The 72089-nt window shown below is 44.8% G+C and overlaps 1 protein-coding gene across 1 annotated transcript; it reads left to right on the top strand.

The window, feature by feature from the left end:
- The first annotated feature begins 55871 nt into the window (after nt 1-55871).
- On the top strand, nt 55872-70553 carry LOC141171974 (uncharacterized). The gene is made up of 5 exons (XM_073655723.1): nt 55872-56023; nt 62943-63062; nt 64907-65056; nt 66082-66225; nt 69147-70553. The coding sequence occupies exons 1-5, from the start codon at nt 55969-55971 to the stop codon at nt 69335-69337; spliced, it is 660 nt and encodes a 219-aa protein (XP_073511824.1). The 5' UTR covers nt 55872-55968; the 3' UTR covers nt 69338-70553.
- Nucleotides 70554-72089: the final 1536 nt, after the last annotated feature.

Here is a 72089-nt window from a genome sequence, read left to right as displayed (position 1 = left end):
GTCCCCGCCCTCTCAACACACAGCAGGGGCTGTGGCAGAGCAGAGCTCCGGACGGGAATCTTCTGCCGGGGGCTGTGCTCTGCCAACCCCCCAAACACCCCCAGCAGAAACCCCTACAATAAAAATAACAGAAAAAGTTCCCAAGTCAGAACACAAGACACTACAAAACCAGGGGACATTGCGGCCCCGGTAATCACCGAAGCCCATCTATCGCCCATTCCCGGTATCACTACCCACCTGATGGACACTACGCATAGCTTAAACGCTTCAGCGCCCAACCTCGCCTCCTCCATATACCCCTATAACAGCTCAGCGACGAACGCGCTTGACACCGCTATAGCATCGCAGCGCCCAGTTGATCATTTATTAGTTAGTGTTCCCCTGACGCCCTCCAGCTCACCACAAATAGCACTGACATGTCCCGGCGGTACGCTGGTTAATGGTGCAGAACCCCCCATACACCCTCACGGACAGAGATACACGAGGCGTAATCGCTCCAGGCGAACTCGCTGTAGTTCCTCCGAGGACAGGTCAACACCATCACACACAAGTCACCGGCGAAGGAAGCGGTCGTCTCAAACAAAGAGGAGATCCGCATCCCACAGGAGGGGGTCACAGGTCAAGGTCCTCAAGGTGGCACTCACCTTCCTCTGCATCAGAGATGTCGAGCGCATCGTCGAGCCAGAACAGCTGCTTTCACCAATCCCGTCCTCCAGGGGACAGAAATGATACAATGGCACCCTCCAGAGCTTACAGCCTGCACGATGCAAGAATTTCATGCAGGTCTACTAGCAGAGGCACACCGTTCACCCCGATCGAGACTGGTGCCGGAGTTCTTCCACATATCGGAGACCCTCCGCCAGCCGCAGGAATTGGTGAGTGCAATATAAATATAACTGAAATGGTATGACCAACTTAATAGCGGCCCTTAAGGCCCTAGTCGAACAACTATCCGCGCCACCAGGCGCAATACAAAATTCTACGAAAACAGCTCCACCATTTGCCAGCGTACACAAGGACACATTCTTTTGCGGGATTAGCCCATTGGGTTCACACATAGACGAGGAAACAAGAATTAAAATATGGAATAATGACTACATCGACATTTGGTCCCTAGTATCCACGGACCAACATACTATAGACAAAGAAAGAAGGGTAGCCGACAGATCATTCGACAGAAACAGACAAAGGTCGCAAAGACAATGAGTAACTGGTTACAAGTGTTCTCAGTGCTAGGTTGTATAATGGGCCAAAAGCATCCGGAACGCTGCTCGGAACTATTCATATACCAAGATACGGTGTATAACTCATACAAAGCCCATGGCGGTTCAGCATGGTGGCGCTAAGACGAAGAGTTCCAGAGGTGGTTGGCTCTGCAACCACAGCTTGGCTGGGGGGTAAAAGCTGTAATGCACATGCCCGGGCTGAGTGGCGTATGCGTGTATATGTAGTGATTCCACTGGACCGTGCCGGAGAGTGAATGCCTGGAGGGGCGTAACTAAGTATCCACCCGGTCTGACCAGGGTCGCACGACGGCATACGACGCCAGTGCACCAAGGAGGAACCGAGCAGAGGGACCAGGTGCTACTCCAGGTCAGACCCCGGACACGGCTGTTGACCCACACAGGGGAATACAGGAACAGGCAGGTTAGGCTGGCACACAGACTGCTGGGTATAGGGAGACACGGCTGGTACGCAGACTGGCGGATGCTGGTAAGCATGACTGGTATGCAGGCAGGGAGGTACTGGCAGGTACGACAGGTTGGAGCACCGAGTGGATAGGACCCAGTACAGACTGGGACTCAGGAACAGAACCGCAGATGCGGTGGAGAAACAGCAGAGTGAGGCCGCCCAGAGCGGCGAGCAAGAGCAGAACAAGATGAGACCGCCTGGAGCGGTGAGCGAGAGAAGAGCAGGACAAGGCTGCCTGGAGCGGTGAGCGAGACAGGAGCAGGATGAGACTGCCGGAGCAGCGAGCAAAGGGTCAGAGCAGAGCGAGACTTCCGGAGCAGCGAGCAAAGGGTCAGAGCAGAGCGAGACTGCCGGAGCAGCGAGCAAAGGGTCAGAGCAGAGAGAGACTGCCGGAGCAGCGAGCAAAGGGTCAGAGCAGAGCGAGACTGCTGGAGCAGCGAGCAAAGGGTCAGAGCAGAGCGAGACTGCCGGAGCAGCGAGCAAAGGCAGAGCAGGCAAGAACCGCCGGAGCGGTGAGCAAGGCAGAGCAGAGGGGACAGGGCTCTGTTCACACGGAACAGACTGGAAGGGAAAGGCAGAACCAGGTACACACAGGATACTTGCAATGAAGTAGCGAGTGGACTCTAAACTCACAAACGGGAGTACAGGGACAACGAGTATGAGTTAGGTACGGGATCAGATTCTGTAGGAAAAGGGAAGGTACGGACATAGAGAAAAACAGGTAACAGGCTAGGAGAGTATTCAGACAAGAACAGACACAGCAGCAAGATACAGGAGCGGGTCTAGGTATGCGGCCCCTAGAAGGCGGAACGAAAAGGCTAGGAGCGTGTTCAGACAGGAACAGGCAAGATACAGGAATGGGTCTAGGTATGCGGCCCCTAGAAGGCGGAAAGAACAGGCTAGGAGCGTGTTCACACTGACCTGGAAATAAAGCCTCCAGGATAGGCAGAAGACATCAGGCTAGAAGGTAGTTCAGACAGGACACAGTTCAGACACGGGAACTGATACCACAAGGCAGGAAGCATAGACAAGACCAGGCACAACAGTGACAGGAAGCCAACTGACAGAACACAATGCTCAGGCATGGATTCCAGGGAGGAGCTGGGTTAAATACCTGGTGACAGACAGCAATAGGCTGAGGACACACAAGGGGTGTGCCTGTAGCAGCTACAAGAAGCAGGAAGTGATCGGGCGCCGCCCTCAAGCAGCAGAAACAGAGGCAAGCAGACAGCATTGAGGGAAGCCAGGCTAGCAGACTGGACTGGAGATCAAGTGCGCGCTCTTGCACAGTGGGAGATGGACCACTATGCAAGGACGCCGCCAGGTATGTTACAAAAGCTACAGACGTATGGTTGCGACTAATGCTATCACAGAAACACCATCCCTTTCCATCAACGGCTACTGGACAACCGGCAACAGCAGGCCAAAATTCAGTGGTCGTACGTAGACCAGGAGCCTGCTGGCAGTTTAATGAGGGACACTGTCGTTTTTACGCCTTATGCAGATACAAGCTTGAATGTTCAGCCTGCGGGGCAGCCCACCCCGCGGCAAGATGTTCTCATCCCGCAAGCAAATTATCAATTAAGCTCCCGCAGTCAGAATCCAGGAATCCCGGTGAGCGTAAACGTGATGGGCCCCTGGCTAGACCAAAATCCTAAGAGAGACGCGGCGGGGCAGTTACGTTTTGGTTTCACATACGCTTTTTTCATCCCTTTCAAACTTAATAAATCGCCTACCTTTGCAAATAACCATAAATCTGCAAGAGAGCACCCTGAAATACTTAGGCAAAAAATACAAAAAGAAGTAGCCCTAGGCAGAGTAGCGGGTCCTTTCCCAACACCACCACCACTCAGTAACCTACGAGTTTCCCCTTTGGGAATAATCCCCAATAAAGAGTCAGGCTCATTCCGTCTAATCCATCATTTATCTTACCCAAAAGGAGAGTCTGTGAATGACGGTATTTCGTCTGAAGACGCCTCGGTCTCCTAGGCATCCTTCAACAGTGCAGTAATGTTAGTACGTGATGCGGGGCCGGAGCGCTGCTCGCTAAATCCGACATAGAATCCGCCTTTCGCCTACTTCTGGTACACCCAGATTGCTACCACCTGTTCGGATGCCAAGTGGACAATGAATACTTCAACGACACTTGCCTCCCAATGGGTTGTCAATATCTGGTTACTACTTTCAGTTCTTTCCTAGAATGGGTGCTGAGGTACGAAACTGGCAACCGGCAGTAGGTCCGTCACACATTACCTAGATGACTTCCTATTCGTCGGACCCAAAGATTCAAATCAATGCCAATCATTACTTAACGAATTCACGAACATCTCCCGTCTTTTTGGAGTCCCATTATGCCCAACAAAAACAGTAGGCCCCACAACAAAGCTGTCGTTCTTAGGCCCCGAAATCGACACCACGGCAAGGTTGTTCCGCCTCCCAACTGAAAAAATACAAAAAACACTACATCTGATAGAAGGATTTTGCACAGTACGAAAAGTAACTCTCCAGCAGATGCAAGTGTTACTAGGCCTCCTCGTGTTTGTGAGCCGGGTGATGCCAGTCGGAAAGATTTGTTCTCGTCATTTGTCCCTCGCAACAAAAGGGGCATTAAAACCGAGTCATAAAATCAGAATCACCAGGCAGCTTCGGGCGGACTTAGAGGTGTGGAAAACCTTCTTACAATCATTCAATGGTCACACGTTATTTATGTCAGATGAGCAGTCCAACATTGAATTAAGATTATTCACCGGGGCAGCAGAATCGGGCGGATATGCAGCAATACTAGATAACCAATGGTGCACAGGCTTATGGCCTCCGTATTGGTCGGAACAAGGGTTAACAAAAAACCACACACTCCTGGAACTCTTCCCAATAGTGGTAGAAATAGAAATATGGGACACGCACCTGGCGAACAAAAATATACGCTTCATAACAAATAACGCCAGCGTAGCGCACTGCATTAATAAGATGGCATCATCGTCTCTCCCAGTGCTAGGCCTACTATGCCGGCTAGCATTCCTGTGCCTAAAATGCAATATATGGGTCCGTGCTAGCCACAGTGCTGAGGGGTCTAACACTGCTGCTAACGCTTTATCACAATTCAATTGACAGGTTTTCAGAGAGCTCCTCCCCAATGCCCACCTGTCGGGCACCAGTTGCCCCCCATCCCTTTGGGATATAGTGGCGAACAGCTGATGCCATTAATCAGAGCGTCAGTCGCCCCGTCGACGTGGCAAGCTTACGGTAAGGTAGGGGAAGAGTGGACACGACTAGTAGGAGGCAGACAGGTTGACCATTGTGAACAAGCCAGGTTACAAGTCACCATAGAATTTCTCCACCAGCTAATGATGAGGGGCATATCAGGGGTGTCGGCACAGCGGTGGCTGACTGGAGTGGCATTTCACTTCCAACTACTGAATTGGGGAGATGTGACAAAGAAATTCATCATTAGACACACCTTAAAAAGGTGGAAAAGGGCTCAGCCAAGTCAGGAGTGCAGACGTCCCGTGTCACTAAAAATGCTTTCCCAAATCACATCCCTAACACCAGTAACATGCCACTCACAATTTGAAGCGACACTACTGTCTACTGCATTTGCGATCGCCTTCTTCAGGGTGCTACGCATAAGCTAATTAGTCCCTCGATCCAAAATTACCACCAGTGGAGGCTTACTACACCAGGACGTAGCCATAGACAATAATGCAATACGACTACGCATACACAAATCCAAAACGGACCCAGAGGGCAGGGGCACTTGGGTGCTTCTACAACCCACAAATGGTACACTGCGTCCGGTAACAATTGTTAAAACATATATAACCATCAGGCCACAAAGTAATTTCTTCCAATCACACATTGATAGAACGCCATTATCTAAATACCAGTTCCAATCTATATATAATAAATGCCTAACATCAGCAGGGAACCGCCCCAAAGATTACGGGACACACTCATTCCGCATAGGCGCAGCCACGGAAGAAGCAAGAGCAAGACTGTCAGAAACGGAAGTGCAGAGGATAGGGAGATGGCAATCCACGTGTTTGGTGACATACATAAGACCGGACTTGTTATCCTAACGTGGTTTGTTTCTCTTACAGGTGACACAAAACCAACAATGTGGGTGATAGGCCACTCGTACATATATTGGGCAGAAAAAAGGGCAAAAGTCCGACCAGGCGAGAGGAATATGGGGTCTCATAACACATATTTCAACTGGAGAGGTATTAGAGGCCTGCGATGGCCACAGGTTCTAATGGAGGTGAATGAGATAGAGAGAGAAGCAACAGGTCCGGTCATATTAGTTATACAGCGCAGAATTAATGGCAATAATGAAGCTAGACACTGAGCGCTTCAGAGCATTATTTAGAAAACTAACTATAGTATGGTCAGAGATTGTGCCGAGAGCGGTATGGCAAGGTGCGTGAGACATCACGGCCATCGAACGGACAAGGCGGATAATAAATATTTGTATAGTAAAATTTGTAAAAGAAAGAGGCGGTGTAGTGATACAACACCGTCAATTGGAAGGAGATAAAGCAGGCCTCATACGGCCTGACGGTGTTCACTTAATGGATATTGAACTGGACATATTCCTGTCAGGACTCCAGGACGGAGTGGAACAAGCGTTAAGAGTGATGGATGGGGGTCGGAGTCCTGCATACGAGTAAGCAGGATCCTCCGTGGCCTGGAAATAGAAAGGACATGTTGGAGAGTTACACTTGTTGGCCAACTTGCCGTTGTGGAGACAGAGGGCATGCTGCAACAAGCTGAATTATTTTGGAATAAAATGCCTTTCTAATGTAATGAGTATAAACAGTTAATAAAGCTGTGACCGATCCTCACGCATCCAGTTGTAAGAGTTACATTATTGTATTGTCAAGAAAAGGGGGGCGGTAGGGGGGCTGAGCATCGGGGTTTGGTTGGGGGTCTTCATTAGCCCCTGTGGTGACGTTTCGTTCCTATCATAGAACCTTTCTATATCAGTAAATAGATCCTTCACTTGTATTTACATTAAACATTTCATATCTCACAGACAATTCCTTTATAGTTCACTTACTTTGTGCAATCCCATGTGACATATTGTATCACAGCAAATCCATTTTTATTTACAGTACTGTGTATATCCATAATAACGTGCATTTGCGCATAAATAGTTTAAATATTACACATGAGCTAAATAGACTAAAATAATGACTCATCCAGCAAAGATATAAATTGTATCAGAGGATTAAAGGTAAACCACGCAAATAGCATTTTCAAAAAGTTAATACACGTCTGCATTTCCTCAGCAATTGTAAAATAAAAAGGGAATCAATGTTGCTTCATGGAGCACGCTCTCTGCAGCTTAGGAACTCATGCCCACCATCTTGGTTCTGGGTAAACTTCACTATTCTAGTATGCTAGCTTCTAAACCCAGCGACCAAGCCCTCAATAGTATCACCAGTACAAATATACAGCTGACAATCCTAGGTAACACATCTCATAGGGTATATCATATTCATCAGATCAACTTGTGACAGCGATCTTAAAGCAACAGGATTACTTTTCTAGTACATCACTGATACTGATATATCACTATCCTCAGGTCCGCAGAAGAATGACCTTAATAGAGCCACAAAACTGCACTCCATGGATAACTCCGCTGTGATATGACTGGAGGACATGATCTGCACAAGATCATGGCTGCCATCTAATCCATGGACTGCAGCACAATTACTAATGTTCAAAGTGCTGAAACTTTTAGGCTTTATTTATATGTAGAAGTAAAAGGAAAACTATGATATCAAAGAAACAAGACCCAAGTAAAAATAATAATTGTCAGATTTGAATTCAGGAGGTTAAAATCATTAAGAAAAGGTGCATAGATAGATAATAGATAAAAAGATAGATGATAGATAATAGATAGATAGGGTTAATAGATGATAGCTAATAGATAATAAATTGATAATAGATAATAGATGATAAATAGATAGATAATAGATAATAGATAGATAATAGATAATAAATAGATAGATGATAGATAATAGATGATAGATAGATAATAGATGGATAGATAATAGAAAGATACAGTCATATGAAAAAGTTTGGGCACCCCTATTAATCTTAAGCTTAATGTTCTATAAAAATTGGTGTTTTTGCAACAGCTATTTCAGTTTGATATATGTAATAACTGTTGGATACAGTAATGTTTCTGCCTTGAAATGAGGTTCATTGTACTAACAGAAAATATGCAATCTGCATTCAAACAAAATTTGACAGGTGCATAAGTATGGGCACCTCACCAGAAAAGTGACATTAATAGTTAGTAGATCCTCCTTTTGCAAAAATAACAGCCTCTAGTCGCTTCCTGTAGCTTTCAATGAGTTCCTGGATCCTGGATGAAGGTATTTTTGACCATTCCTCTTTACAAAACAATTCCAGTTCAGTTAAGTTTGATGGTCGCCGAGCATGGACAGCCCTCTTCAAATGATCCCACAGATGTTCAATGATATTCAGGTCTGGGGACTGGGATGGCCATTCCAGAACATTGTAGTTGTTCCTCTGCATGAATGCCTGAGTAGATTTGGAGCGGTGTTTTGGATCATTGTCTTGCTGAAAGATCCATCCACTTTGTAACTTCATATTTATCACTGATTCTTGAACACTATTGTCAAGAATCTGCTGATACTGAGTGGAATCCATGCGTCCCTCAACTTTAACAAGATTCCCAGTGCCAGCATTGACCACACAGCCCCAAAGCATGATGGAACCTCCACCAAATTTTACTGTGGGTAGCAAGTGTTTTTCTTGGAATGCTGTGTTTTTTTGCCACCATGCATAACGCCTTTTTGTATGACCAAATAACTCAATCTTGATTTCATCAGTCCACAGGACCTTCTTCCAAAAAGAAATTGGCTTCTCCAAATGTGCTTTTGCATACCTCAGCCAACTCTGTTTGTGGCGTGCTTGCAGAAACGGCTTCTTTCGCATCACTCTCCCATACAGCTTCTCCTTGTGCAAAGTGCCTTGTATAGTTGACCGATGCACAGTGACACCATCTGCAGCAAGTTGATGCTGCAGCTCTCTGGAGGTGGTCTGAGGATTGTCCTTGACTGATCTCACCATTCTTCTTCTCTGCCTTTCTGATGTTTTTCTTGGCCTGCCACTTCTGGCCTTAACAAGAACTGTCCCTGTGTTCTTCCATTTCCTTACTATGTTCCTCACAGTGGAAACTGACAGGTTAAATCTCTGAGACAGCTTTTTGTATGCTTCCCCTGAACAACTATGTTGAATAATCTTTGTTTTCAGATCATTTGACAGTTGTTTTGAGGAGCACATGATGCCACTCTTCAGAGGAGATTCAAACAGGAGAACAACTTGCAAGTGGCCACTTTAAGTAGCTTTTCTCATGATTGCATACACCTGGCTATAAAGATCAAAGCTCCATGAGGTTACAAAACCAAAAAAAGTGCTTTAGTAAGTCAGTAAAAAGTAGGTAGGAGTATTTAAAACAAGAAAATGATAAGGGTGCCCATACTTATGCACCTTTCAAATTTTGTTTGAATGCAGATTGCACATTTTCTGTTAGTACAATAAACCTCATTTCAAGGCAGAAACATTACTGTGTCCAACAGTTATTACATATATCAAACTGAAATAGCTGTTGCAAAAACACCAATTTTTATAAAACATTAAGCTTAAGATTAATAGGGGTGCCCAAACTTTTTCATATGACTGTAATAGATAGATGATAGATAATAGATAATAGATGATAGATAGATAATAGATGGATAGATAGATAATAGATAGATGGATAGATAATAGAAAGATAATAGATAGATAATAGATTATAGATAACAGACAATAGATAGTAGATAGATAATAGATGATAGATAATAGATGATAGATAGATAATAGATAGTAGATAGATAATAGATAGATGATAGATAGATAATAGATAGATGATAAACAGATAATAAATAGATAAAAGATAGATAATAGCTAGATGATAGATAATAGATAATAAATAGATAAAATATAGATGATAGATAATAAATAGATAGATGATAGATAATAGCTAAATAATGAATAATAAATAGATATACAATAGAAAGATAATAGATAGATAATAGATACATAATAGACAGATAATAGATAATAGATAGATAATAGATAGATAATATATGATCTTTGGGCACATCCAGTGTCTTTTTGTGAAAAAAAAAACGTAAATAAAGTTCACCAAACACTCCACTTTACAGTTGTGTAGGCCACATTAGCTCATATTAAAGTCTAGTCCACACTTTATAAAATTAGTGTTTCTTATACCTGTTAGCAGCTGTTCAGGAATAAGCACACTAAGCCCTTAGTACTTTTCTGCCTATCTTTATCAGTCTACCAAGATGAAGAAGGCAGGGAGTAAGGCATGTGGTCGTGGGCGTGGGCGTGGAGTTTCTGCAGGGAGAGGACGTGAGGATTCTGTGCCTGCAGGGAGAGGACGTGGAAATTCTGTGCCTGCTGCGGGCACCACTGACTCAGCATCCCCCAGTTTTACCAGGAACAGTCCTTTATGTGCAGCTTTGTAGGAGCTCGCCATACCCCACTGCTGCGGGAGGACAAAATTGAAGCCGTTGTCGGATGGATGGCAGCTAACGCATCGACTTCAATTAGTTCCAGATCCTCTCAGGTCCTGAGCACTGAAGAGCACCCATCTGTCTCTTCACCACCTGCCAAATTGCCTAGGCAATCAGAGAGCCCTGGACAGGAGCCATCTCTACTTCTGTTCTCTGAATCTCTTGGCTTGGAAAGAGGGGGCCAGCCAAGCAGAATTCTGGAATTTGAAGAAGAGGTAGTATGCAGTGATGCGCAACCGCTTTGTCTCTCTGAATCTGAAGAGGATGGTGGGCCAGTGCCTATGGTCAGCACACCTCACTATGCATCTGATGATGAGACTCAGGTGCCACTTTCTGGTGTGTACTGTGCTCTCGAGACTACCCAGGAGAAGCAGTTGTTTGAAGAGGGTAGTGTAGATGATGAGGTCCTTGACCCATCATGGCGTAAGGTACAGGAAGGTGGTGGGAGCAGCTCTGAGGAAGAGATTCCCCGAATGGCCAAAAAAGGAGGGAGAGGGAGGGGGCAGACTTGGTTGCTTGTAGCCTGCACTTCTGCACCCATTAGGAGCATGCATCTTCCAAAACGGGCGCTCCCAAGACTTGCAGTGCCTGGTTCTTTTTTGACACAGTTGCAAATGACATTTGCTTTGTCAAATGCAAGCTATGTAATCAGAAAGTGAAAAGAGGGAAAAGTGTCAGCAACCTCAATACCACAAATATGTGGAAACATGTGCGGACCAAGCACGTGGTGGAGTTACAAAGACACACTGAAGACCTAGGCCAACTTACAGCGTCACCTACCACCTCTTCAGCTCGTGTTGTAGCCTCTTCCTCCAGCTCACACACAGCTGGTTTGGCTTCCTCACAGGATCGCCATGGAAGAACCTCTGGCACTTTTGTACAGAGACACAGTGTCATTCCACCCACAGCACCACGTTCCCTGTCATCCTCACACTCCCAGGCAAGTCTACAGCCATCGTTAGCACAGGCATGGGAGAAAAGGCGCCCATACTCGGCAAACCAACCCCGAGCACAGGCTCTGAATGCTGGCATTGCAAATTTACTGTCCCTTGAAATGCTATCATTCAGGCTGGTGGAGACTGACACCTTCCGTAACTTGATGGCATTGGCAGTCCCACAATACAACGTGCCCAGCCACTTTTATTTCAGCAGGCAAGCTGTCCCTGCCCTGCAACAGCATGTGGAGGGAAAAATTAAACATGCACTACAAAACGCCGTCAGTAGCAAGGTCCACCTCACCACCGATGCGTGGACCAGTAAGCATGGACAGGGACGATGCCTTTCCCTCACTGCTCCATGTTGTGGAGGCGGGTACAGATCTTGAGAGTGGCTCTATATGTGTTCTGCCAACTCCAAGGATTGCAGGAATCCAGTCCGTACACATTGACTCCTCATACTCCAGTTCCTCTGAATCAGCTCTGCAGGAGCCGTCACGGTCTACCTCCACATCGACCCATGAACGGTTACCTGTTACAACCGATATGAGCACAGCCGTGGCCAAACGTCAACAGGCCGTACTGAAATTAATTTCTTTGGGGAATCGAAGCCACGCAGCGCAGGAGCTCTGGAATGCCATCAAGCAGCAGAGCGACATGTGGTTTGTGCCAGCGAATCTCCAGCCAGGCATGGTAGTGTGTGACAATGGCAGAAATCTGGTGGCAGCTCTGTGCCTAGGCAACCTCACTCACATCCCATGTCTGGCACATGTGCTCAACTTGGCCATGCAGAGTTTTTTGAGGGACTATCCGGATCTTGATGCACTGCTGCACAAGGTCCGCATAGAGTGCGCTCATTTGCGGCGTTCCAGCATCGCAAGATCATGCATTGCAGCTCTGCAGCACCGATTACGCCTTCCAGAACATCGCATCATATTTGACCTACCCACCAGGTGGAATTCAACGTTACATATGTTGGAGAGGTTGTGTGCGTAGCAGGAAGCAGTAATGGAGTACCAGTTGCAGCAAGCGCAAACAAGTCGCAGTGTGCGCCGTTCACACTTCACCACCCCTGAGTGGGCCTCTATGAAGGACATCTGCCACATTTTGCGTGCCTTCGATTATTCCACGCGGATGGCGAGTGCAGATGATGCACTAGTCAGCATGACTATCCCCCTTATCAGCCTGCTTGAAAAAACACTGCAAGCACTAAGGGAGGAGGTTTTGGAAGAGGTTGAGGATGAGGAGTCACAAATGCCATCTGCTTCTGTGCAGTCTGTGCAACGTGGTTCCTCACAAAGGCCTAGGCAGGGGACACTTTGTGAGGAGGATTAGGAGGAGTCAATGGAGGAGGAAGACATCTGTCCAGAGGAGGGAGGTACACAATGCTCTAATAGTAAGTATCTAGAGCGATGGTGGGGTGATGCAGAGCAGGCAGAGATCACGCCTCAAGCAGGGGACAGCGTTTCTTGGCCAGTTGGCAGTCTGCAGCACATGGTTGATTTCATGCTGCAGTGCCTGAGAAATGACCGCCGCATCGCCCACATTCTCAACATGGCTGATTATTGGGTGTCCACCCTCCTAGATCCTCGCTTCCAGGACAACTTACAAAGCCTCATAACACCGTTGAACCAGGAGCGTAAAATGCGGGAGTACCAAGACACACTGGTGCATTCCATCATGTTCTCCATTCCACCCGAGAGCAGTGCTGTTAGTGCTTTACAAAGCAGCTCAGTGCGTCGAGGCAGTGGAGGAAGCTCTGCACAAGGAGGGAGCAGAAGCAGCGACTCAGCACAAGGCAAGACCAGTATGGCCCAAATGTGGCAAAGTTTTGTGTTCCCACCACAAATGTCTACACCATCACAGACGTCTCAAGTCAGCAGGAGACAACGTTTCCGTCAGATGGTGACAGACTACATGTCTTGCCCTCTCAGTGTACTCCCAGACGGCTATTCCCCCTTCAAGTTTTGGGTCTCTAAGCTGGATACATGGCCAGAGCTTAGCCAGTATGCATTGGAAGTGCTGGCTTGCCCTGCAGCTAGTGTATTATCAGAACGCGTCTTTAGTGCCGCAGGTGATGTACTAACAGACCGCCGCATCCGACTATCCTCCGATAATGTTGACCGGCTTACTTTTCTGAAAATGAACATGGCCTGGATCTCACATGAATTTGCCAGTCCTCTTCCAAATTAAATAATTGGTTGTCAACAGTATCCAGGTCTCCTGTTGTGTTCATGTTTCTACCACCTGAACTGTAATCCCTGGGCTCCAACACCGCCAGCTGCTGCTCAGAAGTGCCATCTGCACAGTCACTTGCTCCACTGCTATTGGGGTTCAGTAACGTCAGCTGATCCCCTGCTGTGTGTCCGGCAATTTCTCCTGCTCTGTCCACATTCACACTACTACTGATTTTAAACTTGCTCCAATGAGGCCTCTGGCTCCTCTCTGTTTTCAGTATTTACCCTGGGCTCCAACACCGCCAGTTGCTGCTCAGAAGTGCCGTCTGCACAGTAAACACTTTCTCCAGAGTTATTGGGGTTCAGTAACATCAGCTGATCCCCTGCTGTGTGTCCGGCAATTTCTCCTGCTCTGTCCACATTCACACTACTACTGATTTTAAACTTGCTCCAATTAGGCCTCTGGCTCCTCTCTGTTTTCAGTATTTACCCTGGGCTCCAACACCGCCAGATGCTGCTCCGAAGTGCCGTATGCACAGTCAACACTTGCTCCAGTGTTATTGGGGTTCAGTAACGTCAGCTGATCCCCTGCTGTGTGTCCGGCAATTTCTCCTGCTCTGTCCACATTCACACTACTACTGATTTTAAACTTGCTCCAATTAGGCCTCTGCCTCCTCTCTGTTTTCAGTATTTACCCTGGGCTCCAACACCGCCAGTTGCTGCTCAGAAGTGCCGTCTGCACAGTCAACACTTGCTCCAGTGTTATTGGGGTTCAGTAACATCAGCTCATCCCCTGCTGTGTGTTCGGCAATTTCTCCTGCTCTGTCCACATTCACACTACTACTGATTTTAAACTTGCTTCATTTAGGCCTCTGGCTCCTCTCTGTTTTCAGTATTTACCCTGGGCTCCAATACCGCCAGTTGCTGCTTAGAAGTGCAGTCTGCACAGTCAACACTTGCTCCAGTGTTATTGGGGTTCAGTAACGTCAGCTGATCCCCTGCTGTGTGTCTGGCAATTTCTCCTGCTTTGTCCACATTCACACTACTACTGATTTTAAACTTGCTCCAATTAGGCCTCTGGCTCCACTCTGTTTTTGGTATTTACCCTGGGCTCCAGCACCGTCAGCTGTTTCCCAGCAGTGTCTTTGGCATAGGTACTCCCTCCTGCCCAGCCTGGTTCCTGCACGCAAGCTGTTTCCAGGTAGTGTCAATGTCACTTTGCCTCCAATACGTTGTCCTGTCATGTTGTGGTCGGGTTAGCCGACTCTATGGTGCCTGCAGTTTAGGTGACTCCTATGTGGGCTGCGGGATCTGGCAATGAAGCCTGGTTCCATAGTGCCAATAGGACAAGCACCCCCTGTAGGACTGTGGGTTTCGGTAACTCCGGCCGGCTCGCGGCCTTGCAGCTTTATTTTTCATGTGTACCTTCTGCTGCCTATCTGAGTTCCAGTACCATTAGCTGGTTTTTGGAAGTCAATCTTGAATATTTCCCCCTGGGTTCCAGTAACATCAGCTGGTTTCAGGCAGTGCCTTTGGCTTAGGTGCCTCCTTCTCGGTATCCGAGTTCTACCAACGTCTGCTGGTCCTTGGTAGTGCTTTCTGGCACAGGTACCTCCTGCTTAGTAACCGGGTTCCAGTACCATCAGCTGATCCTCGGTAGTTCCATTGGCTCTTGTACCATCTGCTACCCATCCGGGTTCTAGTACCGTCAGCTGGTTCTCGGCAGTTCCTCAGCCTTCTTGTACCTTCTGCTACATTTCCAAGTTCAAGCTTTTGAAATGGTTTTTGGTAATCACTCTGGATCTCCCTGACGACGACCCTGAAGATGACGACCCTGAAGACCACCCCGAAGAAGACGAGGACCCCGAAGACGACAACCCTGAAGACGACGACCCTGAAGACCACCCTGAAGAAGACGAGGACCCCGAAGACGACGACCCTGAAGACGACGACCCTGAAGACCACCCCGAAGAAGATGAGGACCCCGAAGACGACGACCCTGAAGACCACCCCGAAGAAGACGAGGACCCCGAAGACGACGACCCTGAAGACGACGACCCTGAAGACCACCCCGAAGAAGACGAGGACCCTGAAGATGACGACTCTGAAGACGACGACCCTGAAGACCACCCCGAAGAAGACCAAGAAGATGACCCTGAAGAAGATGACTAAGAGGACAAAGAACAAGAAGACAACCACCAAGATACAGAAGAACAAGAGACAGAAGACCAAGAAGCAGAAGAACAAGAAGCTGCAGAACAAAAAGCAGGAGAACATTAAGCATAAGACTAAAAATCAGAGCAAAAGATATTATCTAAATTATAAGCAGAAGAAGACTAAGCAGTGTATGGGGGTGAGTACGTTCCTCCTAGTGGTGCCCCTGGAAAATACCTGCTGCTGCAGGCCAAACTGAACGCGGATAAATCCTGTTGTAAATCTTTTGTGACAGGCAGAACGGAAGGTGTAATCTTCAAACTTTTATAGATAGCAACTACAGGAATGCCTGTCACAACTAAGAATATGATGAAGAAGAAGAATATGAAGAAGATGAAGAAGTAGAATATTAAGAAGAAGAATAGTTGAATAAGAAGAATATGAAGAATGTAAAAAAAAAGAATAATAGGAAGAAGGTGAAGAAGAAGAAGATGAAGAAGGTGAAGAAGAAGTTGATGAAAAAGATGCTGATGCTGAGGATGATGAAGGAGAAACTGTGGGAGAAGTAAAAAAGAAGGTGAAGAGCATGGAAGTAGTGAAACATAAATATCTGACAAAATATAAAAAAGATTAACATAGTCAATATCTTTGTAACTCCGAACGTCTTAAAAAAAATATTAATTCCTGCTATTCCATTTGATTGGGCTAAACCTCTATGCCTTTAATGTCTCCTTCACCTCCCCCAATACATTCTACATTATTCTTAGTTGTTTTCCTTCATGTAGAATTAACCTACAAGGAAAGAAAGGGTTTTATTTTCATTCCGATATTTGTGTCCCATTGACTTGCATTGGTTTCCGGTATCGGAATCGGCGATATCCGATATTTTTTTGGTATCGGTCCGATCCAATCCGATCCGATATTTCCCGATATCGGAAGGTATCGCTCAACACTATTGATAACAGATAGACAATAGATAATAGATATATATGGATAGATAATAGATAGTTAATAGATAATAGATAGATAATAGATGATAGATAGATGATAAATAATAGATAATAGAAAGATAATAGATAGATAATAGATAAAAAGGTAGATAATACATAGATAATAGATAGATAATAAATAGATAGGGTTAATAGATGATAGATAATAGATAGATAATTTATGATAGATAATAGATAGCTAACAGATAGATAACAGATAATATATAATAGATAATAGATAGATAGCGTTAATAGATGATAGAAAATAGATAATAGATATAATAGATAGATAACAGCTAGTTAATAGGTAGTGATGAGCGAGCATGCTCGCTACTGCTTTGTGCTCGCCCAAGCATCTCACTGCTAGAGATGCTCGGCGCTCGCCGAGTATTTCCGGGGTTGCTCGGTGGGAGCTCGGGTCCCCTCCCTGCATGTTTGGCGCTCTTTACAGAGCCAATGAACATGCAGGGATTGCCTGCCACTCACTGTAATGCCGCAGCCATGTTGGTTATGGCATTACAGCGATTGGCTGGCCGCACAGCGTCATCAGGTTTATATCAGACCTGGCGCTGCCATACTCGTCACAGTCACTCCGGAAACAGGCGAGTGACTGCTGTGGGAGAGGTGTAGGGAGAGGTGTTGCTGAGCTATAGGGAGATTTGCTTGTTTCTAGTTAGTGTAGATGTACCAAACTATATTAGAGACACATATTCAGCTCAACAAGCAGTCCTTCTGAGGACTAATCCATCTGCAGAGATATTAGGCAGTGTATATAGGGAGGCAGGGTATATAGCAGACTGCAGTGCATATAGCACAAGAGGCTCCATTCCAGTTTTTTCTGCTTCTGCTGCTGTTAGATATTTCTAGAAATAGGCCCAGGTCTCAGGGGCTAGGAATAATTTTTTGGGGATCTTAATCCTCACTACACTGTGTTCCAAATTATTATGCAAATAATATTTTCTCAGATTTTCCCAAATTACCTATATGAATTGCAGTCATTGTAATTTTCCAGTCAAATAACTATTAGAGTACAATTGAAAGGTTTTTGTACAAACTGCCTATGATAACAGTATATTTTTAAAAAAATAAAACACTCAAACTGCACTCAAAATGCATGTTCCAAATTATTATGCACAGCAGAGTTTTCAACCTTTCCATTTTAATAAAGAACAAAAAAATGGTCATTTTTGATATTATAAGCATTAGCAGGTTATTACAAACTGAAATCAAACAGTTTTCAACTCAAAACTTTATTCTAGGTGATGTAACATTTGCACATAGGACCCCCTGTTCGAAAGGAGCTTCTGAACTCTCTCATTCATTGAATTTGTCAGGTTTTGGATGGTTTCTGCTTCAATTGTTTTACATGAGGACCGAATACCCTCCCAGAGCTGTTGCTTAGATGTAAACTGCCTCCCGCCATCATAGACACTCCTTTTGATGATGCTCCAGAGGTTCTCAATGGGGTTGAGGTCAGGGGAGCATGGGGGCCACACCATAAGTTTGTCCCCTTTTATGCCCACAGCAGCCAGAGATGCAGATGTGTTATGTGCAGCATGAGACGGGGCATTATCATGCATGAAATGATCTTGATGGTCCAGATGGATGGAGTGGAGGATGGCTGGTTGATGGACACCCCATGCAAACACGGCTACGGCGCCAACAAGGAGGAGGTGGAGTAATGTTTTGGGCTGGAATCATGGGGAGAGAGATTGTCAGCCCTCTTAGGATCCCTGAAGGGGTAAAGATGAACTCCATAATGTATGTTGAGTTTCTCAAACAGCACTTCCTGCCATGGTTCAATAAGAAGAACCGTGCATTCCGCAGCAAGATCATTTTCATGCATGATAATGCCCCGTCTCATGCTGCACATAACACATCTGCATCTCTGGCTGCTGTGGGCATAAAAGGGGACAAACTTATGGTGTGGCCCTAATGCTCCCCTGACCTCAACCCCATTGAGAACCTCTGGAGTAGTGTTGAGCCACCCCCGTAGTGTTCGAGTTCGGTTCGTCGAACACCCTTGTGTTCGCCGAACTGTTTGTCGAACTGTTCGTCGAACACCTTCGAACACTTTAAAACAAATGGCAGGCAAACAAAAACACATAGAAACACATAGAAAACACCTTCAAAGGTGTCCAAAAGCTGACAAACTGCTCAGAAGACATAACAAACACATGGAAAAGTGACAAGTACTTATAGTCATGCGAAAAGAAAAGAGGTGGAGGAGTAAAAGGAGGGGGAGACACAGATATAGGCATGTCATGCCCTTCTAAATTCCAAAAAGTGAGAAGCCGACACGGCCAGTCCGTTCCTGCCCGTGCCACCTCCGTGTTGCCGGGATTGTGCCAAAGCCGCGGTGGACCCTGACGGCCAGCCCCCCTCTCCCAATACTGGTGCCTGTCCGCTGGTGGGTCGAGCCCCCCCGCGGTGGAGGGGGGAGTAACATCTGCAGAAGAAAGACCATCTTCCAGCCAAACTAACTTGTTGACTTCTTTTCGTGGACAATGTGATACGATCCCTTTGTTATGGACACGCCCATCGCTACAAATTCCAGATGAGGCACAAAAACAGCAGGTGCTTCAGCGGATATCAAGTGCTCCTTCAAGTGGGCTCTCCTCCACCTCAACTTCAACATCACAAATACTCCAGTCCTCAGAGGTGTCACCCCAATCGCACTTGCTTCCTCACAGCTCCCAAGTCTCCAGCTGCCCGTCTGAGTATGGGGTAACACAGATGGTTGAGTCTGCAGAGCTGTTTACTCATACTATAGCCTGGGAAATGGAGGTCTGCTCCAGAGCTTCTGTTAATCCAGATGAGGAAATGATCTGCACTGATGCCCAGAATCTTTATAAGTCGGATCCAGGAACAGATGAAGAAGGTTCTGAGCATAATGTAGAACCTCGTTCCCAAACTGTAACTCCTGTTGGTGGAGACAATGATGAAGACGATGATGAGACTCAAATACCTGATTGGAGCGACAACTTGACTTTTCGGTCAGGGCAGGAAGAGGTTGGCTGTGAGGACGATGGGTGTGATAACACACAGGGTGATGATGACAAGGTTGGAGATCCCACTTACTGTCAACCCACAGTCAGCCAGTCGATGAGGTCACCCGGGCCTTTGCCTGGCCTTGGGGATGTCGCGGTGGTCGGCTCCCTGGCCCGTACCCTGGGGTCACTCTTTAAAAGGGTGGATAATTGTTAATTTTATAAGAGTTCGTGACGCCACCTGTGGTATCTGGTGAGAAGCACCAGTGCTGCAGCAGTCCACTGAGGCCCGTGATAAGGCAGCTCGATGGTATAGCTCCCCACAGGTGGAGCTAGGTCTCAGGGCAGCGTATGCAGGGGGAATGCAGGACAGGCGAGACCCAGCTGGGTCAGAGCAAGAACGGGAATGGACACGGTAGTCACTTCAGTACCTTTTACTGGAGGAAATTCAGGCACATCCCGGAGCACTGTAGGATGAAGGGTGCATATCAGGATCCTCCCCAATGAGCGGGTGTAGGGCCTCCTGTTTCTAGCCTCTGCGTAGTAAGTTTCTGACCTGCCTGGAGCTAGGCCTAACTTTGTCTCTGTCCTGCGCTGGCTGACCTTGTGGTAGGGCCTTCTCTTGGAGTTCACGCTCCCAGTATCCGGGGCCTAAGCGCCTCCTGGCTCTGTTACGTATCAGCACCTTAGCGATCCTGGGACTTTTAGTTCTCCAGGGATTCCGGTTATGCCTTACTGGGTCATAGAGATCCTGGTAAGCTCGGATCCGGTGTCCGGTAAATGCTTCGGGGTGAGCTGGTTAAGCTCCTCTGCCCCTTATGTACTAACTCGCCACTCGCCTTCGGCCTACTCGGGCCCTCACTAGGCTATACACACTAACGGCAGCTTGCCGCGCTTCACCGATCTTATGGCGCCGGCACACCTTAAGCTTTATCTGGGCTCCCTGAATCAAGCTAGCAGGAGCCTCGTGCTCCACTGCTGAACTATTAACTGAGTTCTCTAGACTAGACTGAGCTTCACTGCAGATTGACCTCTCTTAGGCTTCTCTACTGCAGGAACTCTTCAGAGGAACTGAAATGCCTAGCTCCACCTTCCCTATTTATATCCCTAATGGGCTCCCTCTGCTGGTTTGAGGTGGAAGGTGGAGATGTGTGAATGTTTATGGGGGCCTCTTGTGGAGGATTCCATCAATACACTCTTCTAGGATCTGTGATACCAAGCGCAGCGGGGCGTCACAGATGCTATTGACGACGAGGTTAGGTTGCGCCTTCCTGGACAGAGACGGAGTACTGGAAGCACGTCAACAACTGCATCCTCAACCACAACTCTGCCTCTGACCACAAGTCGTAGTGGCTCTTCAGGTCGCATGGGCTCTAAGCCTTGCATAGCCTGGGCATTTATTCAGATCGATAAGGATGACCCAACTGGTGTTATCTGTAATATTTGTCACCAAAAGCTAAGTAGAGGCCAAAAAATCCATAGTTTGAGTACTTCATGCATGTACCGTCACATGGATATGAAGCATAAGTTGCAGTGGGAAGCTCACTGTGCTACAATGCGGCCTAGCAGGCTGGGCCAACCACCGTCTGCCCCATCTTGTGCATCCGCGGCCTCTTCATCCTCTGTGACTGGGGGGACAGCAGTCATACATGTTTTTGGACGCAGACCTGCCACCTCTTTACCTGCAACAGCCAGTGTGATTGGCAGGTCGTTAGTTCATTGGGAAGTGGAAACACCTGCTCGTGTTGAGCGCTCTCTGACATCGAGAGCACCACCTTTGGATCAAGGCAACCTAACATGTCCGCCTGCATCTTCCTCACAGACCGGCAGTTTGCCGGGGACACCCTACTCAACCCCGTTAAAGCACAACAGCCAGTCCTCTGTCCCTCAGATGTGGAAAAGTAAAAGACCATTTCCTCCTAGCCATGAGAAAGCTAAGAGGTTGAATTTCACCATCTGCAAACTGTTGGCTACAGAAATGCTACCTTTCCGCCTGGAGGACACAGTGGATTTTCAAGACCTTATGTCCGTTGCAGTGCCCCAGTACCAGATGCCCAGTCGGCACTACTTCTCAAAGAAAGGTGTGCCTGTGCTCCACCAGCATATCGCACACAACATCACCGCTTCTTTGAGAAACTCTGTGTGTGACAGGGTGCATTTCACCACAGACACTTGGACGAGTAGGCATGGACAGGGGCGTTACATGTCGCTGACTGGGCACTGGGTAACTATGGTGACAGCAGGACAAGGGGCTGCTGTCCAAGTCTTACCGTCCCCACGAGTTTTGCGTCAAACCTCTTTATCTCAAAGTTCCTCCACTGCTTCTGCCTCCTCAACCTCCTCTCGGTCCTCCACCTGCACCCAAAGCCTGTCTGGTAATGCCACCTGATTTCTAACTGCGCAGAAGGAATCCTGCACACCTCCTTACTATGCTGGCAGCAGGGCTCAACGGCATCAGTGTTTACTTTGAAATGTCTGGGAAATGTGAGTCACACAGCTGAGGACTTGTGGTCAGCTCTGGAGACCCAGTTTCATGAATGGTTGTCTCCACTGGACCTGCAACCAGGGAAGGCCGTGTGCGACAAAGCTGCAAACCTGGGTGTGGCCCTTCGCCGGGGCAATGTCACACACGTGCCTTGTATGGCTCACGTGTTGAAACTGGTTGTCCATAAATTTTTAGCCCACTATCCCGGACTAGATGGCCTTCTGCAGAGGGCACGGTCGCTGTGTGCTCACTTCCGCCGTTCGCATCCCGCAGCTCAACGACTTACATCTCTACAGAAGTCGTTGGGCCTGCCAGTTCACCGGCTGAAATGCGATGTGCCGACACGGTGGAATTCAACTCTTCACATGTTGCAGCGACTGTGGCAGCACCGACAAGCCCTGGTGCAATACGTTCTGATGTATAGCCTGGGCCAACGAGATCCAGAGGTGGGGCAAATCACGCTGCAGGAGTGGTCTCAGATCAGGGACTTATGAAGTTGACGCGCCTCCTGGGCCGTGGGGTACCCTGAGCCGGGCCGGTAGACGCTGGGGGTTGTAGTCACTGTGGCGGTGACCCGGTCCGTGACCCAGGGCGGTCAATCCAACGGTAATTTGTATATATGGATTTTATAATGTCCGACTACGCTACCTGTGGAGTGCGGCTAAAGGGGCCGCCGCTGCGGAACAGTCCTCTGAAGCTGGTGGTTTTGCAGCAATGGTATTATTACTCACCACAGGAAGAGTGTAGCTTCAGGGCAGTGTGGGTGGATGATGGTGGTTGTGGTGCAGGGAGTTAGTAATGAACACAGAGTCCGTGTGATGCAGTCCCAAGATCTTTACTCACAGTTGTTGCAGTCCAGATTACAGGTACCAGAGCAATCTCACCCGTCGTGCTGTGCGTACTCAGTGAGGGGCTCAGTCCACCCCCAGATAGCTCCGGAGTACTTAGCAGGACCCCCTTCTGTGTGTCCTTTCTCTGGCCTTCTCCCTGCACCTCACACCCAGTGACACTTCTATCCGGTATCCTCGGGCCTTGGCAGGCGACTTGTGTTCCGTACCCTGGGTCCCATGTGGCTACCTTCTTAGTGAGACTGGTGTGGACTTTTGCCTGCAGTACATGAAATGCTGCAGCCTCCAGTTTCTAGTTGAGCCTTGCTGTTTATCCTCTAGTTGAGGGACCGGTTCCCCTTATCTGGCCTGACCCCTCTACCTCCAGGTAGCAGCGGGAGTACGGGTGGCCTTCTGCACGGCCCGTAGCCCTAGGGTCCCTTCTGTTCCTGGAGCCTTCCTGCTCCAACTCCTCCCTTCTCTCCTTCAGTCCTGGGCCTCCCAGGCTAGGTCCGCCTCCGGAGCAGAGCTCATGCCGAGCCTCTGCTCCTGTCACTTTTCCTCCTCTGACTGGCTTGCTCTTTCTAAGATGGCTTCCTATTTATACTCTCCCTGTCATGTGCCCCCCAAAGCTGCTCCCCTAAGCACCCACTACATAGGACCCTCCCACCAGCTAGGGACCTGGGACTGTGCTCTCCCTTAGGAGCAATCTCGCCCTACCCCCACTGCGGGTATGCGTTGGATGCAGGTGTTAGGGTCCCGAGCCATACGCCTTCCTTACCTGAGGGTGAGATACCACATCTCTGGGTGAGATGCAGTAACTCTGTGGTGACTGAACCCTCAGGGGCGCCACACACCCTTCTGCACAGTTTTGAAATGGCGACGAAGATGTTTAGTGCTGACGACGATGCCATTATCAGCATGACTATTCCGGTGATTTACATGCTGGAGCACACATTAAACAGAATTCAGAGTCAGGTGGTGGGAGTAGAGGAGGTGGAGGAAGTAGAGGAGGAGTCGTATGCGGAAGGGATAACATCTCCAAGGTCCAGACGGTTGGCAGCACCAAGGCGGCAGGCATGGGAGGGTGGGGGAGAGGGATTAACCAGGGCGCATGGTAGCAGCCAAACTGTTGAGGAAGGTGCAGGAGCCGAGGAAGAAGTGGAGGATGAACTGGCGATGGGCATGGAAGACTCATCAGATGAGGGAGACCTTGATCACATTTCTGTTGTGCGAGGTTGGGGGGAGAAGGCAGAGGAAGGAAGCATGATTCTTACCTCGCTACCAACACAACAAGGACTTGGTCCTCCTGGAAGCGCAAGACACATGAGTGCCTTCTTGCTGCACTACCTACAACATGACCCTCGAATTGTGAGAATTAGAAATAATCCTGACTACTGGGTTGCCACACTGTTAGATCCCCGGTACAAAAGTAAATTTGCAGAAATTATTCCTGCCATAGAAAGGGATGCACGCATGCAGGAGTATCAGCAGAGACTGTTGCAGAATCTTACATGTGCTTTTCCACAAAACACCAGTGATGCACGAAGTGAATCTCACAGTTCTAACTTGCCAACCGTGGGACTGTCGAGTCTTCATCACTCAAACCGTAACAGTAACACAGTATCTGCTGGTAACAGCAATTTTGTGGAATCGTTTCACCACTTTTTTAGACCATCCTATGCAAGGCCACAGGAGACAAGACGTCTGACACATAGTCAATGCCTAGAGAGGATGGTGCAGGAGTATCTCCAAGTGAACATCGAAGCCATGACTGTGTCACTGGACCCCTGCTCTTTTTGGTATTCCAATCTGGAAAAATGGCCGGAGCTCGCCACTCACGCCTTGGAGATCTTGTCATGCCCTGCAGCCAGTGTTCTCTCTGAACGTGTGTTCAGCTCTGCTGATGGTGTGCTGACAGATAAGCGCACGCCGCTGTCCACTGAGAATATAGACAGACTCAAGTTCATAAAGATGAACAAATCATGGATTCGCAAGGACTTTTCTACCCCTGTGTTATCCTTGGGAGACTAAAAGCTTGAGGATTTGGTAATATCACCTCACCAACCGTTTTAAGCAACTGTGGGGCAATTGATGCCACTTAGCCCTAGAACTCATGACCATAAAAATCTACACTTTCATATACCTGGGGCCTTTTAGGCCCGTGTGCAAATAACATGGAATAACTCAAACTCAAATGACAAACAACTATATACATGAAGAATACCTATAGTTTCAAAATTCTAACTAAAGTAATCTTGCAGAAAATAGAAAACAATTAACAGGGCGGGACTGCGAGGCCCCAGGTATGCGTTCTAGGGTTAAGTGGTGTCTGTGCCACAATTTTGGGAAAAAATGGAGACTCTTTTTGGAGTCCCCTTTCTGTGTCTTACGTGACGTTGGCATCGTCAATTCCAGGTGGGTTGGGTCGCTCCCCCCCCTTTTAACTGTAAGAAACTACATACACTATGGCTTGGGGTAACACAGATGGTTGAGTCTGAAGAGCTGTCTACTCAGTGGTCTGCTCCAAATCTTCAGTGTCTGCTAGTCAGCGTAGAATTTTTAACTGCATCTAGCCTAGACAATACTTTGGGCGTAGTAGCCCAGCTGCGAAGCAAGCTGCACTGCCTGTGTATCTAATAAGAATTTTTAAATGCATCTAGCCTAGGCAGACTGTGGGGACCCCCAACCAAACCCAGACGCTCAGCCCCCCTACCGTCCCCCTTTCCTTGACAATACAATAATGTAACTCTTACAACTGGATGGGTGAGGATCGGTCACAGCTTAATTAACTCTTTATACTCATTCCATTAGAAAGGCATTTTATTTCTAAAATAATTCAGCTTGTTGCAGCATGCCCTGGGTCTCCACTCCGGCAACTTGGCCAACAAGTGTAACTCTCCAACATGTCCTTTCTATTTCCAGGCCATGGAGGATCCTGCGTACTCGTATGCAGGACTCTGACCCCCACCCATCACTCTTAACGCTTGTTCCACTCCGTCCTGTAGTCCTGACAGGAATATGTCCAGTCCAATATCCATTAAGTGAACACCGTCGGGCCGTATGAGGCCTGCTTTATCTCCTTCCAGTTGTCGGTGTCGTACCACTACACCGACCTCTGTCTCTTCTAAATTTTGCCATCCGAATATTTATTACCCGCCTTGTCCGTTCGATGGCCGTGATGTATCGCGCACCTTGCCATACCGCTATCGGCACAATCTCTGACCATACTATAGCTAGTTTTGTGAAAAATTCTCTGAAGCGCTCAGTGTCTAGTTTAATTATTGCCATTAGTTATGCGCTCTTGTGATGACCTAGGTTGTTTCCCCCGGCCTGTATAACTAAGATGACCGGACATCTTGCCTCTCTCCCTACCTTGATTACCTCCATTAGTACCTGTGGCCATAGCAGGCCTCCAATACCTCTCCAGTTTAAATATGTGTTATGAAACTCTAATTTCCTCCTGCCTGGGCGGACTTTCGCCCTTTTTTCTGCCCAATATATATACGAGAGACCTATCACCCACACTGTTGGCTTAGCGTCACCTGTAAAAGAAACAAACCACGTTAGGATAAAAAGTCCGGTCTTATGTATCTTGCCAAACACGTGGATCGCCATCTCCCTATCCTCTGAACTTCCGTTTCTGACAGTCCTGCTCTTGCTGCTTCCGTGGCCGCGCCTATGCGGAATGAGTGTGTCCCGTAATCTCTGGGGTGGTTCCCTGCCGATGTTATGCATTTATTAAATATAGCTTGGAACTGGTATCTTGATAATGGCGTTCCATCAATGTGTGATAGGAAGAAATTACTTTGTGATCTGATGGTTAGATATGTTTTTACTATTGTTACCCGACTCAGTGTACCGTTTGTGGGTTGTAGAAGTACCCAAATGCCCCTGCCCGCTGGAACCGTTTTCGATTTGTGTATGCGTAGACGTATTGCATTATTGGCTATGACTACGTCCTGGTGTAATTAGCCTCCACTGGTGGTAATTTTGGATTGAGGGACTAATTCGCTTATGCATAGCACCCTGAAGAAGTCGATCACAAATGCGGTAGACAGTAGTGTTGCTTCAAATTGTGAGTGTCATATTAATGGTGTTAGGGATATGATGTGAGAAATCAGTTTTAGTGACACGGGACGGGACGTCTACACTCCTGACTTGGCTGACCCCTTTTCCACCCTTTTATGGATTGTCTGATGATGAATCTTTGTCACATCTCCCCAATTCAGTAGTTGGAAGTGAAATGCTACTCCGGTCAGACACCACTGCGCTGACGACCCTGATATGCCCTTCATCATTAGCTGGTGGAGAAATTCTATGGTGACTTGTGATCTGGCTTGTTCACATTGGTCAACCCGTCTGCCTGCTACTAGTCGTGTCCACTCTTCCCATGCCTTACCGTATGCTTGCCACGTCGACGGGGCAACTGACGCTCTGATTAATGGCATCAACTATTCGCCACTAGATCCCATAGGGAAGGTGGGCAACTGTTGCCCGATGGGTGGGCGTTGTGGAAGAGCTCTGTGAAAATCTGCCAATTGAATTGTTATAAAGCGTTAGCAGCAGCTTTAGACCCCTCAGCATAGTGGCTAGCGCGGACCCGAACATTGTGTTTTAGGCACAGGAATGCTAGCCTGGGTAGTAGGCCTAGCACTGGGAGAGACGATGATGCCATCTTATTAATGCAGTGCGCTAGGCTGGTGTTTTTTGTTATGAAGCGTATATTTTTGTAAGCCAGGTGCGCGCCCCATGTTTATAATGCTACCACTATTGGGAAGAAAAATTATTTTCAGGGCTAGATGCAGCTAAAAATTATTATTAATTTAAAAGCTGGTGGAGCTTGGTATAGATGGCCTAATACAATGAGTCCCACACACTGCTAGAAGGCCAAATATTTTTTCAGAGCTAGATGCAGATAAAAATTATTTTGAATTTGCAACCTGATGGAGGTCAGTATAGATGGACTAATAGAACAAGTCCCACACACTGCTAGAAGGCCAAATATTTTTTCAGAGATAGAAGCAGATAAAAATTATTTTTAATTTGCAACCTGATGGAGGTCAGTATAGATGGACTAATAGAACAAGTCCCACACACTGCTAGAAGCCCAAATATTTTTTCAGAGCTAGATGGAGATAAAAATTATTTTTAATTTGCAACCTGATGGAGGTCAGTAAAGATGGACTAATAGAACAAGTCCCACACACTGCTAGAAGGCCAAATATTTTTTCAGAGCTAGATGCAGATAAAAATTATTTTTAATTTGCAACCTGATGGAGGTCAGTATAGATGGACTAATAGAACAAGTCCCACACACTGCTAGAAGGCCAAATATTTTTTCAGAGCTAGATGCAGACAAAAAATGATATTGAATTTGCAACCTGATGGAGGTCAGAATAGATGGACTAATAGAACAAGTCCCACACACTGCTAGAAGGCCAAATATTTTTTCAGAGCTAGATGCAGACAAAAAATTATTTTGAATTTGCAACCTGTTGGAGGTCAGTATAGATGGACTAATAGAACAAGTCCCCCACACTGCTAGAAGGCCAAATATTTTTTCAGAGCTAGATGCAGACAAAAAATTATTTTGAATTTGCAACCTGATGGAGGTCAGTATAGATGGACTAATAGAACAAGTCCCACACACTGCTAGAAGGCCAAATATTTTTTCAGAGCTAGATGCAGATAAAAATTATTTTTAATTTGCAACCTGATGGAGGTCAGTATAGATTGACTAATAGAACAAGTCCCACACACTGCTAGAAGGCCAAATATTTTTTCAGAGCTAGATGCAGACAAAAAATTATTTTGAATTTGCAACCTGATGGAGGTCAGTATAGATGGACTAATAGAACAAGTCCCACACACTGCTAGAAGGCCAAATATTTTTTCAGAGCTAGATGCAGATAAAAATTATTTTTAATTTACAACCTGATGGAGGTCAGTATAGATGGACTAATAGACCAAGTCCCACACACTGCTAGAAGCCCAAATATTTTTTTCAGAGCTAGATGCAGATAAAAATTATTTTTAATTTGCAACCTGATGGAGGTCAGTAAAGATGGACTAATAGAACAAGTCTCACACACTGCTAGAAGGCCAAATATTTTTTCAGAGCTAGATGCAGATAAAAATTATTTTTAATTTGCAACCTGATGGAGGTCAGTATAGATGGACTAATAGAACAAGTCCCACACACGGCTAGAAGCCCAAATATTTTTTCACAGCTAGATGCAGATAAAAATTATTTTTAATTTGCAACCTGATGGAGGTCAGTATAGATAGACTAATAGAACAAGTCCCACACACTGCTAGAAGGCCAAATATTTTTTCAGAGCTAGATGCAGAAAAATATTATATTCAATTTGCAACCTGATGGAGGTCAGTATAGATGGACTAATAGAACAAGTCCCACACACTACTAGAAGGCCAAATATTTTTTCAGAGCTAGATGCAGAAAAATATTATATTCAATTTGCAACTTGATGGAGGTCAGTATAGATGGACTAATAGAACAAGTCCCACACACAGCTAGAAGCCCAAATATTTTTTCAGAGCTAGATGCAGAAAAAAATTATATTCAATTTGCAACATGATGGAGGTCAGTATAGATGGACTAATAGAACCAGTCCCACACACTGCTAGAAGGCCAAATATTTTTCAGAGCTAGATGCAGAAAAATATTATATTCAATTTGCAACCTGATGGAGGTCAGTATAGATGGACTAATAGAACAAGTCCCACACACTGCTAGAAGGCCAAATATTTTTTCAGAGCTAGATGCAGAAAAATATTATATTCAATTTGCAACCTGATGGAGGTCAGTATAGATGGACTAATAGAACAAGTCCCACACACAGCTAGAAGCCCAAATATTTTTTCAGAGCTTGATGCAGAAAAATATTATATTCAATTTGCAACCTGATGGAGGTCAGTATAGATGGACTAATAGAACAAGTCCCACACACTGCTAGAAGGCCAAATATTTTTTCAGAGCTAGATGCAGAAAAATATTATATTCAATTTGCAACCTGATGGAGGTCAGTATAGATGGACTAATAGAACAAGTCCCACACACAGCTAGAAGCCTAAATATTTTTTGAGAGGTAGATGCAGAAAAAAATTATATTCAATTTGCAGCCTTATGGAGGTCAGTATAGATGGACTAATAGAATGATGCTATGCCCAAAAGGTTTTACTTTACTAGGTGCAGTAAAAAATTGGTATTCTATACACAGGTGGTGTAGCTTGCAACACAGATAGGCTACTCCACTGACTAACACACTCTGCAATAGGCCAAAAAGGATTAGCTTTGCTAGATTTAGCCAAATGCTGTGAAAAAAACTTGCACAGCACTGGCACAGACCTGCCTGGCAAAAACTGATAGGAACTGATGAAACTTAGTCCTGAAAAGGACTGCAATTACAATTAGTCTTTACTCCCAACCTATCTATTTAAGAGCACAAACCTGCCTGATAAAAGTCGTAGGAAATGATGTAACCTAGTCCTTAAAAGGACTGCAATCACAACTATTCCCTACTCCCAAGCTATCTGTAGATTTGTGCGATAATTGGCTTGAAATTAACAAGGTATAGCGCACACAGCAACAGCGGTGCCGTCTAACACGCAGCTGCAGCAGTGAGAAAATGGTGGCGACGGGGAAAATGGCTGGGTCTTATAGGGCAAGGACATGTGACATACACTGCCAATGACACATGCCCTTGTTTGTGTGAAAAAAAGCACTTCGCTCCGTGTGTGCGCTGCTGATAGGCTGACAGATTGCACCTCCCCTCTGTAAATGCGGGAAAGAGAAAAAAAAATGGAGATCTTCATTATTCCTGCAGAGATCCATCCCCTGCCCCTCCCCCCGCCCCGCTGTACACTCAAACTGCGTATTAACATTCATTTTCATCATTACTGAGAAAAAATCCTGTTATGATTTTGGTGCATGAACAGTTATTGAACATAACCTCGAACAGCCGAATTTTTTTCAAATCGTTCGTGTTCGCCGAACGGCTCAAACACCGCCCAAAACAGCTCGAATTTGAGATTGGCGAACAGTTCAAGTCGAACACTGCTCTTTACTCTGGAGCATCATCTAAAGGAGTGTCTATGATGGCGGGAGGCAGTTCACATCTAAGCAACAGCTCTGGTAGGATATTCTGTCCTCATGCAAAACAATTGAAGCAGAAACCATCCAAAACCTGACAAATTCAATGAATGAGAGAGTTCAGAAGCTCCTTTCGAACAAGCGGTCCTATGTGCAAATGTTACATCACCTAGAATAAAGTTTTGAGTTGAAAACTGTTTGATTTCAGTTTGTAATAACCTGCTAATACTTATAATTTCAAAAATGACCATTTTTTTGTTCTTTATTAAAATGAAAAGGCTGAAAACTCTGCTGTGCATAATATTTGGAACATGCATTTTGAGTGCAGTTTGAGTGTTTTATTTTTTTTAAAATATACTGTTTTCATAGGCAGTTTGTACAAAAACCTTTCAATTGTACTCTAATAGCTATTTGACTGGAAAATTACAATGACTGCAATTCATATAGGTAATTTGGGAAAATCTGAGAAAATATTATTTGCATAATAATTTGGAACACAGTGTATTTGCTTAAAAAGCAATCCAGAGGACATCGTTGTTCTTGCTTGATGGCACTGCAGAATACAGCCAGGTCCTTTCCATATTACATCACTAAAAATCCAGCTATTTAAAACTGGTTTGTCCGTCACATGGATCACATATAATTGCACTGAAAAAACTGCCATTTCTGGCCTCCACTAAAAATGTATTTCAGTGTGTCAGTGAAGCTATTGACACCAGTTTGCTGTTCAAAATAGTTACCTACAGGCCAGGTATTTAAAACTGTAGTTTCTCCGTCACATGGATCACATGTACGTTTTCAGAAAATGCTGCCATTTCTGACCTCCTTTAAAAATTTGTTTCAGTGTGTCAGTGAAGCAATTTGCACCAGTTTGCTGTTCAAAATAGTTACCTACAGGCAAGCTATTTAAAACTGTTGTTTGTCCGTCACATGGATCACATATACGTTTTCAGAAATTACTGCCATTTCTGAACTCCATTATAAATTAGTTTCAGTGTGTCAGTGAAGCATTTGACACCAGTTTGCTGTTTAAAATAGTTACCTACAGGCCAGATATTTAAAACTCTGTTTTCTCCGTCACACGGATTACATGTAAGTTTGCTTCTGAACTCAGTCATTTGTAGTGAGCAAGGAAGATATTGTCCTCCATTTAAAATGGGCAAGGCACGTGGCAAGGGACGGGGAACTGGACGTGATGGTGATGGTACATGCAGAGGCCGAGTCCATGGGCAAGATGAAATTGTGCCACAACCAACACCCATATATTCTCGCTCGACCTTCCTGTCCCAATTAATAGGGGACCTCATAACACTACAATTGAACACAGAGCAGTGTGAAAAGGTTATTGGTTGGATAGCAGAAAATGCTTCCAGTCACTTTGCCATCACCACCACCAACTTGTCTTCCACACGGTAAAGTCTCAGTAGCTGTGAGTCTGGACCGCATGTTTCTCACCCTGAACCTTCTTCCTCCCACCATGCAGAGTGCCCAGAGACAACTGATCCCACATTTGGACACTCCGAAGAGCAGTTCACTTTTCTATTTATAGATTCGGGCCTCTCGCCCACTCCACTTGAAGCGGGGCAAGAGGAGATCGCATGTAGCGATGCCCAAATATTTGATCGGTCACACGAAGTCGACGGTGGGAAAGTGTCCCAAGAGGTGGACGATGATGAGGCACAATTGCCAGAAAGTCAGGAGGAGGACCAGAGTGCGGAAGTGGAAGACGAGGTGGTGGATGATATAGTAACTGACCCAACCTGGCAGGAGGACATGCAGAGCAAGGACAGCAGCACACAGGGGGAGGAAGGCAGAGCACCCCAACAGGCAGCAAGAAGCAGTGTTGTGGCCGTAGAAAGAAGGCAGGCAACCGTTCCCAGTAACACCAACATGGAGGAAGTTGCCAGTACAACTGTTAGGTCTTCATGAGTCTACTTGTTTTTTAAAGACTCTCCTGATAACCCCAAAAGGCCATTTGCACCACCTGCCAGTCCAGCATCAGCAGGGGAGGCAAGACAACCAGCCTGACCACCGCCAGCATGGTCAGGCACATGGCAGCAATGTACCCGACTTTGTGGACCGAACCCCAGGGTCCAGGAACAGTGTCTGTGGGTGGCACAACTGCTTCTTCTGCTGTTGTGCATGCAAGCCTATCCCCTGTCCATGGTGCATGCGAAGATGCCTCCTGCTCTGCACCTGTCATTGCACACTCTCAAGTAGCAGCATCACGAAGCACGTTTACGTCCTTGTCCCATTGCAGCGTTCAGTTTCTATACCCCAGTCTTTGGAATGCAAGCTCAAATACGCAGCCAACGCCCCACATGCCACACTACTACATGCCACGACTGTTTGCGCTAGAAATGTTGCTTTTTAGGCTCGTGGAGATGGAAGCATTCTGCAACCTTATGGCGGCGGCCGTTCCTCGGTACTCGCTTCTCTGCCGCCACAATTTTTCCCGGAGTGCCGTCCTCGAAATTACACAAGTACCTGTCCCAAAACACACGCAGTTACCGGGAATGTCCACCTAACCACGGACACGTGGACAAGTGCTTGTGGACAGGGACGGTACATCTTGTTCAAGGCATACTGGGTTAACATAGTGGAAGCCGGGACCCAGTCAGACCTTGGGACGGAACAGGTCCCCCCCACGCCAGGTATCGCAGGACCAAGGTCAATCAGGGTTGCCCCCACAGTCTACAACTCCTGCACCTCATCCTCCTCAGCCTCCTCCTCCTCTTCAGCCTCCATCTATGAAATGACAACATCAGTCACAATCTGGAAGCACTGCAGCACTGCCTCGGCCAAGCGGCAACAGGCTGTGTTAAAGCTAATACGCTTAGGTAACAAACCGAACAATGCTGAAGAGTTGTGGACAGCTCTGAAAGGGCAGGCAGATCTGTGGCTCACACCGCTGAACCTACAGCCAGGCATGGTCATGTGTGACAATGGCCGGGTCTGTTGGCGCCTCTGAGGTGAGGCGAGCTCACACATATACCATGTCTGGCCCATGTGCTTAACCTTGTGGTTCAGTGATTTCTCAAATCCTACCCAGAGCTGCCGGATCTGCTTGTCAAATTACGCCGCCTGTGTGCCCATTTTAGAAAGTCAGCTAATAGTGATAAACGAGCACTAAAATGCTCGGGAGCTCGATGCTTGCGTCGAGCACATTGGAATACTCGGGTGCTCGACCCGAGCAACGAGCCCAATGTAAGTCTATGGGAAACTCGAGCTTTTTTCCGGCGGCTCCCCCCGGCGGTCTGCAGAGAGCCTAAAAATTGCCCAAATCGATGGGAACAGTGCTCAAATGTCATGGGGACAGCATGGGGAAGACCCCTGGAAGCATTTCTGAGGTCAACAACATTGTCAGAGGTATTATGCCACTTTTACGGACTCACAATAAAACATATCAAAACTAAACCAAAATGGATTTTCCTGGGAAATATGTTAAGGAACATCCTTTCCAGAGTAGTGACTTGTATATAAAGCAAAATAAATAACCAAAAACAAAAATGCTCTTCCATGCCTTGGGCTATGTTGACACGTAGCGCTTTTGATGTGTTTTTTCACTGTCGCATTGCTTTCAACCGTGACAAATGCATTCACCAGGAATTGTCATTTTAACATTTTACAACCTTATCTGGCCATGTGGTGTGTGAGATATCATTAGACACATCGTGTTTTATTTATGAAGGAGGGACTCTGAAAGTCACAAAGCCTATTTTTATAGGGCCATCAGGCGACCTTTACTATTCTTAAAGGACCAGCAGTCGGCCCTCACTATTCTTAGAGAGCCATCAGCCGGCTATGTTTTATTGTTCCCATTACTAAAGAGTGGGTCTCCTATACTGTTATTGCGTATGCAGTGAGTGGCAGGGCTGCTCAAAATTTGGATGCACCCCAATACCTCTTGGAAAATTTGGATGCACCCCAATACCCCTTTGAAGAGACTTAGAGGAGAGCCTCCTGAAAACAATGTTCCCATTATTAGGAAGTAGGTCTTCCATTGTGTTTGCCTATGCAGTGAATGCACGGGTTGCCAAAAATTTAGAGGCACTTCAATGCCCTTGGAACAGACATGGAGGTCAGAGGGCCTCCTCAAAACAATGTTCCCATTATTAGAAAATGGGTCTCCCATAGTGTTGACCTATGCAGTGAATGCAAGGGTTGCCAAAAATTTGGAGGCACTTCAATGCCCTTTGGAAAAGACATGGAGGTCAGAGGGCCTCCTGAAAACAATGTTCCCATTATTAGGAAGTGGGTCTCCCATAGTGCTGGCGTATGTAGTGAATGCAAGGGTTGCCAAAAATTTGGAGGCACTTCAGTGCCCCTTGGAAGAGACATGGAGGTCAGAGGGCCTCCTCAAAATAATGTTCCCATTATTAGGAAGTGGGTCTCCCATAGTGTTGGCCTATGCAGTGAATATAAGGGTTGCCAAAAATTTGGAGACATTCCAGTGCCCCTTGGAAGAGACGTGGAGGAGGGCCTCATAAAAAAATGTTCCCATTAGAAAGGCGTGGGCCTCCTATACTTGTAATGCCCATGCACTAAGTGTATGGGCTGACAAACATTTACCCCTGGGGGGTATACATGAAAATACAGTATAAAATTTTTTTTTACCGGCATCATAAACAGCCTTTAAAAAAATAATGTGGGTGTTGCATCACGGACAACGTTCACTCTGGTGATATGGTGGTGGAGGATAAGGAGAAGGAGGAGGACAAGAGCAAATAGCCAAAATCAGGAAGTGTATACCCATGTCTGGGTGTGAAAAGTTGCATGGGAATACACCTCCCAAGACAAGACACTGGATTTGAGTTTATGTTACGCTGCTATCATTCGGTGGTGTGGAGAAGTCTAGCCCAATCCAGCCCTTGTTCATTTTTATAAGAGTCAGCCTGTCAGCATTTTCGGTTGACAGGCGGATGCGCTTATCAGTTATAATTCCACCAGCGGCACTAAAAACCCGTTTTGACAAAATGCTGGTGGCAGGGCAGGCCAGGACATCTAAGGCATAGAGAGCCAGTTCATTCCACGTATCCAGCTTGAATACCCAATAATTATAAGGCACAGAGGAGTCACAGAGGACATTGGTACAGTCGGCAAGGTACTCCTTCAGCGTCTTCCCAAACTTTGCACTCCTTGTGAGAGTACCACAGGCCTCTGGACTTGTGCGATCGGAGAGGCTGAGAAAATTCTCCCAGAACTTTGACAGTGTTCCCCTGCCTCTGCTGTATTGAATTTGTGTCTCTCTCGCCTGTACTCCTTGGTTGTCCAATGAAGTGTGCTCTCTCCCGCCAGCGTTTTCAGATAGGAATTTTTTTAATAGTTCCATAACAAGGGCCTTCTGGTACAGCCCCATTTTTGTAGATCTGTCCGCCTCAGGAATAAGAGATATAAAGTTCTCCTTGCAGCGTTGTTCTAAAAGTGTCACCAACCAGTAATGACTGTCACCCAAAATTTTGAGAACGCGAGGGTCATGGGAAAAGCAGCATAACATAAACTCAACCATGCGTGCCAGACTACTAACAGGCAAGACTTCCGTGTCCTCACCAAGAGGATGACTGACCATGCTCTCCTCCTCCTCCTCTGTCCTCTGGCCATCCACGCTGAACAGACGGTATGACAGCTGTGCAGGTAGTACCGTCTATAGCGCATGAAACTAGCTCCTGTTGTTCCTCCTCCTCATCCTCCTCTTCCTCTTTGTCACCCAGTCCACGTTGGGATGAGATGAGGATGGGCTGTGTGTAATCACCCTTTATGGTTCCTTGCTCCATCTCATCGTGCTTCGCCTACAATGCATCCTCTTTCATTGTGAGCAGAGAGCGTTTCAGAAGACAGAGAAGTGGGATGGTGATGGTAATTATTGCATCATCGCCGCTCACATTCTTTGTGGAGTCCTCAAAGTTTTGGAGGATGGTACATATGTCTGACATCCATGTCCACTCCTGAGGTCTTATGTGTGGAGCCTGAACTGAATACCGACAGCCTTGTTGATGCTGGTACTCAAAATCTGTCCTCTTCTGCTCACAAATCCTTCCCAACATCTGCAGTGAAGAGTTCCAATGCGTGGGGACACCACACACCAGTCTGTGAGCCGGAAGCTGTAAATGCTGCTGAAACACGGCAAGGGCGGCGGAAGCTGTAGGTGACTTTCTAAAATGGGCACACAGGCGGCGTAATTTAACAAGCAGATCCGGATAGGATTTGAGAAACCACTGAACCACGAGGTTAAGCACATGGTCCAGGCATGGTATGTGTGTGAGCTTGCCTCGCCTCAGAGCCGCCAACAGGTTTCGGCCAATGTCACACACGACCATGTCTGGCTGTACGTTCAGCGGTGTGAGCCACAGATATGCCTGCTCTTTCAGAGCTGTCCACAACTCTTCAGCATTGTGCGTTTTTTCACCTAAGCATATTAGCTTCAGCACAGCCAGTTGCCGCTTGGCCGAGACAGTGCTGCAGTGCTTTTTAGCTTGTGACTGATATGGTCATTTCGGAGATGGAGGCTGAAGAGGAGGCGGAGGCTGAGGAGGATGAGGTACAGAAGCTGTAGACCATAGTGGCAACCCTTATTGACCTAGGGCCTGCAATCCTTGGCGTTGGGAGGACGTGTTCCATCCCAAGGTCCGAATGGGTCCCGGCTTCCACTATGTTAACCCAGTGTGCTATCAGCGAGATGTACCATCCCTTCCCTCAAGCACTTGTCCACGTGTCCATGGTTAGGTGGACTTTCCAGGTATCTGCGTTGTTGAGGGCACTGCTAATGTTTTGTGTAATGCGGGGACGGCACACCGGGAGAAATAGTGGTGGCTGGGGACCGAGTACTGAGGGATGGCCGCCACCATCAGGTTGCGCAATGCTTCTGTCTCCACGAGCCTAAAAGGCAACATTTCGAGAGCAAGCAGTCATGAAATGTGAGAATTTAATAGTGTGGCATGTGTGGTGTTGGGTGCTTTGCTGCCATGTGCCTGATCATGCTGGTGGTGGTCAGGCTGGTCGTTTTGCCACCCCTGCTGATGCTGGCCTGTCAGGTGGCGCAAATGGCCTATTTGGGGTTATTGGCAGAGTCTTTAAAAAACATCCAGTCTCGGGAAGACCTAATAGTTGTACTGGCAACTTCCTTTGTGCTGGTGTTACGGGAAACTGTTGCCTGCCTTCTGTCTGCGTGCACAACACTGCTTCTTCCTGCCTGTTGGGGTGCTCTGCCTCCCTCCTGCTGTGTGCTGCTGTCCTCGCTCTGCATGTCCTCCTGCCAGGTTGGGTCAGTTACTATATCATCCACCACCTCGTCTTGCACTTCTGCACCCTTGTCCTCCTCCTGACTTAAAGGCAATTGTGTCTCTTCATCGTCCACTTCTTGTGACATTTTCCCATCGTCGCCTTCGTGTGACCGTGGCTGCTCAAATATTTGGGCATCGCTACACGCGATCTCCTCTTGCCCCGCTTCAAGTGGACCGGGCGAGAGGCCCGAATGTATAAATGAAAAAGTGAACAGCTCTTCAGAGTATCCAAGTGTGGGATCAGTTGTCTCCGGGCACTCGGCATGGTGGGAGGAAGGAGGATCAGGTTGAGGAATATGCGGTCCAGACTCATGGCTATTGAGACTTGACCGTGTGGAAGACAGAGTTGTGGTGGTGGTGGTGGCTAAGTGACTGGAAGCATTATCCGCTATCAAACCAACAACCTTTTAACACTGCTCTGGGTTCAATAGTGGTGTGCCCTAGGAATTTGGACAGGAAGATTGTTAAATATTAATTATGGATATTCATTTTATTCTTAATCCTGAATTCTGTACCATACAGATTGCATTAGCCATTGTGTTAGGGTTTTTAGCTGACATGCGCTATTTGTGTATTATTAGTTCAGCTCCATAATTAGAAGAACAGTTGCCATAAGACCGGCCTATAAAAGCCCATGTTAGAGACAGGGGGGGGGGGGGGCTGGCCATTACACAGAACACAGGACAAGGGTCTGTGTGTAAACCAGCTGCTGATGTAGGCCCAAGGAAACACATTCTTTACCCTGACACATGGTGTCATCCGGACACACGTGCTGGACACAGACAGACGCAATCTACCATCCAGGATCCCAGGGAAAGACTGTTGAATCTCAACAATTAAGCTAATTATGGACAAATGGACAATCACTTTGTAACTAATTATTGTATGTACCTTCTGCAATAATTCTTTTTAATGGACAACCCGAGAATAAATAGATACATTTTTTTTAATAATATCTTGATATTGATACTTTGAGAAGTCCTCGATAGAGAAAAAATACAGAAAGAAGTATTTTTTTACCAAGGTCGGGCGAGAAGATGTGGGTGTTTGTTGTGGCACAATTTCAGCTTGCCCACGGCCTTGTCCTCTGCCTCTGCATGCACCATCACCATCACGTCCAGTTCCCTGTCCCTTACCACGTGCCTTGCCCATTTTAAATGGAGGACAGTATCTTCCTTGCTCTCTACAAATGACTGAGTTCAGAAGCAAACTTACATGTAATCCGTGTGACGGAGAAAACAGAGTTTTAAATATCTGGCCTGTAGGTAACTAGTTTGAACAGCAAACTGGTGTGAATTGCTTCACTGACACACTGAAATAAATTTTTAATGGAGGCCAGAAATGGCAGTATTTTCTGACAACGTATATGTGATCTGTGTGACGGAAAAAACACAGTTTTAAGTATCTAGATTTCTAGAGCTGTAATATGGAAAGGACCTGGCTGTATTCTGCAGTGCCAACAAGCAAATGGCACAGAAAAACAGTGTTCTTTGGATTACTTTTTAAGCAAATAATGAGGATTAAAATCCAAAAAAAAGTATTCCTGGCCCCTGAGACCTGGGCCTTTGTATAGAAATATCTAACAGCAGCAGAAGGCAGAATTGGAATGGAGCCTCTTGTGCTATATGCACTGCAGTCTGCTATATACACTGCCTGCCTATATTCCCTGCCTGCCTGATATCTCTGCAGATGGATTAGTCCTCAGAAGGACTGTTTGTTAAGATGGATATGTGTAATGTACGTTTTTTCTCCCTACACTATCTAATACACATGCAAATCTCTCCCTGACGCAGCAGCACCTCTCCCTACTCTGCCTGATTCCGGAGTGACTGTGACGAGCATGGCAGCGCCAGGCCTGATATAGACCTGATGACGCTGTGCGGCCAGCCAATCACTGAAATGCCACAACCACCATGGCTGCGGCATTACAATGAGTGGCAGGCAATCCCTGCATGTTAATTGGCACTTTAAAGAGCGCCAAACATGCAGGGAGGGGACCCGAGCATCCGCCCGAGCATCTCGCAATTACTCGGCGAGCTCCGAGCATCTCTAGTACTGAGATGCTCGGGCGAGTACCGAGTACTTGCGAGTATGCTCGCTCATCACTATCAGCTACAGCTTCTGCTGACCTTGCTGTGTTTCAGCAGCGTTTGCAGCTTCCGGCTCACAGACTGGTGTATGATGTCCCCACGCGTTGGAACTCTACACTGCAGATGTTGGGAAGGAGTTGTGAGCAGAAGAGGGCAGTTGTTGAGCACCAGTATTATTATTATTATTTATCATCATAACGCCATTTATTCTGATTCGCCCAGGGGGATATGGGGGACTCGGTACCCGGGCCTTTACCTTCTTGGGAGGTCACGGCAGTCGGTACCCTGTGGTCACTCTTTAAAAGGGGCTTGTCACTCGATGGGATGAATATCAGATTTTGTCTCGTGATGCCACCTGTGGTTCCCGGTAATGGGTACCGGCGCTGCTGCAGGCCTCTGGAGCAGATGTTAGGGCAGCTGGGTTGGTGCGGCTTTCCACAGGCTGAGCACAGTTCCAGGGCAGGGTAGGTGCAGATGGTGATGCTGGGTGCTGTAGTGCAGGAGCGATAGCGTGGTAGAAAAAACTGACAGAAACAGTGGGGTGCAGTCATCCGAGTTTACTCACAGTTATTCAGGTTCCTCAGGTAGCACTAGATAGCTGACAGTCTAACATGTCGTGCTGCATTTACCAGGCAGGGGTTCAGCACTCCTTCAAGTATCTCAAGAGCACTTAACGGGACCCCTCTCTGTATGTTCCTTTCTTAGCCGTCTTCCCGCGCTGGGTCTCTCCTTCCTGCCCTGTGCTCCGCCACACAAAGTCACGATCAGGTACCTTGAGATCCCTCTGGGCAACTTGAAGTTCCCGGACATGGCTTGGTGCCCTTTTCGGCGGCTTAGGTGCGCATTTGGCAACTGCACCCTGAAAGTGCAGAAGCCTCCAGTTTTCCAGCCGAGACCTGGAGTAACTCGACTAGTCCAGGGGCCGGTGCCCTTCTTGCTGCCTGATCCCTCTGACGCCTGGCAGACTCGGGAGTACGGGTGCCGTCCTGCACTCACCGTACCCCCCTGGGATCCCTTCTGTTACTGGAGCCTATCTCCTCCGCTCCCCTCTCACTCCTCTTCTCTCCCTTGGGCATGACAGGCCGAGCCTGCCTCCCGAGCAGAGCTCCTTCCACTTCTCCTCCTTTGACTCAACTGAACTACACTCTCTTTCTAAGATGGCTTCCCTATATATATTACTCCTGACAGTGCTCCCCTATTCTGTGTCCTCCACCCACACCCACTACTTGGTTCCCCCTCACTTTTGGTCCCCCCCCACTCCCGCCAGGGACGGGGCAGCTGAAGAAGTGCATAATGCCCTTCCAGCCGGCCTGGAGTAGTGTAGTGCTGAGTGCAGGTGTTGGGGTCCTGGGCAGTACTCCATCCTTACCTGAGAGAAGGAGATGTCACACCTCTGGGTGAGGTGCAGTACCTCTGTGGCGACTGAACCCTCAGGGGCGCCACAATTCCATGGTGCTTTACATGTGATAGGGATATACAAAGCAAAAACATTTACATAATCTTAACAAAACGAGTCAGCAATTGGTACAGGAGGAGAGAGGACCCTGCCTGCGAGGGCTCACAGTCTACAAGGGATGGGTGAGGATACAGTAAGTGGGGGTAGAGGAGGTCATGCAGTAATGTGGTGGGGCGATGGTTACTGCAGGTTGTAGGCTTGTTGGAAGAGGTAGGTCTTCAGGTTTCTTTTGAAGGCTTCCATGGTAGGCAAGAGTCTGATATGTTGGGGTAGAGAGTTCCACAGTAGGGGGGATGCGCGGGAGAAATCTTGTATGCGATTGTGGGAAAAGGAGATAAGAGGGGAGTAGAGAAGGAGATCTTGTGAGGATCGGAGGTTGGTGCAGGTAAGTACCGGAAGACTAGATCACAGATGTATGGAAGAGACAGGTTGTGGATGGCTTTGTATGCCATGGTTAGGGTTTTGAACTTGAGTCTCTGAGCAATGGGGAGCCAGTGAAGGGATGGACAGAGGGGAGAGGCTGGGGAATAGCGGGGGGACAGGTGGATTAGTTGAGCAGAAGAGTTTAGGATAGATTGGAGGGGCTCAAGAGTGTTGGAAAGGAGGACAGAGAGCAGGAGGTTGCAGTAGTCAAGGTGGGAGTTGATGAGGACATGCACTAGTGCTTTTGCAGAGTCTTTGCTGAGGAATGCATGGATCCAGGACATATTTTGGAGTTGGAGTCGGCAGGAAGTGGAAAGGGCTTGGATATGTGGTTTGAAGGAGAGATCAGAGTCCAGTGTAACCCCAAGGCAATGAGCTTGTGGGACTGGGGAGGGTGAACAGCCATTGACGTTGATGGATAGTTCAGATGGGGGATATGAAAGAGAGGGTGGAAAGATGATGAACTCTGTTTTATCAGTATCTCAGTATCAACAAGACCGTCGGTATTCATTTCAGACTCGACACATAAGAACTCAGGAGTGGACATGGATGTCAAACATATATACTATCCTCCAAAACTTTGAGGACTCCACCAAGATGGTGAGCGGCGATGACGCCATAATTAGTGCCACCATCCCTCTTCTCTGTCTTCTGAAATGCTCTCTGCTCACAATCAAAGAGGATGCATTGCTGGTGGAGCACGATGAGATGGAGCAAGGAACCATACAGGGTGATTACACACAACCAGGCCTCATCTCACCCCAATGTGGATTGGGTGACAATGAGGAAGAGGAGGAGGAGGAGGAGGAATAACAGGAGCTAGTTTCATGCGCTTTAGACAGTATTACCTGCACAACTGTCGTACCATCTGTTCAGCTTGGATAGCCTGAGGACAGACAGGAGGAGGAGGAGAGCATGGTCACTCATGGACACAGAAGTCTTGCCTGTTAGCAGTCTGGCACACATAGCTGAGTTTATGTTATGCTGCCTTTCCCATGACCCTCGCCTTCTCAAAATTTTGGGTGACAGTCATTACTGGTTGGTGACGCTTCTAGAACTACTCTACAAGGAAAACTTTATATCTCTTATTTCTGAGGAGGGCATGTCTACAAAAATGGGGCAGTACAAGAAGGCCCTTGTTGCGGAACTATTAAAAAAATTCCCATCTGAAAACGCTGGCTGCAGAGGTTATAGATCACTGGACAACCAAGGACTACAGACGAGAGAGACACAACTCCAATTCAGCAGAGGCAGGGGAACACTGTCAAAGTCCTGGGAGAATGTTCTCAGTCCCTCCCATCGCACAGGCCCTGAGGCATGGGGTACTCTCACAAAGAGTGCAAAGTTTGGGAAGATGCAGAGGGAGTACCTTGCCGACCGTGCCAACATCCTCCGTGATTCCTCTGTGCCTTATAATTATTTGGTATCCAAGGTGGATACGTGGAAGTAACTGGCTCTCTACGCCTTGGAGGTCCTGGCCTGCCCTACCGCTAGCGTTTTGTTAGAGTGGGTTTTTAGTGCTGCTGGTGGAATTATAACTGATAAGCGCATCCGCCTGTCAACTGAAAATGCTTACAGGCTGACTCTTATAAAAATGAACATTGCCTGGATAGGGCAAGACTTCTCAAGACTAGTGTTGAGCCACCCCCGTAGTGTTCGAGTTCGGTTCGGTTCGTCGAACACCCGTATGTTCGCCGAACTGTTCGTCGAACTGTTCGTCGAACACCGTCGAACACCGTTAAAACCAATGGCAGGCAAACAAAAATACATAGAAACACATAGAGAACACCTTCAAAGGTGTCCAAAAGCTGACAAACTGCTCAGAAGACACAACTAACACATGGAAAAGTGACAAGTACATATAGTCATGCGAAAAGAAAAGAGGTGGAGGAGTAAAAGGAGGGGGAGACACAGATATAGGCATGTCATGCCCGTCTAAAACCAAAAAAGTGCGAAGCCGACACGGCCAGTCCGTTCCTGCCCTTGCGACCTCCGTGTCGTGGGGATTGTGCCAGAGCCACGATGGACCCTGATGGCCAGCCCCGCTCTCCCAATACTGGTGCCTGTCCGCTGGTGAGTCGAGCGAGCCCCCCTGCGGTGGAGGCAAGTCTAATCTTTTTAATTTAAATTGTCTCTCTAATTTGAATGAGTACACTTTAAATCCTTTTACAAGGATCTATTGAAGGGCAAGTCTCATGCCAGCAGCTGCGATAATTCCAGCTCCAGTAGCGTCCACTAAAGCTACTGCAGTTAAAAAGCTTTTATAAGGATCGAGCCTGGCGGTCCACCACAAGGCGTCCTACCGCCAGTCCCAGCCCCTGTGCCTTGGGGTGCCTCCCCGATGCTCTGCACAGAGTGTCCTGGGGGAACGAACCATTTCCTTTGAAAAAATTAAGTGCCCAAACTACAGGTGGTGTAGCTTGCTTAACAGCTGGGATAATCCGCTAACTAGCAGACACTGCTACTAGGCACAAAGTATTTCATGTGCTAGATGCAGTTAAAAATTTGTAATTAGATACTCTCATTGGATGCTGAGAAAGCATTCCATAGAGTCTCCTGGCATGCCATATATTATTCTCTTGAAAAGCTTGGGGTAGGGGTCTAGGGGACCCTTTTATAGCCAAAATCACGCCCTGTATCGCAATACGTCACCTAGCCTGAAGATAAATGGAACACTTTCATCACCTTTCATAATCATCAATGGGACAAGGCAGGGATGTCCTCTGTCCCCTCTCTTATACATCCTAGTGACGGAACACCTGCTCTCATCAATTCGCCATAACCCCAATATTAGGTGGATTGAGGTGGGAGGCACCGAGTACAAGTGCTCAGCATTTGCTGATGACGTCCTAGTATATATCACTCAATCACATATATCCATCCCTGCTGTTATGGCTGAAATAGATCACTTTGTTGCATGGTCAAATTTTAAAATCAATGCAGCGAAGTCTGAGGCCCTCGATGTCTCCCTCCCCAAATCCATACAGGATTCCATCCAGTCCAACTTTCCCTTTGCCTGGCCCTCACAGGGTATCAAATACTTAGGAATTCGTATTCATAGAGCACTCTCCCGTCTATGTTATCTTAATTTTGGGCCCTTTATTGAAAAACTCCATACAGACCACGGTTGGCAAGTTAGAACTGTAAGATTCACTACGTGAACCACTGGTGTTTTGTGGAAAAGCACATGTACAGTGTTCCAAATTATTATGCAAAAAGTGTTTAGGAGTGATAAGGTAAGAATTTTTTTGTTTGTCAGTTAAACTCATTGATGGTGATGTGTGTCAGGGCTCTTTATATCACTGTAAACAATTGCAGACACCTGTGCTAATTAGTTTGGCAGGTGTGTCCAATGAAAGGCAAGAACACTTAAGAAGGCTGTCCCACATTATTAAGCAGCCTACATTTTCTGCCAAAATGGGAAAGAAAAAGGATGTGTCGGCTGCTGAGAAGCAACAAATTGTGGAGTGTTTAGGTCAAGGCATGACTGCAATCAACATTGCCAAGACACTTCGTCCTCATCATCGCACAATCAAGAAGTATGTAGCTAATTCACAGTACACACGTGTGCGTGCTGATAAGGGAAAATTGAGGACTCTTTCCTACAGGCAATTACGTCAGGTTAAAAGAGCAGCGGCAAAAAAGCCTTGTCATAGCAGCAGACAAGTTTTTGAAGCTGCTGGTGCCTCCAACGTCCCCCGAACAACAAGATGCAGCGTCCTTCAGAGGTTTGCAGCTGTGCGCAAGCTATCCTGTCGACCTCCTCTATCCACTGTACATAAGCAGAAATGGCTCCAGTGTTTTGTTCACCGATGAGTGCCGTGCAATGTCTAATGGTCCAGATGGATGGAGTGGAGGATGGATGGTTGATGGACACCCCATGCAAACACAACTATGGCGCCAACAAGGAGGAGGTGGAGTAATATTTTGGGCTGGAATCATGGGGAGAGAGATTGTCGGCCCCTTTAGGATCCCTGAAGGGGTAAAGATGAACTCCATAATGTATGTGGAGTTTCTCAAACAGCACTTCCTGCCATGATTCAAGAAGAAGAACCATGTATTCCGCAGCAAGGTCATTTTCATGCATGATAATGCACCGTCTCATGCTGCACATAACACATCTGCATCTCTGGCTGATATGGGCATAAAAGGGGACAAACTTATGGTGTGACTCTAATGCTCCCCTGACCTCAACCCCATTGAGAACCTCTGGAGCATCATCAAAAGGAGTGTCTATGATGGCAGGAGGCAGTTCACATCTAAGCAACAGCTCTGGGAGGGTATTCTGTCCTCATGCAAACCAATTGAAGCAGAAACCATCCAAAATCTGACAAATTCAAAGGACGAGAGAGTTCAGAAGCTCCTTTCGAACAAGGGGTCCTATATGCAAATGTAACATCACCTAGAATAAAGTTTCGAGTTGAAAACTGTTTGATTTTAGTTTCTAATAACCTGCTAATGCTTATAATTTCAAAAATGACCATTTTTTTGTTCTTTGTTAAAATGAAAAGGTTGATCGAAGAGTGTGGGGGATCTAAGAGTGTGGCAACCCAGTAGTCAGGATTATTTCGAATTCTGACAATCTGAGGGTCATGTTGCAGGTAGTGCAGCAAGAAGGCACTCATGTGTCTTGCGCATCTAGGAGCCCCAAAATTATTTTCCGGGCAAGATGCAGCTTAAAATTATTATTAATTTTAAATCTGGTGGAGCTTAGTATAGATGGCCTAATAGAATCAGTACTGCAAACTGCTACAAGGCCCAAATTATTTTCCAGCCAAGATACAGATAAACATGATTAGTAATTTAAAATCTGGTGGAGTTTTGTATAGATGGCCTAATAGAATCAGTACTGCACACTGCTACAAGGCCCAAATTATTTTCCAGCCAAGATACAGATAAACATGATTAGTAATTTGAAAGCTTAAAACGGTTGGTGAGGTGATTTTAACAAATCATCAAGCTTTTACTCTCCCCAGGATGACACAGGGGTAGAAAAGTCGTTTCGGATCCATAATTTGTTCATCTTTATGAACGTGAGTCTGTCTACATTATCAGTGGAGAGCCGCGTGCGCTAATCTGTCAGCACACCACCAGCAGCGCTGAGCACACGCTCAGACAGAACACTGGCTGCGGGGCATGACAAGATCTCCAAGGCGTAAGTGGCGAGCTCCGGCCATTTATCCAGATGGGAAGCTCAAAAAGAGCAAGGGTCCAGTGACACAGTCACCGAGAGGAGGTTGAGGAGGCAGAAGCAGTGGAGGAACTTCTAGATAAAGAGGATTGACTCACAACTCGCGGGGACGGCAAGACTTGGACAGCAGCCCCTTGTCCTGCTGTCACCATAGTTACCCAGTGCCCAGTCAGCGACATGTAACGCACCTGTCCATGCCTACTCATCCAAGTGTCTGTGGTGAAATGCACCCTGTCACACACAGAGTTTCTCAAAGAAGCGGTGATGTTGTGTGCGACATGCTGGTGGAGCGCAGGCACACCTTTCTTTGAGAAGTAGTGCCGACTGGGCATCTGGTCCTGGAGCACAGTGACGGACATAAGGTCTCGAAAATCCTCTGTGTCCACCAGGCAGAAAGGCAGCATTTCTGTAGCCAAGAGCTTGCAGATGGTGAAATTCAACCTCTTAGCTTTCTCATGGCTAGGAGGAAATGGTCTTTTACTTGTCCACATCTGAGGGACCGAGGGCTGGCTGTTGTGCTTAGACGGGGTTGAGAAGGGTGTCCCCGGCACACTGCCGGTCTGTGAGGAAGATGCAGGCGGACATGTTAGGTTGCCTTGATCCAAAGATGGTGCTATCGATGTCGGACAGTGCTCAACACCAGCTGGTGTTTCCAACTCCAAAGAAATTGATGACCAATCACGCTCGCTGTTGCGGGTTAAGAGGTGGCAGGTCTGCGTCCCAAAACAGGTGTGACTGCTGTCCCCCCAGTCACAGAGGATGAAGAGGCTGCGGATGCACAAGATGTGGCAGACGGCGGTTGGCCCGGCCGGCTAGGCCGCATTGCAGCACAGTGAGCTTCCCACTGCAACTTATGCTTCATATCCATGTGCCGTTTCATGCATGAAGTACTCAAACTATGTATTTTTTGGCCTCTACTTAGCTTTTGCTGACAAATGTTACAGATAACACGAGTTGGGTCATCCTTATTGATCTGAAAAAATGCCCAGGCTATGCAAGGCTTAGCACCCATGCGACCTGAAGAGCCACCACGACTTGTGGTCAGAGGCAGAGTTGTGTTTGAGGATGCAGTTTTTCACGTGCTTCCAGTACTACGTCTCTGTCCAGGAAGGCGCAACCTGACCTCGTCGTCACTAGCATCCTCCTCCACCTCCTCTGCTGACCTCATCTCTTGGCTGACTGTGGGTTGACAGTAAGTGGGATCTCCAACCTCGTCATCATCACCCTGTGAGTTCTCACACCCTTCGTCCTCAGAGCCAACCTCTTCCTGCCCTGACAAAAAACTCAAGTTGTCGCTGCAATCAGTTATGTGAGTCTCATCATCGTCTTCCTCATTGACTCCACCAACAGGAGTTACAGTTTGGGAATGAGGTTCTACATTATGGTCAGAACCTTCTGCGTCTGGTCCTGGATCTGACTCATAAAGATTCTGGGCATCAGTGCAAATCATTTTCTCGTCTGTATTCACAGAAGCTCTGGAGCCGACCTCGGATTCCCAGGCTACAGTATGAGTGAACAGCTCTGCAGACTCAACCATCTGTTCTACCCCATACTCAGACGGGCAGCTGGAGACTTGGGAGCTGTGAGGAAGCAAGTGCGATTGGGGTGACACCTCTGAGGACTGGAGTATTTGTGATGTTGAAGTTGAGGTGGAGGAGAGCCCACTTAAAGGAGCACTTGATATCCGTTGAAGCACCTGCTGTTTTTGTGCCTCATCTCGAATTTGTAGCGATTGGCGTGGCCGTAAGAAAGGGATCTTATCACATTGTCCGCTAAAAGAAGTAGACATTTTAGTTTGACTGGAAGATGGTCTTTCTTCTGCAGATGTTACTGTTGCTTTAACAGCTACCCCACGGACACAACTTTTTTTCCCTTCACAACACGCCTATTCCCCTTTCCACCAGCAGCAGGCCTTTTTCCACTCATTTTGGTGGTTAACTAATTGACAACTCTGGAGTTGTTTGCACAAAAAACAATGGATGGGAACCGAGCAGAGCTGAGTGGCCAAACTGTGGTATTAGCCCAAAAGTATTGGCTGGGTTAGATGCAGATAAAAATTATATTGAATTTGCAACCTGGTGGAGGTTAGTATAGATGGACTAATAGAACAAGTCCCACACACTGCTATAAGCCGAAATATTTTTTCAGAGCTAGATGCAGAAAAAAATTAGATTGAATTTGCAACCTGGTGGAGGTTAGTATAGATGGACTAATAGAACAAGTCCCACACACTGCTTCAAGCCAAAATATTTTTCAGAGCTAGATGCAGAAAAAAATTATTTTGAATTTGCAAATTGGTGGAGGTTAGTATAGATGGACTAATAGAACAAGTCCCACACACTGCTACAAGCCGAAATATTTTTTCAGAGCTATATGCAGAAAAAAATTATATTGAATTTGCATCCTGGTGGAGGTTAGTATAGATGGACTAATAGAACAAGTCCCACACACTACTACAAGCCGAAATATTTTTTCAGAGCTAGATGCAGAAAAAAAATATTTTGAATTTGCAACCTGGTGGAGGTTAGTATAGATGGACTATTAGAACAAGTCCCACACACTGCTACAAGCCGAAATATTTTTTCAGAGCTAGATGCAGAAAAAAATTATTTTGAATTTGCAACCTGGTGGAGGTTAGTATAGATGGACTAATAGAACAAGTCCCACACACTGCTACAAGCCAAAATATTTTTTCAGAGCTAGATGCAGAAAAAAATTATATTGAATTTGCAACCTGGTGGAGGTTAGTATAGATGGACTTATGGAACAAGTCCCACACACTGCTTCAAGCCGAAATATTTTTTTAGCGCTAGATGCAGATAAAAATTATTTTGAATTTGCAACCTGGTGGAGGTTAGTATAGATTGACTAATAGAATGATGCTATGACCAAAAGGTTTTACTTCACTAGGTGCATTAAAAAAATTTGTATTCTATACGCCGGTGGTGTAGCTTGCAACACAGATAGGCTACTCCACTGACTAACACACACTGCAAGAGGCCAAAAAGGATTTGCTTTGCTAGATTTAGCCAAATGCTGTGAAAAAAAACTTGCACAGCACTGGCACAGACCTGCCTGGCAAAAAGTGATAGGAACTGATGTAACCTAGCCCTCAAAAGGACTGCAATTACAATTAGTCTTTACTCCCAACCTATCTATTTAAGAGCACAGACCTGCCTGATAAAAGTGATAGGAACTGGTGAAACCTAGCCCTGAAAAGGACTGCAATTACAATTAGTCTTTACTCCCAACCTATCTATTTAAGAGCACAGACCTGCCTGATAAAAGTCGTAGGAAATGATGTAACCTAGTCCTCAAAAGGACTGCAATCACAACTATTCCTTACTCCCAAGCTATCTGTAGATTTGTGTGAAAATTGACTTGAAATTAACAAAGTATAGCGCACACAGCAACAGCGGTGCCGTCTAACACGCAGCTGCAGCAGTGAGAAAATGGTGGCGACGGGGAAAATGGCTGGGTCTTATAGGGCAAGGACATGTGACATACACTGCCAATGACACATGCCCTTGCTTGTGTGAAAAAAAGCAGTTCGCTCCGTGTGTGCACTGCTGATAGGCTGACAGATTGCACCTCTCCACTGTAAATGCGGGAAAGAGAAAAAAAAATGGAGATCTTCATTATTTCTGCAGAGATCCATCCCCTGCCCCTCCCCCTGCCCCGCTGTACACTCAAACTACGTATTAACATTAATTTTCGGCATTACTGAGAAAAAATCCAGTTATGATTTTGGTGCACGAATAGTTATCGAACATAACCTCGAACAGCTGAATTTTTTTCAAATTGTTCATGTTCACCGAACGGCTTGAACACCGCCCAAAACAGCTCGAAATTGAGATTGGCGATCAGTTCGAGTCGAACACCGCTCATCTCTACTCAAGACCACTGAATGAGAGCAGCGTAACATAAACTCAAATCCAGTGTATTTTTTGGGACTTGTATTCCCATGCACCTCCTCACACCAATACATGGGTATACGCTTCCTGATTTTGGCTATTTTCCCTTGTCCTCCTCCTTCTCCTCATCCTCCACCACCATATCACCATGGTGACCGTGGTCTGTAATTCAACACCCACATAATTTTTTTAAAGGGTGTTTATGATGCCTGTAAAAAAAATGATATACAGTATCTTCATGTATACCCCCCAGGGGTAAATGTTTGTCAGCCCATATACTTAGTGCATGGGCATTACAAATATAGGAGACTCGCTCCTTTCTAATGGGAAAATTTTTTCATGAGGCTCTGTACGTCTCTTCCAAGGGGCATCGGAGTGCCTCCCAATTTTTGGCAGCCCTTGCATTCACTGCATAGGCCAACACTATGGGAGACCCTCTCCTTTCTAATGGGAATTTGTCGTTATTGTGGCTCTGCTCTATGTGTCTTTAAATTGTCAGTGGGGTTTTTCCTAAATTTGGTCAGCCTTTGGATTCACTGCATACCCTATAACTGTATAGCAGACTCTCTCCTTTCTAATGGGAACATGTTGTACTCTTTACTGTGGCCCTGCTCTATGTGTCTTTAAATTCTTAGTTCGGTTTTTCCCAAATTTTGGCATCCCTTGCAGTCACAGCATGGGCATTACGACTATAGGAGACCCGCTACTTTATAATGGGAACATTTTTTTTACTGAGACCCTCCTCTATGTATCTTCAAATGGGTATTGGGTTGCGTCAGAATTTTTGGTAGCCCTTACATTCACTGCATTTGCAGTAGCAGTATAGGAAACCCACTCGTTAATAATGGGAACAACAAAGCATAGCCGGATGATGGCTCTCTAACAATAGTGAGGGCCGACTGCTGGCCTTTTAAGAATAGTAAGGGCTGCCCCATCTCCCTATAAAAAAAGGATTTGTGACTTTCAGAGTCCCTCCATCATTAATGAAACAGGATGTGTCTGATGATGTGTCACATACCACATTGCCAGATAAGGTTGTAAAATGTTAAAATGACATTTTCCGGTTAATGCATTTGTCTTAAAAAATAACATAAAAAAACAGTAGGATCTTTCTTTAGTTTAAAAAACAAAGTCGCCAATGTAACCTCAATGTAATCACATTGTTCAGTTCCTGCACCTCCTCCTCCATCTCCGAAATAACCACATCAGTCACAAGCTGAAAGCACTGCAGCACTGCTTTGGCCAAGCTGCAACAGTCTGTGCTGAAGATAACATGCTTAATGCTTAGGTGACAAACCGCCCAGCGCTGCAGAGTGGTTGAAAGCTGTAACACAGTAGCCTGATCCGTGGCTCTCACCGCTGAACGTACAGCCAGGCAAGGTCGTGTGTGACAATGGGCGGATCATGGTGATGGAGAAATGACAGCCGGAGTAGATACGGTTTCCCTCTATGCCAGTCCTTTCACTGAGCTAAAGAATATGGCTGTGGTGAAATACAACTCCCACTAAGAAGCTGTTTCAGATTGAAAAACATTGGGACCACCAGAGGATATGATTCTGAGGGCTCACCTTTCTCCCCAGCTCAAGAGCCCCATAGCAGCTGCAAAGTTAGCGCTATCATGAACTCTCCTGATGTAGAAGCCAGGAAACACCAAAGGATTCTCTGGTGGGACTGTCCAACCCTGCTGAGAAGCAGTCCTGGCTAAGAAAAGTGTGTGGGAAGGTTCCCGGACACTCTATGGCTGCTTTTGTACTGAGGTGGAAACCCACACAAACACGGGGAGAACATACAAAATCCTTGCAGATGTTGTCCTTGCTGGGATTTGAACCCAGGATACCAGTGCTGCAAGTTTTCAGTGCTAACCACTGATCCAATTTGCTGCCGTTCATTTTCTGATATCTAACAGGCTGCAGAATCTTGCACCTACTGCCACTCTATCTTCAGCTCCTTTGTGAGAAACTAATGGATTTGGGCAGCCACTCAGTCTACCAAATAAAATTCCTGAGACGGAAATTGGGGATGACTTTGCTACTGGTACTGGGGGCAGTGCTAATACCATGGCGTCATACCATACTTTACAGGAAATATTCCAGGCTGGTAGGAGACAAGCAGATTCCCACAGAAAAGTACCAGCAGTAATGTTCAGGGACCAGCGCTTGTAGAAGGCGGTGACAACACCGGGAGAAATAGTGGAGGCTGGGAACAGAGTATGGAAACCCGGCCACCACCGGCTTGAGTTTGTGAAAAGCTTCCGCCTCCATGAGCCTAAAAGGCCACTTGTCAAGTGCAAGCAGCTGCCCAGAAATCTGGCCGTTTAATATTGCGGTCTGTGGGTTGGTGGCTGGCTGCATACTTGCGCTTGCATTCCAAGTAACAGAAAACTAAGCAGATGGTGGCCTTTAACATCATGATGGCCTCACCTCGGCACTATGAACTCTCCTGAAGGAGAAGCGAGGGCCCACCAGAGGAGTCTCCATTCTCTGGTGGGCCTGTCCAATCCTGCTGAGAGGCAGCCCAGGCTAAGAAAAGTGTGGGGGAAGTTCACTGGGGAGGGCACGGGTAATGTTGTGGGACCCGTGATTGTGGAAAGCGGAGACGACACCGGGACAAATAGTGGCGGCTGGTGACCGATTATGGATACCCGGTCACCGCCGCCATAAGATTGTGGACAGCTTCCGCCTCCACGAGCTTAAAAGGGCACATTTCAAGTGCAACCAGCTGTCAAAAATTTGTCAGTATAGTATTGCAGCCTGTGGGTGGGTGGGTGGCTGGCTGTATACTTGCGCTTTCATTCCTAGCAATGGGGTAGGGACAACTGAAAGCTGCACTGGGACAAGGACGTGGATGGTGATTGTTGCAAGTCTGCAATGACAGTTGCATGGTGGGAGGCATCTTCGCATGTGCCAAGGATCACTTATGATGGGCACACTTTTAGGCTGTGACCTGGGAGTCAGAGATGCTTCCAGGGGTCTTCCTTATGCTGTTCCCATGTCTTTTCAGCACTGTATGCATGTGTCTGATGATGTGTCACACACCACATGGCCAGCTAAGGTTGTAAAATGTTAAAATTGCATTTCCTGGTGAATGCATTTGTCGTGATTGAAAGCAATGCAAAAGTGCAAAAATGCATCAAAAACGCTACATGTGAACTTAGCCCAAGGTGGGGAGGAGTATTTTTGGTATTGGTTATTTCTTTTGCCTTATATAGAAGTTTTTACCCTGGAAAGGATGTTCCTTAACATATTGCCCAGGAAAATCCATTTTGGATTCATTTTTGTTTTATTGTGAGTCCGTAAAAGTGGCGTAATACTCTGACAATGTTGACAGCGGTGACCTGGGAATCAGAGATGCTTCCAAGGGTCTACCCCATGCTGTCCCCATGTCATTTGAGCACTGTTTCCATCGATTTGGGCAATTTTTAGGCCCTCTGAAGACCGCTGGGGGGGCCGCCGGAAAAAAGCTCGAGTTTCCCATAGACTTACATTGGGCTCGTTACTCGGACCAAGCACTCGAGCATTCCAATTTGCTCGACCCGAGCATTGAGCACCCGGGCATTTTAGTGCTCGCTCATCACTAATAATGGATAGATAATAGATAGATAATAGATAGATAATAGATAAATAATAGATAGATAATAGATAGATGATAGATAGATAATAGATAGATAATAGATAGATAATAGATAATAGACAGATAATAGATAGATAATAGATAGATAATAGACAGATAATAGATAGATGATAGGTAATAGATAGATAATAGATAGATAATAGATAGATGATAGATAGATAATAGATAACAGATAGATAATAGATAGATAATAGATAAATAATAGATAGATAATAGATAGATGATAGATAATAGATGATAGATAGATAATAGATAGATAATAGACAGATAATAGATAGATAATAGATAGATAATAGATAGATAATAAATAGATGATAGGTAATAGATAGATAATAGATAACAGATAGATAACATATAGATAATAGATAGATAATAGATATATAGATAATAGATAGATAGATAATAGATAGATAATAGATAGATAATACATAATATATCATAGATAACAGATAGATAATAGATAAAAAATAGATGATAGACAGTAGATAACCTTCCACTATAAATAGTAGAGACTTCTAGTAATATCAATGTTTTCCGTCAGACACCCACTTTCCTCCAAGTCCTCTTTGGGTAATTATTCACCTTGTTCCAACTAAAGAACTAATGTCAGGCAGAACTGATCTGATATCTGATAATCAATGATCGGACGGCTGATGCAAATAGAGGCAGCATCGCACTATTCTCCAGGCCAGTGGCTGTAACCAGATACTTTGTGTGGATGAGATTTCTATATTGTGACTGTTGGCACAATCTAAAAAAAAGTATTTTGGAGTTCTTGGTTATCATGTGCTAAATTTAAATGGGACTGCAAGAAGACCTTTGTAAGCCAATTCTATTATTTGCTTTTTGTTCAATTCCTTTTTTGATTATTACAAATCTGAGATGCGCACACTCCACTGAGTCATTTTAGAAAACCAACGCCCTGGTTTCTTAAAAAAAAAAAAGAAAAAAATAGCCGTCTTCTGCTGTTGGTCGCGCAGTTGTTCTCTTTTAATCCTCCTGGAATCATGGACGTCGCTGAGCTCCTGCTGCCCTTCATCCTCTCCACCCTGGTCGCCACAAGTAAGTAACTCTTTATACATCCTGGATTCTTCTGTAATTATTACTTATTTCCATTTTTATTTATAAATAAAACTTAAAAGTAAGTTTAAATCTAATAAATATAAATATTGATTTTACTAGAAATATAAACCCTACCTGTTTCTTTTTATTTCCAACATCCTGTTCTTGAAAGATAAGTTTGTTTTTTGAGAGGAGTTCTGTTCCTAACTAAACTACTTGCACAAATGTTGCAAATAAGACTAACAACTTGATTGTCTTTGAATTTTTCAATAAAATCATAGTCTTTCTATTAACCTCTCATTAGATTTCCCTAAGTGTCATATTCAATACTAGTTTTATGCTGCTTTCTAAAAGATTCCGTGTTCTTGCTTCCCTGAAGGAAGAAAGTTCCATTCCTTAAGCAACTTGCTTCCATTTTTGGCTAAAAATCTTGGAAAATCTGACACATCGGGATGCTCTTGATTCTGCGGAGCCTCTCACTAGTTAACTGTTAGAGTCACTGCTCCTTATTCTTGTCAATGTAGAGAGTGGAGTAAATTTAGAAACTTTGGCAAGTAACTCTAGGAGTGGAATGTCATCTCCTGCGATGCCAGGATCCTATTTACTCAGGAAAGCAATGCAGGCAGAGTAGAGGGGTGAGGTTTTAAAGCAGACCATTACTTTTTGAATGTGCCGGTCCTTGCCATTTCCATGTCAAACTTTCAAAAGCTTTTTCAACTTTTATTTTTAGAGTGAATTTGGCTTAGATGCAGTACCCAAAGCAATCACTTAGCAAAAGGGGCGCTGTTTCTGGCTCACAATGCCCCATACCCAACAGACAATGGCATTGTGTCACAGCCAGAAAGTCGTGGGTGGACCAAAATTAACCTTTGAAATGCCTGACAGTGGCATTAGCAGGATTAAGGCTACAACAAAATTGTGGTTTTTGTTTTTGTTAATGCAAGACCGTAAAAAATGGAGTAAGAAGCAATAAAAATGTCAAAACGCTATCAATAAGAACATCGGCTGGCCCCACAAAAACAAAAGCCCTCGCCCAGCTCCAAATTTAATAGTTACTGTTCTTAGAAATTAGAACAATGAAAACATTTTTTTAGTTTACAAATTTCCGTTTTTTTATCTCAGCTAAAATAATAATAAAAAAAACTGGACAAGTTTTGGTATCATCGTAAGCATAGAGACCTGTACAATCATGGGAGGTCATTTTTACCGCATAATGTATGCTGCAAAAATAATTTCCCCCAAAAACAATGGTGGCGTTGAACAAAAAGATTTGGTCGGTATTCCCTGGCCGCTAGACCAGAACCTTCTCTTACCAGACGACATCCCAAGCTGCTTTTCTGATAATGCATAATTCCTCCTTATAACTTGGAAATGGGCCCTCTTACATCTTTGGCCCCTGTACAGCTGTACAGATTGCACAAATGATATGTCTGCCTCTGGGTAGATTATTATATTATGGTAGACTTGGGTAATAAACTATAGTATAGGAAAACAGATTTTCTAGGCTACTTAACCCCTTAACCTCAGTAGTTGTTAAGTCACATAATTGATCAAAACAATATCTCTAAATTTTTGCTTGCAGTACCACACATTGACCACATGGTGTGCTGTTACATGAAATACCTTTTTGTAAAAAGCGTTGAGATATATACAGTACAGACCAAAAGTTTGGACACACCTTCTCATTTAAAGATTTTTATGTATTTTCATGACTTTGAAAATTGTACATTCACACTGAAGGCATCAAAACTATGAATTAACACATGTGGAATTATATACTTAACAAAAAAGTGTGAAACAACTGAAAATATGTCTTATATTCTAGGTTCTTCAAAGTAGCCACCTTTTGCTTTGATGACTGCTTTGCACACTCTTGGCATTCTCTTGATGAGCTTCAAGAGGTAGTCACTGGAAATGGTCTTCCAACAATCTTTAAGGAGTTCCCAGAGATGCTTAGCACTTGTTGGCTCTTTTGCCTTTACTCTGTGGTCCAGCTCACCCCAAACCATCTCGATTGGTTCAGGTCTGGTGACTGTGGAGGCCAGGTCATCTGACGTAGCACCCCATCACTCTCCTCCTTGGTCAAATAACCCTTACAGAGCCTGGAGGTGTGTTTGGGGTCATTGTCCTGTTGAAAAATAAATGATGGTCCAACTAAACGCAAACCGGATGGAATAGCATGCCGCTGCAAGATGCTGTGGTAGCCATGCTGGTTCAGTTTGCCTTTAATTTTGAATAAATCCCCAACAGTGTCACCAGCAAAGCACCCCCACACCATCACACCTCCTCCTCCATGCTTCATGGTGGGAACCAGGAATGTAGAGTCCATCCATTCATCATTTCTGCGTCGCACAAAGACACGGTGCTTGGAACCAAAGAGCTCAAATTTGGAGTCATCAGACCAAAGCACAGATTTCCACTGGTCTAATGTCCATTCCTTGTGTTCTTTAGCCCAAACAAGTCTCTTCTGCTTGTTGCCTGTCCTTAGCAGTGGTTTCCTAACAGCTATTTTACCATGAAGGCCTGCTGCACAAAGTCTCCTCTTAACAGTTGTTGTAGAGATGTGTCTGCTGCTAGAACTCTGTGTGGCATTAACCTGGTCTCTAATCTGAGCTGCTGTTAACCTGCTATTTCTAAGGCTGGTGACTCGGATAAACTTATCCTCAGAAGCAGAGGTGACTCTTGGTCTTCCTTTCCTGGGGCGGTCCTCATGTGAGCCAGTTTCTTTGTAGCGCTTGATGGTTTTTGCAACTGCACTTGGGGACACATTCAAAGTTTGCCCAATTTTTCGGACTGACTGACCTTCATTTCTTAAAGTAATGATGACCACTCGTTTTTCTTTACTTAGCTGCTTTTTTCTTGCCATAATACAAATTCTAACAGTCTGTTCAGTAGGAATATCAGCTGTGTATCCACCTTACTTCTGCACAACACAACTGATGGTCCCAACCCCATTTATAAGGCAAGAAATCCCACTTATTAAACCTTGCAGGGCACACCTGGGAAGTGAAAACCATTTCCAGTGACTACCTCTTGAAGCTCATCAAGAGAATGCCAAGAGTGTGCAAAGCAGTCATCAAAGCAAAAGGTGGCTACTTTGAAGAACCTAGAATATAAGACATATTTTAAGTTGTTTCACACTTTTTTGTTAAGTATATAATTCCACATGTGGTAATTCATAGTTTTGATGCCTTCAGAGTGAATGTACAATTTTCAAAGTCATGAAAATACAGAAAAATCTTTACATGAAAAGGTGTGTCCAAAATTTTGGTCTGTACTATATATATATATATATATATATATATATATATATATATATATATACACACACTACCGTTCAAAAGTGTGGGGTCATTTATGAAATGTCATTATTTTTTAAAGAAAAGCACATTTTTTTCAATGAAGCTAATATTAAATGAATCAGAAATACACTCTATACATTGTTAATGTGGTAAATGACTATTCTAGCTGCAAACGTCTTGTTTTTATTGCAATATTTACATAGGTGTATAGAGGCCAATTTCCAACAACCACCACTCCGGTGTTTTAATGGTACATTGTGTTTGCTAACTGTGTAAGAAGGCTAATGGATGTTTAGAAAACCCTAGAAAACCCTTGCACAAGTATGTTAGCCCAGCTGAAAATGGTTAGGCTGATTTGTGAAGCTATAAAATTGACCTTCCTTTGAGCTAGTTGAGAATCGGGAGCATTACATTTGTTTGTTCTATGAAACTCTCAAAATGGCCAGAAAAAGAGAACTTTCATGTGAAACTCGACAGTCTATTCTTGAAATGAAATGATGGCTATTCCATGCGAGAAATTGAAGATTCCCTACAACGGTGCATACTACTCCCTTCAGAGGAGAGCACAAACAGGCTCTAACCAGAGTAGAAAGAGAAGTGGGAGGCCCCGCTGCACAACTGAGCATCAAGACAAGGACATTAGAGTCTCTAGTTTGAGAAATCGACGCTTCACAGCTCCTCAACTGGCAGCTTCATTAAATAGTACACGCAAAACGTCATTGTCAACGTCTACAGTGGAGAGGCAACTCCGGGATGCTGGCCTTCAGGGCAAAGTGGCAAAGAAAAAGCCACATCTGAGACTGGCTAATAAAAGGAAAAGATTAATATGGCCAAAAGAACACAGACATTGTAAAAAAGTTTTATGTACAGACGAATCAAAATTTGAGTTTGAGGATCACACAAAAGAACATTTGTGAGATGCAGAAAAAACTGAAAAGATGCTGGAAGAGTGCCTGACGCCATCTGTCAAGCATGGTGGAGGTAATGTGATGGTCTGGGGTTGCTTTGGTGCTGGTAAAGTAGGAGATTTTTACAAGGTAAATGGGATTTTGAATAAGGAAGGCTATCACTCCATTTTGAAACTCCATGCCATACCCTGTGGACAGCGCTTGATTGGAGCCAATTTCATCCTACAAAAGGACAATGTCCCAAAGCACACCTCCAAATTATGCATGAACTATTTAGGGAAGAAGCAGGTAGCTGGTATTCTATCTGTAATGGAGTGGCCAGCGCAGTCACCAGATCTCAACCCCATTGAGCTGTTGTGGGAGCAGCTTGATCGTATGGTATGCAAAAAGTGCCCATCAAGCCAATCCAACTTGTGGAAGGGGCTTCAGGAAACATGGGGTTAATTTCTCAAGATTTCCTCATCAAATTAACAGCTAGAATGCCAAAGGTCTGCAATGCTGTAATTGCTGCAAAGGGAGCATTCTTTGACAAAAGCAAAGTTTGAAGGAGAAAGTTATTCTTTCAAATAAAAATCATTATTTCTAACCTTGTCAAGGTCTGGACTATATTTCCTAATCATTTTGCAACTCATTTGATTAATAAAAGTATGAGTTTTCATTGGCTGAATGTTTGGGTCATTGTCTTGCTGGAAGACCCAGCCACAACTCATCTTCAATGCTCTTACTGAGGGAAGGAGGTTGTTGGCCAAAATCTTACCATACATGACCCCATCCATCTTCCCTTCTGTACCGTGCAGTGGTCATGTCCCCTTTGCAGAAAAGCACCCCCAAAGTATAATGTTTCCCTCACCATGCTTTACGGTTGGGATGATGTTCTTAGGGTTGTACTCATCCTTCTTCTTCCTCCAAACACGGCGAGTTGAGTTAATGCCAAAGAACTCAATATTTGTCTCATCTGACCACAGCACCTTCTCCCAATAACTCACAGAATCATCCAGTTGTTCATTGGCAAACTTCAGACGGGTCTGCACATGTGCCTTCTTGAGCAGGGGGACCTTGCAGGCACTGCAGGATTTTAAACCTTTAAGACATAATGTGTTACCAATGGTTTTCTTGGTGACTGTGGTCCCAGCTGCCTTGAGATCATTAACAAGTTCCCCCCGTGTAGTTTTAGGCTTGTCTCTCACTTTCCTCATGATCAAGGATATCCCACAAGTTGAGCTTTTGCATGGTGCCCCAGATCGATGTAGATTGACAGTCATTTTGTATTTCTTCCATTTTCTTACTATTGCACCAACAGTTGTCTCCTTCTCACCCAGCATCTTACTTATGGTTTTGTAGCCCATTCCAGCTTTGTGCAGGTCTATGATCTTGTCCCTGACATCCTTAGAAAGCTCTTTGGTCTTGCCCATGTTGTAGATGTTAGAGTCTTTCTGATTAATTGAGTCTGTGGACAGGGGTCTTTTATACAGGTGACTGTGTAAGACAGCTGTCTATAATGCAGGTAACGAGTTGATTAGGCGCGTCTAACTGGTCTGCAGGAGCCAGAACTCATAATTATTTGTAGGGGATCAAATACTTATTTCTCACTGCAAAATGCAAATAAATGTATCTAATTTATGCAATGTGATTTTCTTGACTTTTTTTGGATATTCTATCTCTTAAAATTAACCTACCCTTAAAATTATAGACTGTTCATGTCTTTGTCAGTGGGCAAACTTACAAAAACAGCAAGGGATCAAATACTTTTTTCCTTCACTGTATATACAAATGCTTTTCATTTGGGCAATTGAAACTCATTTTAGCCTGAGATGTCTTATTCTGTGGAGATCACTTCTCATCAGTTATCTTGGTATCATCACACATTAAATAAAAATGAAAGCTATTGCATATAATACAGGATCCATCATTCACAATAGAGGATGTCACAGCTCACCTCTTCCTACTCCCTCCTGTAAAAGGACTGATAACACCTCTATATACAGTAGACAACACATGATCCACCATTCACAATAGGTGATATCACAGCTCACCTCCTCCTCCTTTACAATGACTGATAACACCTCTATATACAGTAGATAACACAAGGTACACTAATCACAATAGGTGATGTCACAGCTCACCTCCTCCTTTTGTACAATGACTGATGACACCTCTATATACAGGAAATAACACAGGATCCAGCATTCACAATAGGTGATATCACAGCTCACCTTCTCCCCCTCCTGTACAATGATTGACATCATCATTATATACAGTAGATAACACAGGATTATTCACAATAGGTGATGTCACAGCTCACCTCCTCCCCCTCCTGTACAATGACTGATAACACCTCTATATACAAAATACAGAATCCACAATTCACAGTAGGTGAGTAACTACAGCTCAGGCAAGATTGCTGCCCCATAATCATATACAAGGAATGGAATAAAAATCTACAGCAAATAGAATAGGTAGAAAAAGATTTTAAGATTTTTTTTTAAATATATGCATGTAACAGCACACCATGTGGACAAGTCTGGTATTGCAAGTAAAATATTACAAAGCATGCTAGCATATAAAAGAGGATATTAAATCTTAATCTGTATCTCAGATTTCTTTGCAAGTTCATGTACAGCAGGTTAAGAACTCCAGGTATCAATAATTTAAGCTAGCATCAATCTCTGGATTTATATTGTGGTAATTGTCATCATTTTTATCTTTCAGCCTTTTCTCTATCTTGCAATGAATGTAATGGGTTATCTGCCAAATCCTGCCAGAGAGTCAAAGTCACATGTCCTCCAGACTTCAATGTTTGTGTTGCAACCTTAGAGAGTAACACTGAAGGTAAGACATAAACCATAATTACCAATATTGTAATATTCAATAGGGGACATATATTGGAGAATGAAGATATCATGAAGGGTCTTTCCTTGGGACCCTGTGTCACAAGGTGTGGAAAAGACTTAGTGCAACACAAAGGGAAGAGGGAAAAGGAGCCCAGATTCCTAGGGAAAGGGGGAGAAGTGGAGACCTCCTAGGTTGATCTAGCATCACCCTGTCTCCCCTAAGGTCCCTGTATTGGCTCTTCACCAATCGCCGCAAGCGTGCCTCGCCTTCTCTTTTCCTGCCATTTGACTCAGGCTAGGGAAGGGAGGAGATGGGCACTAGTCGATCTCCACTAAACACTATAGTCAGCAAGGAAGGACAAACAGGGGGAAATAGCTTAGATTTAGATGACTACAGACAAATGCACACACAACCTCAAGCTCCAGAGAGGTAGAAGTACTGCTCTTGTTAAAGCCTTCACAAGGAATAATGAGTATCACCAGCACCTCCCTCTGAAGCACAACAGGTATTTATACACCCAGACCAGAGAGTTAATAAGCCAGAGGGAGGTAGATGCTGGGTCCTAGAGATAGCCTCTAAGAAGATGTCTGTAATGCCAAACGTAGAGATCTCCTGCAACCAACTGCAGGGCGACTGTCTGTCACTTCTGGCACACCCGTGACACCCTCCCTATTTAGATAGAGCAGCGAGCCACAAAGAATTAGAATCTTCATCTCTTTGGAGGATTTGGCTTAGCTAAATATTATAAAGTCACCTGTCTATTTTAAAAGTACCTTGTAATGCTACATTTCCCCTGTCGAGGCACTACAGGGAAAAGATATGATCTGATTAAACATTGCCAGGTTGGGTTAATATACCATGAAGAGGAATCAGGCTCAGTTGTCAAATGCTGGACAGTATGAAACTTTCATTTGATTGATGACTATGGTCAAACACTGAATGTATTTTCTAATATATAAATGACTTAAAAAGGACCTGTCACATGGTCAAAGGTGTCCAGTTTTTGCTTTTATTTTATTCTCGCTACTCCCCTGAGGATTCCATTGTTTTCTTTTTTAATATTCGCCATATTTTTCAAGAGATATGAGACTTTTTTATTTAATGCTATTTTATTTAAAAAAGAGGTGGTGCTCAAATGGTAATTATAAATAGCAGTCTAAAGACACGCCCCAGAGGATCCTGTGCACTAAAAAAAGCCCTGTTTCTGAAACTGTATGGCTGTTTTTAAAAAAGAAAAAAATAATAATAATTTGGGGAAGAATGGGAATAAAATAAGAACAAAAATTTGTCACTTTTGACCATGTATGATATTCTCTTTAAAGGGGCCTCTTTAAAGTCCAAGAAAAAAAAAATATTATTTCTCCCAGTTAGTCTCCTTCCATGACCCACACACTAGACCTGTTGACCTGGAGTCACATGATGTTTCTAATAGATGTTGTGGTATTATATCACTAGGTGAGTATGTATTTTTTTTGACCAGGTTCTAAAAATAAATAAATAATGGCTGGACAACCCCTTTAAATCTATTTGTCAAATACATACATTGGAACCTCTTGGATACAATTCGCTATTTATACCAAAGTTCCCAAAACCATGTTGGGACTTTCATAGTACTAGAGACCTTCTATGGTCAAGTTGTGCTCTCAACTCCTCGGAAGCATAACTATAGGGATAAAGAAGAAAGATGAGCTACATAGAAAGGCACCAGTATTTTATGTGGTAGATGTGAGAAAGTGCAAGGATTTTGCCCTCGGATATAGGAGCACCCCAAACCTTCAAAATATCTGTAAAATGGTAGAATTGTTTTCTTCAGTGTCAGATGTTCTTTTTTTTCCTTGTAGATGGAAAGCCGGAAATGACGTTGTACAGAGAGTATTGTGGGAAAAGTAGCATGTGCTCTTATACTGGGAGTCTGACCACCCATTTTGCTGTGAAAAAAATGAGCAGCACCTGCTGCCACACCAGTAACTGCTCTCCTCCAATGCCAAAGCGTAAGCATCTCTTAGAGGGACAGTACACCTTAACATGACTACTAAAGGATTTTCTGCACCTCTTGAGAAAAAAACCTGATGAAGACTTAAAGTGCTGAATTAATTATCTATCTATCTATCTATCTATCTTTCTATCTATCTATCTATCTATAGGAGAGGCATATCTGATTAGGCTTTTCCAGAGTCAGTTTGCCTTGTCATGACTGGTGGGCACACACAAATTACTTAATTTGTGCGCTAAGCATCCTCATTTTATAATTATTGTTGTAAAGCAGAAATTCAGTATACATTTCACACGTTTCAATATTTGCACACATCTTTAAATATATTTCTATCAATACATACATATATCTATCTATGTATCTTAGAGGCACATCCGATTAGGCTTCGTCCAGAGAACATTTGCCTTGACATGGCTGGTGGGCACACACAAATTACTTAATTTGTGCACTAAGCATCTTCATTTTAGAATTATTTTTGTAAAGGAGAAATGCAGTATACATTTCACAAATTTCAATATTTGCAGTCATTGATTAGTATGTAATGCAGTAACAGCAGCTTGCACATGTTCACACTTGCTTCATTCTGGTCAGTTTTTTGTTTCTTTGTAGTATCTATCTATCTATCTATCTATCTATCTATCCATACATACATACATACATACATTTATGTACTGGAGAGGCACATCTGATTAGGCTTTTTCCAGAGAAAGTTTGCCTTGTCATGGCTGATGGGCACACACAAATTGTTTAATTTGGGGGCTAAGTATCTTCATTTTAGAATTATTTTTGTAAAGTAGAAAAGCAGTTTACATTTCAAAAGTTTCAATATTTGCACACATCTTTAAACATAGAAGCCACTGCAGTCATTGATTTGTATATAAAGCAGTCACAGCAGCTTGCACATGTTCACACTTGTTTCATTGTGGTCAGTTTTTTGCTTCTATTATGGAGGGCATGATGATGGAATATTTGCATTGTTATCTAACATTCGAACACATTACAAAATGTAATGTTCTTCTTAAGTCCCAGCAGAAAAAACTGACAAAAATGGGGTCTCCTGTAAATCCTGCAGCGATTTGAAGGAAGCATCCTGTGAATCCACCACCACCATAGATTGCATTGGGGACGAGATGAAATGTGTGGATATAGCCATCATGAGTAACTCAGGTACAAATCATCAGTGCTGTCATATGCAATATAAATATAGATAAACCTTATTCCATCATAATTTACCATAATACACTTCTCAGCTGCTGCCAAACATATTTTTTTAAATAATAGGGGCATTTAATATCAAAGGGATTGCACCAAGTTTGGAAGTTATCCACTACATTTTCTCCAGAGATAGCTGAATGTTGCATTCGGCTGGTATTCGGCATGCTCATAAAAATGAATGGAGTGGCAATGACCCTGACCAACCACCACTTAATTCACATGGAGCCCCAATTCTCAGGTTCAGTGGGAGTGCCAGCAATTGGATCACAAGTAATTGGGAACATATCCCCTATCATATGAACTTGTAGGCCATTTACAAACTCGAAAATAGACGATCGGGTAATGGAGACATCAAACTCCAAATTAATATCAATATCTAAATGTTGCTAGCTCTTCTTGTGGTACCACTGATACTAATTGTCCAGCAAGTGCTTGAGCAGGACATAGCTTTGGCTCGAATGATGTTCCATGTCTCCCTTGCAAATCATTGGCTTTTCTTGTAGACAAGGTCAACAGTACGGGTGTCCTGCCTGCACAGTGGTTTCACAGTAAGCTGCCACATTGGGGCGTCAACCGCACTTGTAAAGTGGTGCAGGGCGGTAGTCATGGGTGAGGGGAGCATCCGCCACATCCAGACATGCTACATGAAAATGGGGTTTTTGGCTGGGTGTATCGATTTGGGTTACATTGGCGAAACGACTCTGCATACCTCATGCCGTTGTACTCGGCTGGCCAAAACCAGACGTTACGAAGATAAGTGAGGGAGACCACAGTTCAAACAAACTTGTTTTAATTGAAAATCAACGTCGTAAGAACTGTGTACAGCAGATAGTACGTACAAAGCTTCATGGGCATTTCTTTAGCATTGCGCAGAAATTAACACTTTTTCTTCCTTTACATTAAATGTTAAACTGTATGTCTTAGTTGTTCCCTCAGTTCTCACTGCAGCCCAGAAAACTATATTGAGAGCTTCCATCTTCCTCTGTGGGGAACACACAAGTTGAGGTATAATGCTACAGCCCCACACAACCACTCTCAGTTCTCGGCTGACTAAGGAGGACCCCACTGGGTGGGATACGTTGGTACAATTCCTCAATAGCACTTCTACAGTCCAGTCAGAGTAATAAACTATATCCCATACTAATGGGTCTTACTTTCTCTGTAGGTGAGTGCGTGTCCCAATATGTCGACCACTTGGCTTACTCTATTATAGACGCTTAATCTCCTCTAAAGTCCTGTAAGGATTCTTTTCTTTCCCTTGCTTCCCAGCTTTTCTTCAGCCTCCTGTTACCTCTCAGATAAAACTCCCCACTGCCATGTTGGACTTCCTGGTCTAGTCCTTAGCCCTTGTCCTTTCCTTCCATCCATGTAAAGCCTCTTTCCTGTAATCCGGCTTCCCACTATCTTTTTTTCTTCTCATTGTATTACTATCTATATCTTTGGTCTCCCTCTTGCCACAAGAACACCTATTAGTGTGAGGATAGGCAAACTGGCAGAACTGAGGTCTTTCACTGCTTGAAGCTGGGCCCTATCTAACTTAATAACAGGACGTCATCTCCTGTATCTCCATGTAGTCCCACCCATTCTGGGCTATTACCAACTATTAATTCTATCTGGTTTCCACTAAGTGCATGCAAATTACTAAACAGCTAAAATCAAATTTAAAACTGTGCAGTGCATTACATCATAACACATATCTTCAAGGGTGGGTGTGGGCAATAACTCAATTTCCGTACACAGTCAAGTCACTTTTTTTCTGGTCAATGAACATTTGGTAATGTAACAGGTACACAATTCCCAAATATGTGGGTCCCACCACTGAGGCTTCAATATATCTCGAGTAAGGACCCCATCAGATGTTGTCAGGAATGAAAAGATGACTGCACATGTGTGACTCTCCATTCATTTTTATGGGAGCTTTTGAAGTTTGCCATGAAAGCATTGTCTTCAATTCTCACAGATTCCAAAGAAATCATTGGCGAAAGGCATGCATGTCTAAGAGCCTGATAGCATGCTCGGGAGCTCTCAGGGATCCCATAAAAAAAAAATCAATGGAAAGAGCTGCACAGATGTTGAAGAACCTAGTAGCACACAGCAATTTTCAAGCTCCCAGAGAAATCAGTAGAAAACTCCTTATGTCTAAAAGTTTGATAGCGTTTTTGAAGCTCTCATGGATATAAATGGAGAAAGCTGTGTATGTGCAAGAGTCTTATAGCATGCACAAAACTTTTCATATCTCCCATAGAAATCAGAAGGGTAAAACACACTTTCTAAGACTGGTCGAACTCTTGTCAGTTTTCAGAGCTCCCACAAAAATGCAGCACAATCAGCCTTAGATGATTATCATAGTGGAGAAAGACACTCTTGCCTAAGAGCCAAGTAGCACTCAAGAGCTCAAAACTTTTTGGAGTTTCCATAGAACTGAAGAGTGCTGTACATGTTGAAATGCTTGGCAGACCACTAGGAAATTTTCAGAGCCATAGATATGTATGGAAGGAAACATCGATATCCTAGAGCCTGGTAGGATATTCAGCAATTTTTGGAGCGGCCAAAAAAATAATTGAAGAGATCCATCCATGAATGGGAGCCTGGTAGCACACTCAATACGTTTTCGAGATCCAATATGAATGAATAAAGAGAGTGATGCATGACCAAGATCCTGGTAGCACGCTCGGCAGTTTTCAAAGTTCCTTTAGGAACATATAGAGGAATCCATGAATGCTCAACAACCTTTCTATTCCCATCAGCAATCCAATAAATGATTTTTGATAAAAATTTCTTTGGGGCATCCCTCTCTTTTGTGTGCACCTCTGATTATTGTTAAGATATTAGTTATTGAATCATTGCTTAATAGAATACCTTTTTTTTTACAGAACGTAGCTCCACATATTCTGTAAGTGGTTGCAGCACACCAGGATTGTGCAATTTGATGGAACGAGAATATCAAATTGGAGGAAAGACAATCAAAACCACCTTTATGTGCTCCGGTGGGAGTGACATCCATCCTTTGGGTCTGCCTCTTCTGCTGCTGGTTACATTCTTTTTCTTCAAAGTCCTCTCTTAAACCCTCAGATGTGTTGTCTCGGCAACAAGTACCAAGATGTGTAATGTTCCAATGTTATAAGATTTTCCATTATATTTATTTTCCCACTTTCTCATAGTTTTCAAGATCTTTGATTACGGTCATCCAATAGTAATGTTCATTGTACACCAGTGCCATATATGACAACTAGAATATTCCTTAAAGAATAATAAACTCACATGACTCCGAAAATATCATTGGATTTCGATGGAGAATGTGCACAGAGCCTTATTTTCATGAAAGCTCTATGGTGCTCTCCCTTTCCTTCTAGTTTTTTGTATTTTTTAGGAGGAACATACATGACCCTACAGGGGCTCCAAGAGGTCCATAGAAAACTCATCCCAAGCTTTTCTTTTTTTTTAAGACAGAGTAACAAAACATGGTTTTGAATGTCCCTTTGCTACCTAAGATCTGGCAGAGAAATGGAAAAGTACATGTCGACCCAATGGTGAAATAATCTGAGAACTTCTTATCTGACCTCTCTTTCTACAGCACATATTAAAGGGGCTTTGGTGGTCCTTTGTATATCCTGGTCAATCTTGGCTAATGTTAATGCTTTGCTTGCCCATATTTTATAAAGCTTTTATCCGGGTCTGAATTTCCAGATATGGTATTTTATAGAGGCAAGTGCCTTTACTCTCCATGACTCCATGTTTATAGCTATCGACAGTACCACATGATCCTTCTCAGCCAATTAGCAGTCTTAGATCGAGATCAAATTATTCCTGCAGTAACTGCAAAGAACCAGGAAGTGTAGAGGTGGGCAGTGCAGAGGTGGGCAGTGCAGAGGAGGGAAGTGCAGAGGTGTGAAGTGCAGAAGTGGGCAGTGCAGAGGTGGGAAGTGCAGAAGTGGGCAGTGCAGAGGTGGGCAGTGCAAAAGCGGGAAGTGGAGAGGTGGCAGCTGTACTCGGACTTTGGTTCCCTCTACATAAGCAGACACCAGTATTATAAATGGTAGGTGGGTTCCCAGACACTATGCTTCTAAAATAGTCTTTGTAACTGTGCCTTTTAGATGAATTTTTTATGAAATCACACTGACATCCTTATATTAGTAGGTTTCTCATAACCACAGTTTCTATTGTACAACATAATGTCAATTGTGTCCCATAAAAGAATAAATAAATGTGATAATGTACAGGAAAATGAAACTGTATATTCTCATTTCCCATTTTATATAATAAATTGTTTTTCCACCACTGTTTCAGAATGTTGTTTGGACTAAAAAGCTACAACTCTTTGTTTTGCTAGGTGTGTGGGATGAATTTGGATACCTGGAATTATATTAGAAACTACAGAAAATATATAATATAACCCATAATCATCATATATAGGATCCGTGTGGCAAATAAATTCCATTTTTCACACCTACCAGTGACAATTACAATGTATCCAGTTCAATGCTTTTCTGTGTAGACTGGGACAGGATCGACTGAGTTATATCATTATCTTTTTACAGACTAGCTGGCAGTGAAAGAGGAAAAAAAGTAATTTAATTCTTGAAATAAATAATCAGTATTAGTTTGATACAGGTTACAAAACGGGCAGCCCCTCTGATAGCTGCAAGAGCAGGAATGATGGATGTTCACACTTTGTAGAGCGAGCACATCACTGCTCCATACACTGTGTAGTGGCTGTTCTTTTGTACGGCAGTTGCTATTGAAGTGAATGTGAGCCTCCATTCATATCAGTTGCCATAAAGCCCAGATACCCCATGGCACTATGCCTGCATGAGTAACTTTTGCAGTGACTCATGAGTCATGCAGGAAAAGGAGACTTCCTGTTTCTATGTAGATCAGAAAAGAGAGAAGAATTAACTGTGTAGAAAGGCAAAATGAGCAATTGTAACTACACAGTGCTATATAATATGATGGCTGCAATATATTAAGATTATAAAAAGTTTGATGGGAGGAGTGCTTCTTTAAATACACAAAACCTTTAAGGAGCAGACGATTGCTAACACCTGATAATTTGTGTGTGAGTGTCCTTTAAAAGTTATAAGGTTTGACTTTACATACACATAAAGAGCTATAATGCTGTAGCTCATCTCAGACTTAACCCCTTTCTGCTCTGTAGTACTAGATCCCGATTAGAGGGTTTTTCCTTCTAAAAGGTGTTGTCCCATATACTGTACATGATCTATCCAAAGCTTAGGTGATACATGTGTAATTAGGCTGATAGGAAACCGTCTGATCATGAGAACTGGGTCCCAAAGTACCCAATTTAGTTGGCACAGTACTGATGTTTTGTGACCATTGCTCAATTCACTATCAATAAGAGTGGTGGTTGCATTCGCTCACCACTGCTCTATCCACATAGGGAACTTTGCAAACTCTGATTCTCACAATCAGTGGGAATATCAGAAGCCAGATCACCGGTGATCATACAGCATAATCATCATGATTTTTTTTATTATTTTAATGTACCTACAGTGGTGTGAAAAAGTATTTGCCCCCTTCCTGATTTCTTATGCTTTTGCATGTTTGTCACACTAAAATGTTTCAGATCACAAAACAAATGTAAATATTAGACAAAGATAACACAAGTAACCACCAAATGCAGTTTAAGGGAAAAAGAAATACAAACTTTCAGGGCCCTGTGTGAAAATGTGATTGCCCCCCACTCCTTAAAACATAAATTAGCCGACCCAAATTACACCAAGAGCACAGCGATGACTAATCCAAGAGGTCACAAAAAACCCCACAACAACATTCAAAGAACTGCAGACCTCTTGAAT

Source organism: Phyllobates terribilis, unplaced genomic scaffold, assembly GCF_046119375.1.
Source record: "Phyllobates terribilis strain yellow unplaced genomic scaffold, ASM4611937v1 Scaffold_12__6_contigs__length_324123572, whole genome shotgun sequence".
Classification (NCBI taxonomy): domain Eukaryota; kingdom Metazoa; phylum Chordata; class Amphibia; order Anura; family Dendrobatidae; genus Phyllobates; species Phyllobates terribilis.
The sequence above is the reverse complement of the archived record's forward strand: the minus strand, read 5'-3'. Positions and strand labels throughout refer to the sequence as shown.

What these genes read in the sequence shown, in the direction of transcription:
- LOC141171974 (XM_073655723.1), top strand. Translation starts at nt 55,969, where the DNA reads ATGGACGTCGCTGAGCTCCTGCTGCCCTTCATCCTCTCCACCCTGGTC. An exon ending in CTTAGAGAGTAACACTGAAG is followed by an intron (nt 63,063 to 64,906) that starts GTAAGACATAAA and finishes TTTTCCTTGTAG; the next exon opens with ATGGAAAGCCGGAAATGACG. An exon ending in CTCTCCTCCAATGCCAAAGC is followed by an intron (nt 65,057 to 66,081) that starts GTAAGCATCTCT and finishes GTTCTTCTTAAG; the next exon opens with TCCCAGCAGAAAAAACTGAC.